The 72,089-nt window shown below is 39.0% G+C and overlaps 2 protein-coding genes and 1 pseudogene across 2 annotated transcripts; 2 read left to right on the top strand and 1 right to left on the bottom strand.

Moving 5' to 3' along the window:
• The first annotated feature begins 34,891 nt into the window (after positions 1-34,891).
• Positions 34,892-36,449, top strand: LOC148866859 (uncharacterized). The gene is made up of 2 exons (XM_088979566.1): positions 34,892-35,274; positions 36,092-36,449. Exons 1-2 carry the CDS (start codon positions 34,951-34,953, stop codon positions 36,275-36,277), a joined length of 510 nt encoding a protein of 169 aa, XP_088835692.1. The 5' UTR covers positions 34,892-34,950; the 3' UTR covers positions 36,278-36,449.
• A 3,367-nt stretch (positions 36,450-39,816) lies between these two features.
• On the bottom strand, positions 39,817-52,517 carry LOC148866858 (T-complex protein 1 subunit beta pseudogene; annotated as a pseudogene).
• An 11,492-nt stretch (positions 52,518-64,009) lies between these two features.
• Positions 64,010-64,963, top strand: LOC148866857 (uncharacterized). Its single transcript, XM_088978023.1, has one exon. It carries the CDS (start codon positions 64,358-64,360, stop codon positions 64,817-64,819), a length of 462 nt encoding a protein of 153 aa, XP_088834149.1. The 5' UTR covers positions 64,010-64,357; the 3' UTR covers positions 64,820-64,963.
• The last annotated feature ends 7,126 nt before the right edge of the window (positions 64,964-72,089 follow it).

Below are 72,089 nucleotides of genomic sequence, written 5' to 3'. Positions count from 1 at the left end.
TCAGTCCTCGCAGATTTTTGAAGACTTTCAACCCAGAAATATCAACAACACAAAAAAAGGAGGTAACCAACCTTCTTTTGAGAGCTTCAATCAACCATTCATGCTGAAGTTGTTCTCTTGAAAAAAAAAACAGGTTTTGCACAGAGAAAGAGGAATTGAGGTGTTCTCAGACCTAAGCCGAACCTATGTTCTCCATTGTCAGCCCAGAACGAAGAAAAAGAAGAGGTCACGAACAGAAAGGAGCAGGTCACAAATCTGTGAGGAGATTAGAGGGCAACGTCTTGCTTTGATACCATGTTTTTTTTGTTGCTACGGTAGTCCGAACCAGTAGAAGAGGAGAAGAAGAAGAAGAAGAAGATGATGATGAAAGAACAGTTGAACTTAATAGGTTAAACCCTATCAGTCGACCCTTAATATGGATTAGGCTCTAATTAGTAGTATAAAGACTAAACTGCCCCCACTTAAGTATGGGATAGGAAGTCTCTATAAAGACTGCCACATAAACACATAACTTAAAAGAAGTCAATTGACTAATCTACCCTTATTCGGCTGGCTCTAACATATCTGATTTCACAAGCTATATTTTCCAAATCCCATAATCATATATAATGAGAAAACAATACTTATTGGACTCACTATCTTTGGTAGTCAAGGTTTGGCTCAAATGACCTCTTTCTTGAGTTCATCTGAAGTGGTTTTCAGACCTACCAACCACCATTTAAGGCCCAAACGTTGAGAGTGTAATCCTGTACAGGAAGAGGGCAGTAGTTAATGTATCAGATGCTTAGACCGGGAATTACAGAAAAAATGGTTTTTGGTATGCTCGATTCTTAGAAATGTTGACTCAAAGTTATATCAAAAACATGTCTTAGGTGGCGTTTGATAAATCTAAAATCGAAAATATGAAAAGTTAAAAAGATATTAAAAGTGTCTGTAATACGAAAAGAGAGATAGTTGTTTTTCTACCTTTTAGAGGCTCTGAATAAAGAATGATGTTTGTGTTAGATCAAACCTTCAGCATATGAGATTCATTGATTTTACTATTTTACCCCTAAAATAGACTATTTGGTAATTTTGAGTTCAATTTGCATTATTTCATAAAAAATAATTTATTAAAATAAGAATAAAATTAAAAAATATGTATAAACTTATAAATTAAAAATAAATTATTAAGTTAAAATAATAATGAAAATATTAATAAAGACCATGAGGCAATGAAAAAAATTAATAGTTATCAAATTAATATCGTAAAACTATTAAAATATTTAGTAATTAATAAAAATTAAAATAATTAATAATTAATATAAATATAATTTATAAAAAATTAAAATAATTTATTAAAATAAGAATCAAATTGGAAAGGACTACTGCTATTGCTGAGAGTTGTAGTAGCGGTGGCTGAAGGACAGGAGAGAGAGAGAGAGAGAGAGAGAGAGAGAGAGAGAGAGAGAGAATGGGGCTTTATCGAGTTAAAGATGGGTATTTTCAACTTTTGGCCACGTCTGAAACGTGTCTGAACACATTAAGTGATGGGCCTGAGTCTTACAATTTTATATCTGAAAAGCATTTCAGATTATATTTCAGGTGCAATACCAAATGAGCCTGGCATCTGAAAAGCAGGTATTTCAGATGTTAAATCTCTAAAAAGAATTATCAAATGCCACCTTAGTAAGTATTTTAATTTAAATCCTATTTTAATGTAAAATAGTTTTAAAAGATAATTTAGATAATTTGAAATCATTTACCATTTTTAATTTTTCATTTGTTCATAATTTTAATTTGAATGCGTAGACTGCAGATGTATGTCAAATGAAACAACTAGACCATTGAACCCACGATCCAGTAGCCAAAAGCAGTTTAAGGTTCAATTCCAAGGAAGGATACAAGGGAATTTCGATGATGCTGGATGGGTATGATACCCGAAGAACATTGATCAATCAGAACCCCCAATGAATTTTGATGAACGATAGCTGATTGCTTACGTTGATCGGTTATTAGTTTCTAGTATTATAGTCATATTCTGCTTCTAACCATGGTTCTTCTTTAACTTTTTGCAGCTATAAGATTTTTTCTTTTTTTGGTATTGATATAGAGTTTTAATAATTAGGAAATATAATGAAGTTATTGAGAGGATGGTTTTCAAAATCAGACCAGACCGGACGGTCGGACCAGAAAACCAGGAATCAGTCATCTGATCGGTTCCATTTTTCCCCAAAACCATAGATTTTGGTCAGTAAACCGTTGAACTAGCCAGTTAACCGTTCAAACGGTTTTGACCATTTTTCAAAATTTTAATTTTTTTTAATTTTTTGTCAGAACGGGCTGACCGTTTAGGTCGAACAGTCAGACCGTTAGAACCGGTAACCGGATACTGACCGATTCGGTTTTAAAAACCACGATTGAGAGGAAAGAAAATTGATGGTATGAATCAGTGAGAGGAGAGAGTGTGGAGAGTTAATGAGGAGAGATAATGGAGTTAATTAAATAAATAAATACATTTTATGAATTAATAACTTAAATATAAGGGTTAATGATAAAGAATAGAAATTAATGGGAGAGAACATGGTCTTTAAAAACGAATCGGTCAAGGGTCCGATTACCAGTTCGAATGGTCCGATCGTTTGACCCGAACGACTGGCCCGTTTTGGCAAAAAAATAAAAAAATTGGAAAATGGTCAAAACCATTCGAACGGTTTGAACGGTTTAAACGGTTCGAATGATTAACCGACTGATTCAGTGGTTTATTGACCAAAATCAATGGTTTTAAGGAAAAAGCGGTTTTGGAGGAAAACGGAACTGGCATAGTGACTGGTTCCTGATTTTTCTGGTCCGACCGTCCAGTCCAATCCGGTCCAGTTTTGAAAATAGTGGAAGAGAATATGAGCCAATTAGGTAACGAAATTTGAATTTGAAAAGTCTTAAAAAATAGGAGTTTATTGGAACATTCACCTACTCAATTTCACGGGCTGAGCGGGGCTTTGCCTTTATATTAATCGAAAATGTCCCCGTTTGGACATAAAATGTCCTGCCTATAGTGTAATTTAATAAACTGATAAATCATAGATTTATTATATACTATTAATATATTTTTTATTATATATAATATTATTGAACTGGGTTTATTTGAGAAAGCCTAGTCCAACCTAAAAAAATAGTTGGGCCTGGTGCTTAGAGCCCGAGCTTAAGCCTGCTGGTCAAAACCTAAAATTTTGTCAAAGCCCCAAAGAACTGGATGGGCCAGCCAGTTAAGCTACCCATTAGACCTGTTCACAGGTCGGGCTTTGGGCCTAACTTTACATTATATTGGGCTCAGGCTTCGGGCTTCGAGTTAGGTTCATTTAAAATTTGATAAAAGTCAAGTCCGAACCCGACTCATGACCAGGTCTACTACCCATCCATGAACAAATCTATACTCGCGGCCTATTGGTCAATATTCCCCATGATCATATCAACTGATGTAATAGATACAAGTGGAATGGAAAAGAGTTCCAGTCATTCCACCCAAGCCTCCTTATATTGCAACTATGTGGAGGATGATATGCGATATGCCTGATATGTATGATAGTAAGATACCCTTATATTCCAACCAAGCCTCTTTATAAGTGACTGAACTGAATGACTTATTGCTTTATCCTTTAGTGAAGGAAGTCGGAGTTGTATTTTACTATTACAACACTCTTGAATATTTTACTATTTAATTACTTTATCCACTTAAGACAAAGTAATAAGTCATTCAATTCGGCCATTTCAGCTGTTATCAAATGGCCACGCATAGTGGTGGCAATTGGGCGGGTTGGGTTGTATTTGGTTTGGGTTGAGCTTCAACCCAATTCGTTTAACCCGTCAACCCGTTAATGACCCAGTTATATAAAATTAAATGGGTTGGGTTCAACCCAAACTCGCTTTAACCCAATCCAACCCACCCAAACCCATTAATCTTATATTTATGTACTTAAAACAAAAAACAAACTCCTTTTTAACAAATAAGTTAGTCATAGCTTAGTGGTAATAGTTGTTGTTATTTATACAAGTGGTGAAGGTTCAAATCACATTACATATATATTATTTTTATACAAGCAGCAAAGCCATTTAACTATATTCGGGTTTCCGATTTGACGAACCACATAGGTCCAAACTGGTCAGACCAAATTGAACTATCTAATTGGATTGTCTTCGAGGTAATCACATCAAATTCAAGAGTGGTTGAACCGTTTAGATCCAGATCAATCCGGTCGGACTAAACCCTGCCCAAATCGGTTCAGTCCGGTTGGACAAAACCCAATCGGACCAGACCTCGACCAAACCGGTTCAATTTGGCCAGACTAGACTGGACTGATTTAGTCAATGGTGGATTGACTTGGGTTGGCTCATATCATGTTTGTGCATGGGTTTGTGGCCGAGTCGATTGGCCCAAATGGGTCAAAAGAAGTAAATCGGGTCGGGTTGCATGGCTATGAACCAAACTAGATGATCCAAATTGGTAAAAGCAAGCAGGTGGTTTAGGGTTCAGATCCCACTCGCTCCAATCCGTTTCAGATTCGGGTCGACTCGGATCAGCTTATACCGGGTCGAGTCGGGCTGTGTGGAAACTGGTTGGACTGAATGACCCAAACCGGGCAAAGCAAGCGGTACCGAGCCATCTCGTCCGAGGTCTACTTCGGATTCGGGTCGACCCAGATCGGTATATGGATCGAGTCAGATCGCATTGAACTGGTCCGGACTTGGGTTAAATTAATTTGGATTTATGTTGGGTGAAGTGTGTTGATTCAAGACAAAACTAAATTTAGTCAATAATTAATAGAAAATTAATGCGTTAATTATAAATTATTTAATTCAAATGAAGAAAATAAAAATAAAAGGCTAAGGAATTAATACTAATATCTGTAATGGTTAACCCAATAGTTATCCACAACCCAACCCAACCCATTTAAATGGACGGGTTGGGTGACGGGTTGATCACACAACCTGCCAAGTAAATGGACAGGTTGGGCGGGTTAGATATTGAATGGGTTGGGTGAGTTCAGCGGGTCGTATGAAAAATTGCCACCCTAGCCACGCAGCATCCAATGCCTAGTCCAGTTTGAATCTATCCTTGGCTTGTACTTGAGTTTGAAATCTTTTGAGTGTAAATAAAATGTCTAAGTAATTGCATTCCATGTTAAGTTCAGGAAAGTCATCTTAGCCTTACGGCTGCCTGGTAATGCTTGAAGTGATTGAACTGAATGACTTATTGCTTATTCACTAGAATCAACAAGTTCATTCGTTTCAGCCACCTCTGCTATTATCAAACACTCCTTAATTGAAGTAGATTTATTAACTACTCCCTCATTATATTCCAATGCTGTAAAATATGGCTCCTCATTTGAAATGATCGATGAAAATTTGGTTTCACAATATTCCTTGAATTGGGTTCTTTAATTTGAAGAAGTTCAATTAAATTGGGCTTTGGGCTTGAGCCCATTCAAAATTTAACAAAATCTGAACCAATCTGCCCCAAGTTTCACACATATGCCCCATTCGTTTATAAATTTCTTACTTACGTGGGTAAGTGCATAAATGCTTCTTGGGTAACACTTATTCAGGTAAGTTAAATTATTCATACTCTTTTGATTCCAAGGTAAGTAATATAACAACTTTTTTATCTATAAAAAAATAATATTAAAAAGGGCAAATTTATCCCATCATTTTGTATAAATATTTTCCTCCAACTGGGAAAGTTACCTACTTAATAAATGGATAAGTTTCACTCAAGTACACGAAAATCTCTTTACCGGGCCCAGTACCTAATGCAAAAAAAATATTGTAAAATTGGTCAACAGGAAAGAGATATCCATTAACTTTCTCCTCATTTATTTAGGGGTAAATGAAAGGAGCCCTAATATAATCCAAGAGTTTTGTTATAATTTAACTCTTTATATGGACAACTCAGAATGTGGACAGGGTGTTCAGTACATGTTTGTCTCAACCCAAACTCGGCTCAAATGTAATGGAATAATGAATCAGACCAAACCTGTTGCAGAAATGGTACCCCCTATTATCAGCCCAGGCTATATTTAGTTATTCACAAATGCATCAATGCCTAGAAAATGTCAAATGTGAGAGATGTGAAACAGTCCATAGGCCAGAGCAGGTCTGCCTCAAATAAGATTTTATAGAATATGGGCTTTGAGGAGGATAATCTCACCCATTTGTCATATGCTTCATGTTCTATTTCATGAGAACGTTATATAATCTCCTTCTTGGGGACATTCCTGTACATGCATAGAAGCTCGTTGCCCTTGATAATGTCATATGTTCCCCCTTCACTAGGCAACACGGGGAGCTGGAGGATGGAATGCTTCACCAGTTACCACAAACCAATTACCTTAAGCTCAGTTTGGAAGGAGTACAAAGGCAAATATGTAGAGTACAAAATCTTATATTTTATATTATTCTGTATGCATTTACACTGTAAACATTTGCATTTGTACTCTTTTCAAATTGAGCCTTAGCAATGAAGCTTTCTCGCAAAAACGAGTGGTGTCCACCAACTGGACGATATTGCGGATATCAAATTGAATAATCTTCAACATGATTAAGAAGGAAAAAGGTGTTAGACAGTGTATGCCCTTAGCTTCAATCAGATTGATGTACATTATGACATTTATTGTAAATGAATAAAGTATATATTTGATTCATGTTATATTAGTGTGTTTTTGTGTAATACCCTTTAAACTGAATACTAATGAGACTCATGTTAGTTTAGAATCTCCATAGCCATTGGATAGATTTGGGGGATTTATTCTACCAACGCTGACACTAATGTGCTGCTAAATTGGTTGGGGTGGCTTGTCTCAGCTACCTGGGTGAGACCTGAGGTACATGTAGTGTGAATTTTCTTGAAACACTGAATCGGACCAAATTCCAGTATTGCCTTGAACCTTGGAGATAGATGAGAAAAACTGGAATGCTACACTTGACCCTTAGACTCGATTATGGTACTGCACTAGGTGTTGGATTGGGCTATCTTTGATATACCAATCAGTGAGATCCTTAGAGGGGGTCAAAACCTAGGTATGTTGGGACAACCCGAGAATTCACCTGAGTGGGTGATCATAGTGTCAGGATCAGCCCCTTTGTTGGACAAAGTGAATGATCAGGGAATGCACTCTCTCTTATGGAAACCTGAACTACCGGTAGTGGATTTTAAATGTATTTGAAATTTGGTTTTGCAAAATATATTTATATAGAGATATACTTATATATTATGATTTCACAAATTGTTTGCAAAATATTTTAATTCCTGCGATCCATGTGAGTAGAGAGTGAAGCACTGTACCTTGCAACCGAGGGAGAGGTCCTCTCTTGTCGGGCAGTGTTGGATCATTATGGGCTGAGAGGTTAAGTGTAAAACCATTGAGGGTTATACCTGATGGGATAATCTTGCATTTGCCCACAGTTCTTGGGCCTTCATAAGATGGTTGGACCCAAGGACCATTTAGTGTAAATGTTAAGCCCATTAAGAGCCCATGGTGATGGACTCAGGGGTTCACTGTTTTCTACAATGAATTCGGCCAAAGTCTGGGCCGAATCCATGTGGCTGATGTGTAGATCAATGATAGGGTCCCACACCATACAAAGAGAGCCAAGCTAGCCAGCATTAAAAGGAAGTGAGCCTAAAAGCTTAATAGGCCTAAAGCCCATTTCGAATTAATTGGATTAATTAAATAGAGGCGAATCTGGGTATGGATCAACAGATCCATACCAAGTCTGACTTCATCGCAACTCAGTCTGACTTTATCGCAACTCAGATCACCTTCATCGCAACCTAGAAGACCAAAAGCACAACTCAGCTTGACTTCATCGCAACTTAGATCACCTTCATCGCAACCCAGCAACCCAAAACCGCAACTCAGTCTAACCCCATCGCAATTCAGTTCCACCTTACCTCAACCCAGAAGCTCATTGCACCTTCAGTTCAACCCAAAAGCTCAAAATCATAGCCCAATCCAACCTCATTGCAACTCAATCTAACCTCATCACAAACTAAAACCTTCTCATTACACCTCCTTCCTACCTATCGCACTATATTTTAGTTTTATTGTGTCTAATCGCACTCGTCCACCCTTCCCACACCCGGTTATTGTATCACACCCTCGTAGCGTGCTAAGTGTCTACTGCGACTAGCCTTTAGTATAGCAAAAAAATCATATAATTTCCAGATGGCAGGTCCTGAACCTTGTTTTTTTCTTTTTTTTTTGTTTATTTTTTTTGGGTTTTTCTTCCCTCCCTTCCCCTCTTTTCCTTTGGTAATTTCTCAAAATTTGTAGTTTTTTTTTTTTTTTTTTTACTTTGTAACTGAGTATAATTAGCCTAGTTTTTAAGTAGCAGTAAATTGTATCTATTTCTTGTTTTTTTCTTTCCTCCTCTTTGTTTTAGTTAAAAATGCAACAAGAGAACTTAGCTTCTATTAGATCCCCAAATGTGGCCACCTAGATACTTGTAGAATTGTTTGCAAATTTAAACATGTGGCTACATTCTGCCCTTACTTTTATGTTGCTGTACCACATTTTTCTTGCATGCTTGAACACTCACGGTCACACACACTTTCATGTAAATAATATTAGAATCCCACTTCACCTATTAGAGGAAGGGTATTGGGTGCGTGCCCCTGAATTTCGGTCCTTAAAGGCTCCACCAAAACCTTCAAACTAGCTACCAACCAAAGAAGCTCATTTGTCCATAGGTGGAGGTTTGAAGGCTAGCGACCTTGTTGGAACCTTAGAGTGTAGATCCCACCTAACAACTCCATGCATCGCATACCTATACATAGAAGCCTTATATGAAAGTAGGATAGAGGAACTGTAGTATAATTAGGACTAGGACATTATGAGTGTTGCACTATGTGGTTGCCATCTCTAGAAATAGAATAAAAAATGAAGCTTGAACTCTTTCAACCCATGAAAAAAAAAAATAATAATAATAATAATGTAAGATAAAAGAATCCAAACATGAATTAAATAAATCAAAGTTAAATCTATAAATTTCATTTTAATATTCAAACAAAAAAAAGCAACAAAAGCAAACAAAATAGGTTTGATCTTTTATTAAAAGACACTAAAACACCCTAAAGGTCACCAAAGGCAATACCTAAGTCCAATTTCCTAAATGTTAACCAAGTCTAAGCTAAATCCTAAGTAAGCGTTAACACATCAAAATCTAAATCAAAAGCCAAATAACAATAATGTAAACTAAAAAATCAAAACCAATTAAAAAAATATCAAAATCAAATCTATAAGTTTCATGAATAAAAAAATAATTTTGAGGACAAGAAATCTTGGAATTAAGATCAAAATCAAAACTACAACTCTCATATAAGATGACCATCTCCCAATTCCAAGTTTCTGTTTCTTCTTGGCTGAGTAGATGCATGACTCCATGAGCTCAGCTCTTGAGAGGTAGCATCAAACGACCATTTTGACATCTTTTATTATTTGTCCCATGTTCATATCATGGCTAAGTATATGCATTAAATGTCCATTTGTGACCCATTTTATGGCTAAGTAGATGCATGACTTTATGAGCTTAGCTCTTGAGAAACAACATAAAGAGGCCATTTTTGACACCCTTTCATCATTTGTCCTAAGTCCTCAGCTCCTAAGAAGTGGCATCACAAGGTCATTTTTTTAGGCCTCTTTTGTAACCATATCTTGGAAGTACCTAACACTATCAAAGTGCCATGTGAACCCATTCTAAGCATTCAAACTCTGGGAGGATCTATTAGATATATATGGTAAAGGGTCTAACCACCCTTTACCAGTATCAAAAGATGCTTCATTCCCTCAACCAAACCTAGGCTAAGTAGATATTTAACTCTATGAGTTACTCTTAGAAATAACATCAAAAGGCCACTTGGACCTTTATACCTTCTAAATTCTAAGATGTCTTGTAGGTACACATATGGTGTTGGGATTGACATTCCCTTAGCCAGTATCAATTCCCTTGATCCTTCTTAAACTTTAAGCTCAAAAACTGAGTAAATGTTTGACCCAATGAGTTTGCTTGTGGGGAGAGATATAAAAAAGGTAATTATTTCATGAACATGGTATAGAATTACAACACTAGAATTAATGTACCAAATAACATTGAATCCCAATATCCAATCCATCAAGTTAACAAAAACACAATAAAGAAAAGGCTCACAAAATGAGGTAAATTAAATTGTCAAACCAGTAGGTTCTATTATCAAATAAAGTCTCTTTCTCAAATCCTAACCCACAAGTCAATTGTAAAAATCAACATTCCATAAACTTGAGAAAATACTAAAGTCCATGAGTGATCTTTCACATCTTAATCAAATTCCTCAAATTCCAAAAAAGAATTTTCAAAGTTCCTTTAAGCATTGTATTTGTTTTCCAACTTCAAATTTCTAAATGTTTTTTTTTTTCTAATTTTCGACAGAGGTCCACTAATTTAAGGCATTCCCCTTGCATCACCTAGTCTAGTTGACCATAAATTCCTGTAAATCCTTGCTAGTTCCCTTGACCCACTCCAAGGAAGCCATCCTATCACCTATACATCTAGCCTTCTTAGGACTCCTTCAATCAGTAGCCACTGTAGAATCGACCACCTTAGTACTTTACACCAAACCTCACCCATAGCACCCTACACTCACGCAAGTTAGGGATCTAATATCTAGTTACCAGGTCATAGCGGCCTCAATAGCTCTAAGTGCATACTAGGGGCAGGTCGGTTTTAGCTTGGTTTCCCATTGTTTTTATACATTTCATCATTTGCATGAGCATATCGCATGTCATCGCATCCCTAGAACTAGTCCTTAGCCCACACCAGTTTAATCCCACCCGTTAGATACCTACAACCTAGGTTGGTACCTTTATAGAACTAATGACATAGGCCCTTTAGATAACCAACTCTGAAATATCCATTTAACCTTACTCTAATAGGGTAAACACAAATCAAAAGTTCAAATCCCCTTGAAACTAAAAAGAACCCTTTAGGATTGTCATAGAGCAAGCCTCTCATCAACCTTCCACCGAGAAAGATTTGTCAATTGTGCTCTACCGAGAAGAATTGTCCAGAATGAAGGAAGACATGAAGGACATACAAGCTTCCTAACTAAAAAAAAGAAGTAGTCGAGTACCTTTAGTCTAATCCAAAATCCAAGGATTCCATAAGTACAATGAATCTAGTTAACCCAACTAAGAGCCTAAAAGGAGCCACTTTGGATTGGTATACCTAGCTCAACCTCGACACTCGGGGGACATGGAGCAAATTGGCAGAACAATTTGTTGATCCACAACACCTTAAGACAACATAGGACGAGCTCCCCGAGACTTTCATCAATTGCTTAAGGCTAGTACATGCATTGAATGAGGAGTTAAGGATGAGGAAATCCATATAGCATCCACAACTCCACTAGCTAAGATCAAAGAGTCTATCATACATAAGCCTTCCCCTTAAACACAAAAATGTCAAACTTTAATTAGAAGAATTGGGAGACGATCAAATCCCCTCCCTTTGTAGTATTAATTGCCTCCTCGACTGATTGAGAGCAGATGTTTAACACCTTTGTCACTTAAACCAATTCCCCATCCCCTACCAAAGAGCCTTAAGATGGACGAGTATTGCTCTTATCACCAAGGACCAAGGCACTCAACCAATAGTTGCACTTTTAAAAAAAGCAACACCCAAGATCTAATCAACTTTGTACATTTGTAATCTTTTCAAGAACTACGACTAGTCTGATCCCTCACAAGAGGTACGTAAGCAGCCTAGACATTAGCACTTGGGTGCAACTAAAATAACCAAATAAAAATAATAAAACTTTAGGACTCTTAAATAAACACCTTTTAACACCTACACCTAAAACCTTAGGTCATCCACCCAAGACACCCTCTAGGTACCAACCCAAATAGTCTAGGCATTGCTTGCATCATCTTTGTATTACACGCATACATATTATGCATTCATTCCATGCATGGTGCATTCCATCTAAAGTCTAAGACTCCCAACAGGAAAGATGACCACACCTACCAGAGATCAAATCAAAATACAACAAGAGATCGAAGAACTTCGAAAGCAATGAACCTATTAACCTTGAAAGTTGATTGGCTAATCTCCTATACAGGGGCAACACCTCCAGTTTTAGTTTTAGATCCTGCGCCACTGCCTCCACCATCCAAGAAAGAAGTAAAGAAGTTCAATCCATTACCTTACCAACCTTCCCAACTTTTTCCCATCCTAGTCAAGAAAGGATACCTTCATTTATTGCCTTGGAAGCCTCCTGCGGATCCAAAGAATTTCAACTAGAAGGTTTACTGTGCCTACCATCAAGGACTAGGACATGAGACTAACAAATATTGGCAATTAAAGTATGCTATCCAATGCCTCATTAATGATAGTCAGTACAACCCTAGGGCTCAAGCTTATGGACATACTACCACCTAAAAGGACATTTGTATTATATTTTGTTTTGCACCTTTAAAGCTTAGTGTACTTGGTTTTTACTTAATGAAATCTTGTTTTGTGCCTTTTATCAATTTATGTACGTGTTCTAATGCTCATTCCTGACAAAACAACGAATTCAACTAGGCCCAATTGCATCCAAATTTGGTGATCGAAAACTCGCAATAAATTTCATTGATATGATCTTGAGAAAAGTTAGTCGCTGAATAGAAATTCAAAAAAAGGAAATGTTTGGCGAAGGGGACAACCCTGGGTAGTACAATGGGGCATTAAATCGACATTGCAACAGCTACTCCTGAGTCAGCATAAATCAATGCATCAATACCACTGTCAATTGCTCATTGATCAAAGAAAGGACCGGAGGCCATTTTTGGTCGATCATTTCCCTTGGTCCCTTATCATTCATTTTAGATGATAATTAGCCTATTTGAGCCTTTCATCTAAACCTTTCTTTGACAAAACCCACAACTTTCCAAATATGCTTGAATCAAAAGAAAAATCAAGGGGCAAAAAAAAAAAAAGAAAACAAGAAGAGAAAAAAAAGAGAGAAGGCATGAAAAAAAAGAGTAAAAAAGAACTAGGGGCAAGTTCACTATAGGGCCCCAACATGATCAAAGAATAATATTTCTCCCTGTAAAGGAGCAATTGGGATAAACTTAACATGTATTTCATTTTATAAGCCATACATACAATCAAGAGACAGAGGGAGGCCATCTATCAATCATTTCACCATGTCTTTGATCCACTAACCGATCCTATTAATCTCTTCTAAACCCCATGCTTCAAAAGATAGGTGTCAAATGTTTAAATGCCCTTACAACAAGCCAAAAGAAAAAGGGGGAACAAAGTCAAAAGAAAGTTAGAGAAGTGCAATTTTGGAAAAAAAGGGAAAAATTGGGGCATCTAAGTTAAGCATCTATTTCCAATTTCATTTTAACCCCACCTCATTCTCCACCCTAATAAGAAGTCCTCCTAGATCAAGATAAATGTATGGCTCATGACATCGAAAGACATGAAAAGCATTTCCCATCCAAATGGAAGAAAAAAAAAAGAAAAAGAAGAAAATAAAAAAAATGCTAAAAGACCTATTTTTCAATTTGAGCATCTGAAACTTATGTCAAAAGAATATTTGAGCCTCCCATCTTTCGATTTTGAACCATGTCCTAAGCCACGTTTCGTTCTATCTAATAAGACGTCCTCGATCTTTGAGAGATTATAAAATTGACCTTGGGCAGACCTTTTTCTACTAACAATAATAGAATAAAGTGTAGGTTCCCCAAGTGAAAAAAAAAAGGGAAAAAGAGAAAAAAAAAAAAGTCAGACCTGGAAGCACTAAACTAGGGGCAAAAGGGGCAAAAAAAGAGGCAAAAAAAAAATACAGGAAAAGAGAAGGATACAATTCTAAACTTGGGGCAAGTGTATCATGGTACAAGAAGTTCAATTAAGCAAGTTGTGAAGATTCAAGCTCTGCTCGAAGGGGCAATTACCTCTTGCTCAAACATTTTCCTAAAGTGAATTTTCAATTGGCATCTAACATTTCTAAGACACATGTTCCTGAAACTAACGGTGTTGCTATCATCAAATCTCATACCACATTAAGGGCAAGCAGGCTCTTTTTAGTATCATTGCTTTGTTGAAAGTAAGCTACACATTGTAAACCTCTTGGCTATTTACCATGCTTTTCAAAATCATCTATCTTCCAAATAGTCATCATTTCTTGCACTATGGCATAAAAATCATTGTTTGATTATCGAATTTGTTTTAAAAGTCCCTTGCGGCATCAAAGTCGCTCGTGGCGTTAAAGTCATTCGTCGCACCAAAGTCCCTCGTGGCACCAAAGTCCCTTGCGGCATCAAAGTCCCTCGCGGTATCAAAAGTCCCTTGAGTAAAAAAAAAAAGTGTCTTGCATTATCATCATCTTTTTTTCTCATCTAAAGCATCCAAAAATTTGTTTTTAAATCACCCAAAAGTTTTCCAGAGAATCTAAAAAAAATCTCTCATCTTTTCATTTTGTCATGCACCTAATCCAAATCGTTATCTTTTTTAAGTTTCTTTCGTTTGAGTTTTCCAAATCCAAAAGTCATTAATCACCCAACTTTCTTTTATCGAAAATCATCAAAATCGAATACCATCAAATATCATCAAAATTTCTCTCTTTGTATGATCTGACTTTGGGCATAATCGAATACCCATCGAAGATTATCAAAATCAAATACCCATCAAATATCATCGAAATCTCTTGCCTTGTGCAATAAACCTTTGGGCATAATAAAAAATCATCAAAATCGAATACTCATCAAATATCATCAAAATCTATTGCTTTGTGCAATTCACCTTCGGGCATAATCAAATACCCTCAAATATCAATAAATTTCTCTTATTTTCCGCCTTCAGGCATAACCGAATTTCATCGAAAGTCATCGAAATTGAATACCCATCAAATATCATCAAAATCTTTTGCTTTGTGCAATTCACCTTCGGGAATAATAAAAAATCATCAAAATCGAATACCCATCAAATATCATCAAAATCTCTTGCTTTGTGCAATTCGCCTTCGGACATAATCAAATATCCATCAAATATCATCAAAATTTCTCACTTTGTGCGATCCACCTTCGGGCATAACCGAATACTCATCGAAAATCATCAAAATTGAATACCATCAGATATCATCAAAATTTCTCGCTTTGTGCGATCCACCTTCGAGCATAATCAAATATCCATCAAATCTTATCAAAATCTCTTGCTTAATGCAATTTGCCTTCAGGCACAATCAAATACCCATCAAAAGTCATCAAAATTTCCCACTTTGTGCACTTTGCCTTCATGAATAATCATATACTCATCCAAATTCATCAAAATCTCTTTGGCATAATCTCTCACCATCAAAATTTATCACCTTGTGTGGCTTTCCTTTGTGCAAAATCTTGGAGTCAATCAAAATCAGTCACTTGGCATAATCCAAAACAAACAATCCCATGTGAGATACCTTCGGGCAAATCTCTTAAAAAAAAACTTTTAACTCGACCACTCCTAAACTCAATTGTGGAGTTCAAAAATCTTTTTCCCCACAATGCATGGTAGTATGTCCCAAAGCATAGAAAGCTTAGTGAGTTGTGACTGGACCATCGTATCCTCAAACCACCTTATAAAATCTAAACCATCATTGGGGCATTAGACTTACTTTAACGTCATACACATTACTCCGCAGAGTTTTTGTCGCCTGAGTTATCGAAGTTTTGACGCGCAAGTAACTCCTATTTGAAGGGATCTTATTACCTATCAGAATGACAACACACACTATAGCAATGATAGGACCTTTGTCAAGTTTTTAAAATATTTTCCTAAAATGATTTCAAACATCAAAAATCAAAACCTATAAACACAAAACAAAAATCAAAATCTATCAAGTATTTAAAAAAATCCACACCCATAAAAACACAAAACAAATCAAAATCCATCAACAATCAAAACCTACAATAAGGAAATCAAAATCCATAAACTTACATTAAATATTCAATTTAAATAACTAATTTCAACCCATAAAAACTCGAAACAAAAATCAAAATCCATCCCAAAAATCAAAATACAAGAAAAAAGAAACAAACAAAAATCAAAACCTATAAAAAATCAAAATCCATATTAAACTTTCATCGAATATTTTCAAAAATCAAAACCTATAAAAACTCTAAGTCGAATAACTAATTTCAAAAATTGAAACCTATAAAAAAAACCAAAACAAAAATCAAAGTCCATCAAATGTGTAAAAACCCAAAACAAAAATAAAAATCCATCCCAAAACAAAAATCAAAATACATAGAAAAACAAACAAAAATCAAAATCCATATTAAACTTTCATTGAATATTTTCAAAAATCAAAACCTGTAAAAACTCAAAGTCAAAAACCGAAACCTGTAAAAAAAAAGCAAAACAAAAATCAAAATCCATCAAATATGTAAAAACCCAAAACAAAAATCAAAATCCATCACAAAACAAAAAAAAATCCAAATACATAAAAAAACAAACAAAAATCAAAACCTATAAAAACTTAAAACAAGATCCATATTAAACTTCTATAAAATGTTTTCAAAAGCAAGCTCAAAGAAAAAAATGAAAACCCATAAACTTCCATCGAACATTTCAAGTAACTGAATTCAAAAATCAAAGTCCGTAAAAACTCAGATAAAACAAAAATCAAAAAACAAAAAATCAAAATCCATATTAAGTTGGTAAACTTCCATAAGATATCAAACAACTAACTCGATTCAAAACTCAAAATCCATTAAATATTCAAATCCGTAAAAAATCAAATATTTCAAAAATCAAAACACCACAAAATATTCAAATCAAATAGACAATTTAAAAAATCAAAGGCCAAATTCCATCAAATATTTCAATCAAATAAAACCCATAAAATACCAAATATTTTGAAAAATCAAAACCCATAATCAAAAGTCAAAAACCATTAAATCAAATAGCTAGTCAAAAGCTAAAGGCCATCAAATGTTTAAATCAAAATAAAACCTGTAAAAATTCAAATATTTGAAAGTAAAAAACCATCAAATATTTAAATCGAAATAAAACCTTTAAAAAATCAAATATTTTCAAAAATCAAAACCCATAAAAACCCAAAAAACCATAAAATATTCAATTCAAATAGCCAATATCAAAAATCAAAAGCTAAGGTCCATCAAATATTTAAATCAATTAAAACCCATAAAAATCAAATAAAATAAAAAACCAAAACCCATAAAAATTCAAATCAAAATCCAAAACCATCAAGTATTAAAATCAAATAGCTAATCAAAAGTCAAGAGCTCATCATACATTTAAATCAAATATAACCCATAAAAAGCAAACATTCGAATATTTTCCAAACCCGTGAAAAATCAAATTCATCAAAATCAAGATTTATAGGCTTTCATCAAATCATCAATTCAAGTGTCATAACACAAAAAGGCCAAATCCATACAAACTTAACCTAAAAGTTTCTATCAAATAACAAATTCAAACTTCATAACATCGACTATCAAAAGGCCTAAATTCATAAAAATCAACAATCTTTCAAAATCTATAAGTATCAAATCATCAATACGGGTAATAATCAAAAGTCAAGTCTAACTATTTCTGGGATGGCACCACTATGTTTTTCTTGTGTTTGCTTGATAGTTGCAATTTCCTTCAAAGGCTTGGGATGGTACAATACCACCCAAGCAAAGGTTTTGCACTACATCAACTTCAACCTTGACTAAAGCTCCAGTAGCAAAATGCCCCCTTCCAAACTCTTGGCCCTTACAAAAATCTTTGTATGCTTCTTTTCCTTTGTTGTTCGACAGCTTGCTACCTACAAAAAAGAGGGGCAACTGTTACCACCCTTTTTTTTGCTCGGTCCCTTCACCCCACCTCTTGGTACCCTCCTCTTAGAACCTAGATACTCAGAAACGTAACCAGATCAACTCGAGACTTCCCAAAATCTGAAATACCCTCCTCTGACACAACCTACAAGACAAATAAGAGCCTTGAGATCAATATCAACATCCAATTAGACATCATCCATGGACTTTGAAAAGTATAACCTAGTTACACATCAATTTTCATGATTAAACTCTAAAGATCCACTGTTCATCATACCAACTTCCTTTCTAACGGCCCCGATCTATGCGATATCCAAATCCCAACTCTTCCAAAATCAAATCCAACATATCCATCACCCCAAGATCACTAAGAAGTAATCAACTAGCGAATTCCACCACAAATCTACCAAGATCCCATGACCCTGAATGATTACCAAGATTGACCTTATCTTTCTCAAATCAGAACCATCCACTTGAATCCTCCCCTTAATCCATGCCTACCCACCAAATTGTAGCTCAAGATTCCCTCATTTAACTCCCCATGAAGCCTAGATCTGATTCCAACAAGTCTCATTAATTAGAGCCTACCAACCATCGTCCCAACTTCACATAACAAATCAGACCTTACCTTTGTGTTCAAAAACCCAAAAAACCTCACCATGTCAAATCTCACGACCAAAAATCTCAATTTGACCGTTAAAAAAGTAAGATTCCATTTCAAATCCTCTTGTTATTAAAAACTCACAAGTTAAGACCATGATCTGAAATAAAACAATCAATCTACACCTCTGATAAAAAAACCCATCACATCCATTAGATTTAGGGTGATACAAAATGCCAACCTACCAAATTTCATCCCAAAATTCCCTTGAAGATTCTATTTTAACAAATCTTATTGATCCAAACATGTCAACCACAGATCTCAATCCTCCCAACCTTGTTTGTCCAATCATACCTCACCACTATGTTCATAAACCTAAGAAACCCCAGGACACCAAATTTCATGACCAAATTTGCACATTTGACCATTAAACTAGAAAGATACCATTTCGATGCACCAGATTAAATCGCCATGTCATCTGGCCTAACCTGAAGACTTATATGGATGATGGATGATGTCAGATCCATTCTTGCCCTCAACTCCCATTGGCTGCACAAAACCTAGGAAAACCACCCCCAAATCGAAGAAAATGTTTCACCAAATAAGAAAGCTTGATTGGGCACCAATTTCTTTGAAAGAACTCTGCTCAGCCACAAACACTATAGCTGAGCGAATTTCAAACCATTTTCTATATAAATAGAGGCCCAACTCGAGGAGATCTAGAGAGGGATAACCTAAGAGACCAGAGAGAAGGGAGAGATTGTTCTGTAACTCATTCATTCTACTTAATCCCCAAAGCCAAGCTTAAACCTCATTCCCTATCTTTTAAACTTAACACCATAATTGCTCAGCCCAACTCTCGCCTTACTCAAGTTCTGTTTGAAGTTCTTTTATCTGCTGGAAAACTCCTGTCAAGGCACATACTAAAAAGGTAAGTCATTTTCTTTAGTTTTCTGGGTTGGTTGAGGTTCTAAAATGTCGAAGAACCATCGTTTTCAATTTCTTCTTAATTGAGAGTAGAGGCAGAGAGGTGAGGGCCTTAGGGAAATCAATACTTAAGACCCGATAACATCACCTCATAATCAATCCTAGGAAAAGTTGAAAGCATGTTCCTCTGGATTTAAGAAATTCTTGCAACCATTTATGTTTTTCCCCAAAAGAAGCTGAGTTTGAATAACTCCCGTATTGGGCTGCTACAACAGCTTAGAGAGAGAGGTGCCTAATATCTTCCCTCTCCCAATCCTTAGAACCCGAAATCTCTTGGTTGTGTGTATTTTCCATGGAAAACGGAGTCACTATCAAAGACTTAGATCGATTTTTCATAGCTGAAAATGAGGGCTCACTTCCTCTAAAAAATGGGTGGTGACTCTAAATCCTTTGAGCCAGCCATCATCTTCCCGGAGCTCACATCTAAGGATATCTTGGATAGTCTAAGGAACAAGTATGAAGAGAAAAAATCATTCTATTCTTCAGAAGGTCCTAAAGCAGTTTATGACCACTCATATGTCCAGGAACCAGTTTGTTCATGACCATTGTGTTAAGATGATGGGATACATTAATGAACTAGAGGCTCTTGGATCTAGGCTAGATCATGTCACCAAAGTTGATGCCATCTTGAACTCTTTGCCTCATTCCTTCAATCAGTTCATTATGAACAAGCTAAGTATTAGCCTTCAGGAACTCAACAATATGTTGTAGAGGGCCGAAGAACTGATAAAGAAGGATGGGCCCATAGCCATGCTTGTTGAAGGTGGTAAATTAGGCAAGAAGAAGAGGAAGGCAAAGAAGAAACCTTAGGAGAATGTTAGCAAACCTAAAAGGCAGAAGAAGGACAAGACATCAGATGTTTGTTTCTTCTGCAAGCAGACTGACCACTAGAAGAGGAATTGTCCTTAGTACCTGGAGACCAAGAAACAAGGTAATTTTGAACCCTTTATCATAGAGACCAATATGTTGGTCACTTCTACATCCTGGTGTATTGACTCTGGGGCTTCTACTCATGTATGTAATACATTGCAATGGATCAGGACAAGTAGAAGACTGCGTGACGGAGAAGTAATTATTTACTTGGGGACTTCTACAATGGTTGCAGCTACAGCTACAGGAACTATATATTTATTTTTTCAGAGAAGGAGTTGTAACGTTAAAAGATTGTCTATTTGAGAAAAAATTTGATTTCTGTTTCAAAATTGTGCATGGATGGTTATTCTATATTGATTAGTAATATGATTACTATTAAATGGAATAACAAATTCATTACTCACAAAGAACTTGAGGTTTCTCCATCCTTCTCTAGAAATGAATTTAACTGAAACTACGTCGGAAATGATCCCCAAGAAAATAACTCATGATACAGTTAATCCCATGTGCCTATGGCATTACTAACTTTGGCCACATTAACATAGATCGTATCACAAGGTTGGTAAATGATGGTTCTTTGGATTTTCTAACTATAGAAGATCTTCCAACCTATGAACCTTGCCTTCAAGGTAAAATGACGAAACGACCATTTACCGGTAAGCCTGAAAGATCTATAGGCATGCTTGACCTTATACATACTAATGTATGTGGTCCCATGAATGTTAGGACATGTAACCAGTATTTATTTCATAACATTTATCGATAATCATTCACGATATGGTTATGTGTACCCAATGAGACATAAGTCTGAATCCTTTGAAAAGTTCAAAGAGTTCAAGCAAGATGTCGAGAAACAGTTGGGAGACACATTAAGGCCCTTTCATCAGATCGAGGAGGCGAATATCTCTCCGACGAATTCAGGGACTACTTAAAGGAAAATGGGATAGTATCACAACTGGCTCCTCTTGCTACACTATAGTTAAATGGTGTGTTAGAGAGGAGGAACCAAACTTTATTGGATATGGTCCAATCACTTCTCATCCTCTCAGAATTACCTATATGCTTTTGGGGATACGCATTATAGACTGCGATATACGTGTTGAACCAGGTTCCAACCAAATCCATTCCAAAGACTTCCTATGAGCTTTTGACTGGTAAGAAACCAAGTGTAAGACACGTGAGGATTTGGGGTTGTGCAACACATGTTAAAAGAACAAGTGCTGACAAATTGGAATCTAAGACCAGTCGTTGCCTATTTGTAGGTTACCCCAAAGGCTCTGTAGGATATTTATTCTATGACCCAGGAGAATAGAAATTGTTCTATAGTCAAAATGCCAATTTTTTGGAAGAAAATTACATCCTGAACAATCATCGTCAAGAAGTTGTTCTTCATGAGGAGAGCTCAGGGGTAATGGGAGAAGTCCCACAAGCTCCAGATAATAACCAACCTAGGAAATCTACCTGGGTATCCGGGCCTCCAATTCATTATGGCTATGACTAAGAAAGTTACTTGGTGGAAGCCACGACCAATGAGGAGGATTCCATGACTTATACAGAAGCTATGTTAGACATAGATTCCTTGAAGTGGGTAGATGCTATGAGAGCAGAGATGGACTCAATTGAGACAAATGTAGTCTGGACTCTAGTAGATCTACCCCCCGGGGTAAAAGTAATTGGTTGCAAATGGATTTATAAGAGGAAGAAGGGCCCCGATGGTAAAGTTGAGACCTACAAGGCTCGTCTTGTGGCGAAAGGGTACACTCAGAAAGAGGGAATCGACTATAAGAAACCTTTTTGGATATGACCATGCTTAAATCCATTAGGATCTTGTTAGTTGTAGTAGCATACCATGACTACGAGATATGGAAAATGAATGTCAAAACCGTGTTCCTGAATGAAGATCTTACTAAAGATATTTACATGCAACAACCATAAGGATTCATTGTTGCAGGTCAAGAACACATAGTATATAAACTTAATCGATCCATATATGGACTTAGGCAATTTTCTAGGAGCTGGAACATCCAGTTTGACTCTACTATCAAACAGTTTTACTTTGAGCAGAATCCAGATGGGCCCTATGTTTACAGGAAGACTAGTGGGGATAAGGTTACGTTCTTGGTTCTGAATGTGGATGACATTCTACTCATTGGGAGTGATGTAGGAATGTTAACTACAATAAAAGTGTGGCTTTCGCAGCAATTCTCCATGAAAGATCTTGGAGAAGCTTCATACAGATTAAGACTTCGACTCTATAAAGATAGATTGAAAAGGATAATAGGATTATCTCAGTCTACTTACATTGACAAGATTATCAAAAGATACAGTATGGTGAACTTCAAGAAATGAAATATTTCTTTCAAGCATGGAGTCACTCTCTCCAAGGGTATGTCTCCCAAGGCTCTCAAAGAGATTACCTATGCCTCAGCTATAGGGAGCATCATGTATGCCATGCTGTGCACTCATCCTGACATTGCTTAGGCAATGAGTGTAGTAAGTAGATCCAATCTAACCCAGGGCCAGAGCACTGGACTGTTGTGAAAAATATATTGAAATACCTTCAAAGGACAAATGGAGTTTTGTCTGGTATTTGATGGTAGTTCACTACTGATCATTGGGTATACTGATACAAACTACCAATCAGACCCAGATGGTAGAAAGTCTACATGTAGTGTGGGTTTTCCTGAAACCCTGAACCGGACCAAATTTTAGTATTGCTTGCCTTGGACCTTGGAGATAGATGGGCAAAATTGGAATATTACACCTGACACCTAGACTCGATTATGGTACTGGACTAGGTGTCGGATTGGGCTATCTTTGATATGCCAATTAGTGAGATCCTTAGAAGGGGTCAAAACCTGGGTATGTTGCAATAGTCCAAGAATTCATCTGAGTGGGTGATCTGTTAGATAGTGTATGCCCTTAGCTCCGATCAGAATGATGTACCTTATGACATTTAATGTAAATGAATAAAATACATACTTGATTCATGTTATTATGGTGAGCTTCTGTATAATACCCTTAAACTGGACACATATGAGACTCGTGTTAGTTTAGAATCTTCACAGCCATTGGATAGATCTGGGGAGATTTATCCTGCCAAGGCTAACACTGATGTACCACCAAGTTGGTTGGGGTGGCTTGTCTCAGCTGCCAGGGTGACACCTGAGGTACGTGCAGTCTGTGTTTTCTTGAAACCCTGAACCGGACCAAAATTCTAGTATGATTAATTGAAGAGGGGCATTTCTGGGATTTAGATCATCAAATAGGATAAGGATTGTCCCTATCCACTCAGAGAGTCCAGATCCAAATAGAGATTTGGATTAGGAAACTCCTAATCAGATTAGAAGGGTTGATCTTTATCTACAGATAAGATAAGGGATTATCCTTATCTCTTAAAGAGAGTCCAGATCCAAATACAAGATTTGGATTAGGAAAACCTCTCTTTAAGGCTATAAATAGAGGAGGTGGGTGAACCCCAATTCATCCTTCAAGATTACTAATTCAAGAGAGAAGACAACTGCAGTTGAACTGCGCCATCTTATGCTCTTGCCCTCTCCTGTTATTGCCGCCATTGCTAGTTCGATCTCCACCTGTAGGAGCGATCAAGAAAGGTTCTTGATATTAGTGTTTGGAAGAAAAACTGATATGAAGTCATGCTCACTCGCCCTCCATCAGATTCTTGGTGAAGAATTAGGTTCTTGCTAAAGAACTACCCTGTCGATTCTGCTCCACCCTACGTTGTGTCATTTTTAGTGGGAGCATTATTTGGTGATCTCCTTGGAAGTGAACACTTTCATTGAGAGTTACTACTACTCTGTATCAGGTATATCCCTCTCCTACCTTTTGGTTTCAGATCTGGTCTGGTTTAGGGTTCAAGATTGATCCTTGAAAATACAATTTTCTAAAATAGGGAATGTGATTCCCACATGGGAGAGAGAAATTTTTTAAATTTCGCCCAACCTACTTACAAGGTTCGGCCATCCATATGATGGATCTCTCATCCCTTTATGATCATAGTGACATGATCAGCCCCTTGGTCGAACAAAGTGAATGATCGAAGAATGCACTATCTCTGATGGAAAAATGAACTATCGGTAGTAGATTTTGAACGTGTTTGAAATTTGGTTTTGCAAAATATATTTATATAGAGATATACTTATATATTATGATTTCACAAATTATTTGCAAAAGGTTTTAATTCTAGGGATCCATGTGAGTAGAGAGTGCAGCATTGTACCTTACAGTCGAGGGAGAGTTCCTCTCTTGTCGGGCAGTATTGGATCATTATGGGCTGAGAGGTTAAGTATAAGACAATTGAGGATTATACTTGATGGGCTAATCTTGCATTTGCTCACAGTCCTTGGGCCTTCATAAGATGGCTGGACCCAAGGACCATTTAGTGTAAATGTTGAGCCCATTAAGAGCCCATGGTGATGGACTCAAGGGTTCACTGTGTCCTACAGTGAATTCGGCCAGGCCTTATAACTAAGGCTAGACCGAATCCATGTGGCTGATGTGTAGATCAATGATAGGGTCCCCATACAAGGAGAGCCAAGCTAGCCAGCATTAAAAAGAAGTGAGCTTGAAAGCTTAATGAGCCTAAAGCCCATTTTGAACTGGGTTAATTGGATTAATTAAATAGGGGTGAATCTGGGTATGGATCAGTAGATAAGGATAAGAGGATAACTCTTATCCACTTAAAGAGTCCAGATCTAAATAGAGATTTGGATTAGGGAACTTATAATTTGATTAGGAGTAGTTGATCTTGATTTGCAGATAAGATAAGAGATTATCCTTATCACTTAAAGAGTTCAGATCCAAATAAAGATTTGGATTAAGAAACTCCTAATCTGATTAGGAGATTATCTCTTTAAGGGCTATACATAAAGAGCAGGGCAGACCTGAAAAGGGTTACACAATTTGATTGTTTCTGCCTCTAGTTTTCTCTCTCTATTCTTTCCACCCTACCCTGTTCGATCTCCATCTTTTGGAAGTGATCAAAATTTGATCTTGATATTGTTTCTTACTAGAATAAACAATTCTAAAGCTCTGCTCACTACCCCATTCGATTCTTGCTAAAGAATTAGAGGTTCTTGGTGAAGAACCACTTGGTGATCCTATCTCATCCTAGGCTATGCCATTTTCAGTGGATGGAGGATTTGATACTCTCTTTGGGCGTGAACACCTGTGTTGGGAGGAGCTTTTTGTGTAGATTCCATATCAGGTATATCTCACCCTAATCTTGGTTTCAGATTTGGTCCAGTTTGGTTACAAGATCGGACCTTGAAAATGCAATTTTCTAAATTGCGAATATGATTCCCGGATGGGAGTAAGAAAATTTTTGAAATTTTGCTCAACCACCCTGCATGGTTCGGCCATCCATATGATGGATCTCCCCTCCCTTCAAAAGGAAGAGATGAAATAGAACACTAAGGAAGAAAAGGAGAAACACAAAGTATGCAAAGATGATAAAGAAAAGGACACAATCAAGTAGGGGTGTTGAGCTATATAAGGAAACATCTGAAACACAAGACCTAACTCTAAAAGTGGCAAAACAACAAACCAAAAAATTGCAATGCTTACCAACATACAAATTAAGCAAGGGCGCTAATGTAAGAGTGTAGAAATAGAAATGCCCCCATGCAAGATGTAAAAATGAATGAGCCACCCTAAAAGCATGTGATGAAAAAAGTAATGGCATGGTGGTCCGAGGAACAAGATGTTGGATGTAGGGATAGTAACCATGGTTTTCAAAACTGGATCGGACCGGATGGTCAAACTAGAAAAACTGGGAACTAGTCAATGACCGGTTCCATTTTACCGCAGAACCATTATTTCCCTAAAAGCCATTGATTTGGTCAGCAAACTACTGACCTAGGTGGTCGAACCGTTCAATGATTTAGCTGGTTTTTTATTTTTATTTTTTGTTAGAACGGGCTATCTATTTGGTTCGAACAATTGGACTATTCGACCCGAGAACCAAACCCCTGACCAGTTTGCTATTTAGTTCAGTTTTAAAAACCTTGATAGTGACCAATGACCTCAAAGGGACATGTGTTAGGAAAAGGATACCTTGAATACCACAACTCCCTTGAGTACACATGGTGAACACCCGACTCCACATAATTGGCAGTAAATCTCCTCAGCATACATAAGAGGTAGTGAATCTACAAGGATAAATATCCTTCTAAAGATAGGAGATGCCATGTCCACTACAATGCATCTACAAGGATAAATATCTAACCATGAAAAATGAGACATATCTACCTAACCAAAAGAGTGAGTGTCATGACTTAATTTACTCAATGCAATTGTTGGATTTTAATTTCATAAGAGATTAGATCCAATGGGTTTGATTGGTCAATTACATGAGAAATTGCACCTACACACTTGATTGAAAAATTAGCTTTTTCTCTTGCAAAACTCAGTTTTGAATTTGTCCCACATTGAAAAATTATAAGTTTTATTTTCAGTATTTTAATAGGAGCTGATTTACACTTCTTAGAAATAGTAGAGGAGAGTATGGGGGTTTGATACCTCACAATGCGCGCGCACGCGTGTGCACGCGTGTGTGCGGCGCAATGAGGCGCACTTTGCTCGCGAAGGGCGGCTTCGGTTTTGGTGCGATGCTGACCGTTGATCACTATTGATGAGATCAACAGTCACGATTTGATCGGGTGTGATCAAGAGGCACAATTCAAAGTTAACAGTCATTAACTGTTAACTACTTTTTAAATAGTCACAATGTTTGAAACCGTGACTGTTCAAGTGTCTTCTCTGAACCAGCACCTACCTTTTCTTCATACCTCTTCATAAACTATTTAAGGAGCATGAATCAAACTTCAAAAACACACATTTTTTGAAATCCACTTTCTCACTCTCTCTCAGTCTGGTCTACCACAGTCTCACAGAAGGTTTCTCCGAAAATTCTTCAACTTTGCTGGTTGTAGATTCTCGCCCAAAGCTCTGTTGTATCCTGGGAACGGATTTGCCTGTAATCCAACAACAAACTCAGTGAAACTGAATGGGGGCAAATAACGTTCTAAAGATAGTATCTTCAGATGCACCTCAGAGCTTCTCCTCCAAAGTTATAGTTTATTTTTCAACAGCCATAACCCTCCCACCTACACTACCACATTTCTTTTTGTAGGCTTTGTAATGAAAGTTACCTCATATGTTGCTACTGTACTGCACGGGGGAATTATGTAGTTAGGATGGACCACTCCAACTTTTGTAATTTGATTTTATGTTTCCGACATTAAGGATTTTTGTGAGTAAAGTATGGGGTCAGTGACAAAGACCCCATACTTTAATTTGTGAGAAAGACCTCTAAACTTTAGCCGTTAGACAATTAAAGATCCCTCTTCACTAGTGTTCTGCCAGTTAATTTCGAAAAAGATTTTCATCTGATTATTTAAAGTTTTGTAAATTCCCAAACTTCTCTTTTCTAATTTGTTTTACCCTTTTATTTAATTTATGAAATCATCTTACCTTTTTTTTCACACTTTGTACTGTTTATTAACTTCTCCATTGATGTTAGCTGAAATGGCTACGTTAAAGACAATGATTTTGGGACATTAAGGCTTAGTTTGGATGCGGTGTAAATACAAAATTACACCGATGCATTTGAAAAATGGCCCATCAGGTAAATGCAAAAGTTGAACCAGTCATGTATAAGTTTTACACTGATGTTTCTTTGGAAGATCAGTGTAAATTATGAGCCAATCAAATAATTCTCCAATTACTGAAGCTAACGAGTCGTTGGATATCACGTCCAAAGGCTGTTTGCGTACGCCCTTCGCCACCATGGCTTCGAGGTGCGCTGCCCAATTCACGCACGCCAGCTTCACTCGCTGCCCATCTTCATCAACAATCCACTACGAATTGGTGTAGAGAGGCAGAGCAACCATCGGAGAAATGATCAGAAAAGCAAGAATAACAAACGATCATAAGAGCAGACCCAAAGTCCTGAGGATGGCGAAGCCCTTCTTTAGTAAATCCTCTCTCCACTGTCGGATGATGGATGACACCCCAAACATTGGTGTCTCCTGATTCTCAACAGACGGTTGGAATTTTCAATTATGGAAGGATTTGGAAGCGGTCCGGCTAACAATCTGGGCTCGAACTCCGGAGGAGGTTTCGAAAGCGGTGCCGGTGGAGATCCAGGGAGAGGTGTTTATGGTAAGAACAACGGTAGAGGGTCCGGAGATGCTAGAAGGGAAAGGACTTTAGTCGTACAAATTGGTGGCCATGGATCCGAAATGGTTGGATTCAGAGAAGGTAGCGAGAACAGTAATGGAGGAAGATGACAAGGAAATAGAGAATCAGGGTGAAGATGTGGGAGGCTTGAAAAAAGGGGGCTTCAGGTTTTTACTGTCCCGACGACGGGTGGTGAAAAGGCGGTTAGAACCAAGCAACACAGAGGTTGGATTTTTCAATGGTGGAAGGATTTGGAAGCGGAAAGGACTTCAGTTGTACAAGTGAAACAGCGGTTAGAACAAAGGCAACGCAGAGGTTGGATTTTTCAATGATGGAAGGATTTGGAAGTGGAAAGGACTTTAAGTTTTTCAATGATGCTAGAAGGGAAAGGGCTTCAGTCGTACAAATTGGTGGCCATGATCCGAAATGGTTGGATTCAGAGCAGGTAACGAGAATAGTAATGGGGGAAGATGGTAGGGAAACAAAGAATCGGGTTGAAGATGCGGGAGGCTTGATAAAAAGGGGGCTTCAGGTTTTTATTGTCCCGGTGGTGGCGAAGGTTGCAACGACGGAGGGAGAATCAACGGGTGGTGAAAAGGCTGTTAGAACCAAGGCAACGCAGAGGCACTGGAGACGGTGAAGAAGCCAGAAGGGAAGGTTTTAGGCGGCGGTTCCACGAGGAGGAGCTGTTGCTTTTACTGTTTTACATTGAGAAGCCTTTCGGTCGAGTTTTACATCGAAAAAATCGATGTATAATATACATTGATTATTGAGGTAAAAGGTGTTTGAAGGTGAAATTTTACACTGATATTAAGTGTACTTGCACTCCATCCAGACGGTTGCAAAACTGGACCGAATTGTAAAAGTACATTGAACCATCTTCATCCAAATGCAGTTTAAGTAGAAAAATACCTAAGGCTGCATTTGGTAACAATGCACATGGAGTGCAAATCCCGGTTTAGGGTAAATTTGTCTGCTTCACTTTTGCTTATGTTTCACAACATTAATTTATGTATTGATAAATGGCAAAAAATACATTTTCCAGTGCATATTTATATTGATAATAAGATGTAAAAGTACATCAATAAAAAAGAAGTAAATTTGCATTCAAGTGGGCTTGTGATAAAGAAGGTAGATGTTTTATTGGAATTCGTATTTGCATCCATTACATATAAAGGTCTGTTTCGTAAGAAGATAAATTTGATAGTGCAAAACGAACCCAATTTCGCAATTTATATAAACTATTTTACACTCTACATATTTACATTCACACTTATTTGCATCATTTCCAAAGGCAGCTTAAGGTGCAAAACATAGAAGAAGAGAACAGTAAGCAATGAATGTATTTTTGGGTTAATTAGGTTTTAAGAGAAAAAGGGCAAAAAAAAAAAAAAAGAAAAAGCTTAGTGGGATATTTTGATAATTGAACGTGTCATCTGACTCAACAATTGAAGGGGTATTTGTCACAACGTAAAAATTCAGGGGGTTCTTTGTCGCAAGTATAGGAAGGTTTTGTCAACGACCTAGGGGGATATTTTTAGTTTTATAAAGTTCATTTATCAATGACTTGATCAGCCAATTAGAATATCTAACATCTTATTTTTTTCCCTTTCTTGATAATCAATTGGAACAATTGTTAGCAAAGGTTTACTAAGTAGAAGTAGAACATCCCAGTTGAGCTAGACGGCTACTGTTCTAGTGAAATTGTGTATATTCTTCCGGTTGAAGAAGCATATAAAGGAGTAATAGTGTGGAGATGGAGGCTCATTTGCTGTAATTGTTTGTAATGATGAAGTAATTGTGAATTGTCACAACATGGTTTTGAAGCACACATACCCAACTGCACATGTTCAATTGTAACTATTATCACGCAACTTGTAAACCTTAATATAAACTTCATTATATAAAAACATTGATCATTAAATTTGATGATAAGAAATATCTTTGTTTAGATCTGATTTAGGCGCATATGGCAAGGCCAGGATGGTGCCACATGGCATCGGCAAGATGATTCCTGGTCGTCTACCGGTAACAACCTCAACAACCTCCCAGGGGAGCTCAAGTATAAATAGGTGTGCCAATCCCTATGTAATCTATCTTGTTTTTTTTTTATTCTCAAGCTCTCTAGCACTTGGGTGACTTCGTCTAAGCTTTTCCTCTTAAGCCTTGTCCGATCTCTTGTTATACACTTGACTAATTTGACCGTCGGAGTCTCTACTATTGGGATAACACCCGGGGCCTCTAATGTGCTCTTTGATCCTCAGGTCGGACACTGAAGCCTTCAGATTCATCAGCCCTCAGCTAAGGAGGTGAAATTATCTTATTGCCCTTGGCCCATCCTTGGTAGCAACAATTGGCACCATCTGTGTGAAACGTTTGTAAGACTTTCTCTTAAGTAAACACTTGCATAAAAAATCTACTAAGCTTCCGAACAATGGCTGATGATCAAGACAACATCCCAAATGTTCAAAACTTGATCATCATGGACCAATTTAGGATGGTCCTTAACAGGCTCAACAACATCACGCAAAGACTGGACGAGGTGGGGTACCCAATATGAGGCCGCCCATAGGGTAGTTGCCCCACTAGGAGCTAGGGGCATTTACAGTGGATGCTCAACCCATGCTCCATTGGTCCAGCACCCCTTCGGACCTAAGAAAACTGACCCCTCAGTGTCCAATAGCAACAATCGATGCGCCAACAAGCCGTCAAAGACCTCCTACCTCCCCAGCCAACAGGGGGTGATCCAGTTGGGTCCCGTGACAACCGTTGGGACCATGAACACTACTATCGAGTAAAGAACCCTTAGGACGAAGGTGAGGGCTAGAGGCTGATGCCACGCCTCTCCCTCACATGTGTCGGGCCTTTGCAACCTCCTAAATGACTAATGGGCCCGAAGGAACCAGGACGTGCCCATGTCAGAGGACTCTAGGAACTGGTCCAACCCGTTTTGTGTCTGAGAGGACCAGGATGAGGCCCAGGCTCCCATCGACAGAAGGATTGGAGACCTATAGGCACAGATTGGTGCCATACAAGATGAACTTCAATAAGTGAAGGAGGGCTGAGGTGTTGCCACCACTAGTCAGAACCCCTCGTCCAACAGAATGGATGCCTTTACTGACTTCATCACCACAGAGCCTATCCCACCGCACTTTAAGGCTCCCAAATTGGAGATGTACAATGGAAGAAGTAACCTAGACGACCACCTGGAAAGCTTCTGAGCACTCATGCTCCTATATGGGTACTTCGATGCCTTGATGTGCCGAGCATTCTAGGCGACATTCAAGGGGGCAAGCTGACTGAGTGAGATGTTGTAGCACCTCAACAACTCAGAGATGAGGGGAGGAAGGGGGAACCTAAGGCCAAAATGGAGGTAGTGCTTGTGCACGCACGCCTTGCCCTCGTCTGGATGCCACAACCAATCACCGGTATCGGCCTATCGGGGACTCTAAGCCTATATCCCCTTAGAATATGGTACATCTTAAAAAGAACCCTCACCTGCTCTATGCTAGGTATGCTATCCATGTCGGAGTGTGGATAGCGTGTTATTTCTATACCCTGGGCCACGGCCTCGGCTACAAACTCAGTGCTTGGCTCCTTGCCTTCACCGCCCTCCACCATCTCGGGCGAAGCCAAGGCATTGACTACGATGTCACCCCTTGGCCTCGTAGACCCAACACTTTCACTAGGAGAGTCATCGCCTCGCCGGCTACACTCGACAACTCCAAGAGTAGTCTTCTCCCTTAGTACTCGGATCTTGGGCCTCTGAGGCGAGCCCTTGGACTCATTATAGTAGCTCTCGCTACTACTGATGGAAGTGGTGGGACGAGGTGAGCTTGCGCCCGACTAGTCAAGGAGATCATAGAATTCAGGACCAAAATCCGAGTAAGACATGGCTAAGGTTGTAGTCTTTACCTAGTGGACGAGGTCTCTGAGGGTTAAAGGATTGGCTAAGATGATGGTTGACGTCTCTGAAAGAGCAAGATCAAAAAGGAAAATGGTGACAACTGCCTCGACCAGCGCCTTATTTAAAGAAAAATGAATGGTTCAAATTGACTCTAATCTAGCGGTCGTGGAGCAGCCGACCTGACAACCCAATCCGACGCATGACACGTGTTGTCGACCTTGGGGATATGAAATGACACCGAGCTGGTCAACTGGTTCAACTATTGATCTTGGGCTAGAAGCAACTCAATCTGGGTTACCCGATGCCCGTCTCGTGTATGGTCACGACCCGTCACATGTACGGTCATGACCTGACATCCGTCTCGTGTACGGTTGTGACTAATCAACGCCAAGACCCATCCTACGTATGGTAATTACTAATTGACGTCAGCACCCATCTCGCACACGGCTACAGCAGACCGATTCGTCACCCGTACCATGCACGACAACCATCAGTTGACGCCAACACCTATCTTGTGCATAGGTCCACTACGACGATCGCGAAGAGCATGTTCAAGGGGCACAATCACCTTGTACCCGTACAAGACACGGTACCTCGCCCTTAGCCCTCCATGACACTCCTAAGAGGTAGAGTCAACAGCAAAGCAGCTACCACCAAGGCAACTAAGGGAAGCACTTAGAGGCTAAGACCAAGGCCTCCATGCTTTTGAGCTAATGCCCTCTCCAATGAAGCCGACGTCCTTGCCAGACATGCCATCAAATGACTCCCAATAATGATGTTGCACTGTCTTCGGCCGAAGCCATGATCTTCACTCAGCCCTCCTCCATGGCCTCGAGAATCGGGGCAAATGATGTAGGCGCATATGGCAGGGCCAGGATGGTGCCACGTGGCATCAGCTGGATGAATCCTAGTCATCCATTGGTAAAAACCTCAACCACCTCCTTGGTGAGCTCAAGTATAAATAGGTGCATCACTCCCTATGTAACCTATCTTGGCTTTTTCTACTCTCAAGCTCTCTAGCACTCAGGTGACCTCGTCTGAGCTTCTCCTCTCAGGCCTCGTCTGACCCCTTGTTACATACTTGACTAACTTGATCGTCAGAGTCTCCGCTCTTGGGATAACACCCAGGGCCTCTGACGTGCTCTTTGAACCTCAGGTCAGACACTAAAGCCCTCAGATTCATCAACCCTCAGACGTACTAGCCCTCAACTAAGGAAGTGAAATTACCTTGTTTCTGTTAGCCTATCCTTGGCAGCAACAAGATCAATTACAAAAAAATGGCACATAGGTGATCGACCACACATCTATCTTCATGTCCATGCTTAACATGGGCCCATTCCGCTAGGGGTAAGCAAGGGTCTGTTCGGCTTGATTCCATGACAAAACCTAGACCTAGCCTCTAAGGGTCAACTCCAAGGTTTTGGAGCCGGAACCTACCTTGTGAAGGTTGGTTCTGGCCTTGGTGGTTCTAGGGTTGGTTATAGGGTTGGTTATAAGGTCTACCCATGGAACCTGTACCTTCTTTAATCTCTCCCTTCAAAAAAAAAGGCATGTTTTTTAATAAATAGAATAATAGTCTAAAACTTAAATTATATTTATTGATTAAATTGGATAACTTAATATGTAGATTATCATTATATGGCTCAAAACTTATAAATTTAAATTTAAATTTTGTAAATATTACCTCTTGCACTACTTATCGTACATATTCAAATAATAAAATGAAAACAAATGTAAAATCACCAAGTGAGACCATGGCCTTTATAACCATGAGTGCTTGGGCTCAAATCTTCACATTTTCAAAAGTATTTGGGGGTTTATTTCAAGGCTAGTTCAGTTCCAAGGAAGGTTCCACCTAGGCCAACCAAGGTCGGTTCAATTTGGGTATGGTAAACCCCTAAACTATAGAATCGGCATGGGTGAGGGTCGGTTCCAAGAATTTGGAATCAGACCCTACCCAATAACAGATTGAGTGGGATTGGTTCAAGGCTGATTCGAGGTCAGTTCTATTAGATTCCGGGTAGAATCTACCCATTTGCTCACCCCTACCTTCCGCTAGTGCATTGATATATGGTGGATATATCAAAGAGGGAAGCCTGCAAAAAGAGAGACTTGGCTTTAATTCAGATATGGTTTAGACACATCTGAATTCAATCCGATTATTGAAAAAACTTAGATCTGATCATATCTTGCTGGGGTCTCATATCATATTCTGATTCGAATATGTAAACAGATAAATCCAAATCCGGAATATTTGAATTGGATATGGATCGGGTTTGGACTTTCACACTCAATTCAGAACCATATTCATGCAGAAGATCGAATTGTTGTATTCATAATCCATCCAACCCAACCCATTTATATCTACCCAATGAATGAATCAACCCATTTCAAACCCGCTGAGACGTAAGTGGGTGGATTGAATGGACCACATGATGGGTTGGGTTTGCCATCCCTAACTTTGTCTTTCCAAAATCAGTGGTCCTTATAGAAGCGGAAGTGGCACCTTATCATATTCTAGTCCCCAAGTCGAGAAATTTTCTCATAAGCTACTTCTATCTATGTTGAAGCAAGTAGGACTAACAGCAAACCTTTCTTCATGGCCTTGCCTGCCTGTTTTCTCAAACAAGGCTTCATCTCTACATAGAGGCCTTAATATTAATCCAATTGAAGCTTTCAAGCTGCAAAGCCAGAGATTGCAGAGCATTCGTTGCAATTCAAGGCGAAGAGTAAGATACGAAGATGAAGATGAAGTCGATGATGAAGAATATGGTCACAATTCAGAGATTGCCATGCTAGAATCTTACAGCGAGTCAGCCAGGAATGAGGCTCTTCTAGTACGAGCAGTAGTGGATAACCAAGAAGAGGAAGTGCTGATCTTCAAGGTGAGTTTGCTTTTGAAGGTTTGTCAACATACAGAATTCAACGTATCCTGCTTGGGAGGGCTAAGCTGAAGATCCGGCTAATCTGGTTCAGCTGCTTTGAAGCCCTCCAGATTATAAGTTATTTATTGCCCATATGGAAGATTTGGTTTTCTAAGGTGGACCCCACATAAACAGCCTATAAGCTGCGTTTTTCTCTTGGCGAAAAATCTAGAATGCCCAAATTGACTGCTAATTAGGGATGACAATTTTCCCCTTTTACCTGATCCCTGTGGGGCGGAGATGGGGGTGATTCCCCCTGCCCCGCAGGGATGGGGAGAGCACTTCCCACACCGTGGGGACTCGCCCCGTGGGATCCCTATTAATATATATATATATATATATATTTTAATTGAATATGTTTGAATATATTAATTAGAATGCCTCAAAACAGCTGAACCGTCTTAGCTGAATGTTTTTCTCAACTTTAATTTTCAAGCAAGACCTTAAAGGTATGTCCACTTCAGCCTCTTTAGGTAGCTTATCCTATGCACTTCTAAGCAGCTGAACCAGAATAGCTGAATCCTCAGTTCAGCCTTCCCAAACAAGTCCTTAAAGAGGCTGAAGTAGACGACCCTTCAAATGAATACCTAACAGCTGATTTGGGCTCTATGGATTTTTTCATCAAACATAGTTTGTAGGCTGTTCATGTGGGACCCACCTTGAAAGGGTAGAAGCTGCTGTTCTTCAGCCCTCTCAAATGGACATCACTAAGGACATTGTTCAAATTATAATCTGAGCTTGTTTGATGAATATGGTTTAATTCCATGTAACATTGCAGGGATTCTCATCTTGCTTGAGCTACAGGACTTCACCAAACCCATCAAGAAGTGTTCTTCCAGCAAGGGCAGTTATCAATGCCATAGACAGAATAAAAGGGCCCTTCAACCCCGCCAATATTGAGTACATTGAGAAAGATTTGACATGGGAAGCTTTTAAGAGCCGTCTCCAGCTCAATCAATCCTAGTTCTAAGCTTTTCAGCTTTTACCACATTATAGATACAAGGAAAGATAAATTCCTATTTTTCCTTTTGATTTTATTTTGCTTGCATAACCAATATGGGTTTTGTTTGCATGACAAAGGACTAGAATTAACGATTCTTGAATGGCATTGAGAAAGGCAACGTTGTCTGCTGCAATGGGTAATTTAGTTTATTCTCAATTTTTCTTCTCATAAAATAGAATCCTGGGTCACGAACAGTAATTCGATTGATGATGAAGAAAGAGAATTCTTGTTTCAGTTCTCCATGTTAACGACAGAAAAAAGGATTGATCAAATTTTATTGAGTCTGACTCGTAGTGATCACTTATCAAAGAATAACTCTGGTTATCAAATGATTGAACAACCGGGATCAATTTACTTTACCATACTTAGTTGACATTCATAAAAAGTATCTAATGAATTATGAGTTCAATAGATCCTGTATTTTTCTTCTCTCCATAATTTGTTTTCTTTTTTTTTATTGGCAAATTAAATCAAGAAAATTGCTACTCAAGACGGGGGTAGCAGGGCCCCATGAGTCTTAAAAGCAAATTACAGAAAGCTCCCTGGGCAAACCTAAATCACTGGACCAAGAACCAAAGAAATCTGCATGTGTCAACTAGTTAGCTACTAGATTGGCCTCACGGAAGACATGCTGGTAGTAGATACCACAATCCAAAAGAACACTAAGGCTATGTTTGGTTGCAATGCAAATAAAATCATGGCAGTGCAAATTATGAGTGTAAATTCTGACCTATTTTTGTTTCAAATTTTAGCTTATTTTGTTTGATTGCAATACAAATGAAATGAATTAAGATATGAAACAGAATAAAGTAAAGCCCCTAACAAAATTAAACGGGAAATTGCATTTTATTTTCATTTGTACTTTCATGTATTTGTATTAGTGCAAATAAAATTACATTGCAACCAAACACAGCCTAAGCAACATGTACTCATTGATCAAAGTCTTCACTCTCCACGATGGATTCACCTGCATTCTTAAACAGTCAATGACTAGCTCTGAATCTCCCTCGATGATAATAGGCCGGTTCCTAAAGTTGAGTTGAGCACAAGGTTATGGACTTCCCATGCAGTCTATGCTTCAAAAAGATTGATTGTAGTACTCCCCAAAGCATATGGTTTCGAGTCAAGGACTTCATCATGATGATATCTACCAATACAAGAAATACCGCAAAACCCATTAGAATCATAAGATGCATCAAAATTTATTTTAATAACTCCCTCCCAAAGACACTTCATTGGATTTTTTTTTTTTTGAAAAGAGAAAGAAGTGTACTACACACAATGGGATTTACTACTTGGAGAAATTTAATCACACTAAAAATTAATTTAAGTAGGGGTGAGCAAATAGTTTATCTGGTTAAAAATTGAACTTGATGAAGGGCATTTTCGTCAACCCACTTGATGATGGACACTGTCAGTGGCACAACGTCCCACTCAACAAGATAGTTCATCGGCTCAACATACAACAGCCAATATCAGGTACGAAGCTGAGCTAGAGCGAGCTCGGCCTACAACGTCCGACACAATAGAACAGCTTGCTGGAGTAACACGTGGCAGTCAACATCAGATATGCGATCGAGCTAAGGCGAGCTTGACCCTTCGTCAGCCACCAGCTCACCCGAAATAGCCCCACAAACAACGCCCATGCAAGTGCTATAACTACAACACAGAAGAATGATCCACCGAGTTGACCGCCCCCAGACCAGCAGGCGACCTGTAACCACCACATGGATCTAGCAAATAACTGACCAGTACACCCCAAGATTTAGGAATCAGCTCTGTACAAAGCTCAGAGATATTACTAGACAGCATCTAAACCTCAGGTGGATAAAAAAAGACCTTAGGACCACTCCAAAAGGTATGCGCACATAAACTCTCAGTCTCTCATATTCTCTCAAACAAAGGATCATTCATTAACTTAAGCATCGAAGTGTCCCCTAGGTAAAAAGATACCCAGATACTCTAACCTCTCTTCCTTTTCAGCTCTTAGATCGGACCCCCAACTCGGCATCATAGCTTTGCACTGTAGCTTTACTTGCACCACAGGCTGAACCCAATCCAAGCCACCTCATCAGATTAGAGGGAGTGAACAAATTATGTGCTTCATCTATTGGTGGGACCATTTTTTGCCTCATCAATTGGCGTCGTCTGTGGGAAACGCAGCAAAAAGCCTGTGTTCCCTTTTTATTCATCTTTTTATCTCTCTTACTTAGAAAAAAAATCTCTAGATGGCACTTTCAGGAAATCCCTCCAACAACATCAATGGACAAATCCCAACCATCACCATTGATCAAATTGGCGTTCCACTACCGCAAGCAAAGAATGTGAATATACCTCCCCCATCCATGGAACCAACGGCACCTCCTACAACAGTGGATATGTGACAACTTGGTGACTTGGTACGATGCGTCAATGACATGACTGAACAAATGTGATTGTGGGAAAATCAGTTCGTATTTATCACTAGACAACAACAACAACAATTCGAGCAGCCACACTAGCAGCAGACTTAACAACAGTTTCATCAGCAATCTTAGCAATGAAGTCAACTTCGGCACCTGGTGATGTCCAAACTACCGGCACCCAAGGGCAGCCAGCCTTACGACAATCAGCAACTCCCCTTGTCCAACCGCTAGAATCAAAAGGGTTTGCCTCAATCTCGAATGTGCAGCCAGATCCACGTTCCAAACGGAGAAGGCATTATGGCACCGGACGAACAAGGACCATCGGAGAGTCAGGCGGAGGCCCCTGCTAAATCTAATGCGGTGAGCTCCGCCGAGCTTACCAGAAGAAAGAAAAAGCACCACGCAAGAAGAAAGACATGGCTCGCTTGGGCAAGGGGTGAAGAACAACCAAGAGAAGGCAGAATGGGGAGAATAATCTCCTTATCCAATCAACCTGGTCTAACTAGGGAATACATTCGGTGTTTCAACATGGAAAGGTTGCAGATTCCTAATTTGGATTCCTCTGTACAGTTAATAGCAGCCAAGAAAGGCGTAAGGCACACATAGTTGAAATGGGAGCTAGAACTCCACCTTCCAGCTACCATGGAAAAATTCCTCACCATCGCCCACGAATACATTAAGGCAGAAGAAGCAATAGGTTGGGAGACTAAGATTACAAAAAAATGAAATGAACGGATGAAGAAGCAAGCAGCAGCCAAACCAGGCGAAGGAGTAGATTGCCTCATAAAAGAAGATCCCCAAGGAGAAGGCACAGCAGCTCACCATGTCGAAAAAGCAGGTCGCCAAACAGAAAAGCAAGACAACGACCGGAAACACCTCCCGCATACAGCAGGATATTTACACCGCTGAATGCTCACTAAAAGGAAATTCTCATGCATATCCAATCAAATGATTACGTGAAATGGCCTCGCAAGATAAGGGGAGACCCAGCACCAGGAATCCGAACAAGTATTGTCATTTCCACAAAGGCTACGGACATGACACTAAGAACTGTTGGAACCTAAAAATTGAACTCGAGGACCTTATCAAACGAGGCTACTTGAAACGCTTCATCAAGGACGAGCAAATCCAAGGAACAGAACCCAATAAGGAAGCACCGCAGAACAGCAGGCAGCAGGAACCACCAACTAGAACCCCAGAAGCCCCAAAGAAGTAGGTTAGAGGAACAATCAACATAATCACAGGGGGCTTCATTATAGCAAGATGCACCTCATCTACTGGGAAAAATGTGGTACACGAGCTGGAATAGTAGAATGACCAGCCCCACAAACGTCCTAGAATAGAAGAGGTCTTTTATTTTACAGACAATGACATGCGGGGGATCCAATACCCTCATGATGATGCACTAGTGGAAAAATTGCTAATCAATGATTTCAAGGTAAAAAAGATTTTGGTAGATTCAGGTAGTTTGGCTGACATCTTATTGGCTGTGATGAGACCAAAAAGAACCCTATTTTTATCCTCTAATATTCACTCTTTTATATTTATTTATCACTTAAATGAACTCATTACTCTTGTATTTCGATTTAGGGCAATAAAGAAGGCAATTGGAAGAAAACAGGACAAATCGGGTGATTTTGCACAGTTTCGGCGACAGTCAGTAATCTGGGCCTAACTCTCAATTCCGGACACCGAATTGGACAATTCAAGAAGCATTAGAAAGAAGAAATGAAGGCCCACAACTTTTATGTTTTGGGTTTTGACAGATTCGGCCCGCATCGAGTACGAAAACGAACCCAAAGTCGGAGCAAGTTCGCAGCCAGGCCCATTTCACAACTTAAGCCCAACTCGCAGAAGTAGCTGAAGCAACCCAACTCGAATTCAAGAGTTAAGAGTCCGAATTTCGAATGTAATCTCCAAGGAGAGAGTTTTATCAGATCTAAATTCTTGAATGTAATCCTAGAGAGATAAGAAGATTGAGATTAGAGCATTAGATAAGAGATAGGATAGGATTAGTTCAAGATAAGATCAAAACTCCCTAAGGATAAGATGATCTCCTAGAAGGAGTTGGAAAACAGCCATCTCCTTTGGCTATATAAAGAGGGGGGCGAACCAGCTCTAGCAATCACTCATTCCAAGATCCAAGAGATCATCAAGAAGACCAAGAAGCAAGAAGGTAGTTCGGCTATGGAGAAGCAAAGCATGGAGATTGTGCAGATCATGAGTAGCTAAGCTTCTTTTTCTGGTTCAAGGGGGGAGGTTCGATTGTGTCATTGTGAGGTTCTGTAGTTACTTTGTTTTCTTTCTTTTTAATTCAAGTATTCATTGGTTCTTGTGCACATTTTTATTGGATGTTAATGTTAATTAGTCTGACAAACTGAATTAATGTTGATTTTCCTACTGCTATCCATGATTTCGGTGATCCGTAATTGTCACGAATAATGGTACAAGTAGCAATTAGGTTGATATCTTTTTGGGTCAATTGTTCGTGACAGCCTTTGACCAATGTTTTAACATGGTTCAACCTAAAAGAATCGATGGAACAAAATTCAGTAATTGCAGCTATCTCAATTATTGTTATTTTGGTTTAACTGTTTTCACAAATCTTAATGCTATCATTGTTTAACATGGAACGCTATCGTACCCAGTTGAGTGGTGATAAGTGTTGATCGAATGCTGGGTTTGTTCAACTGAATTAGGAAAACACAAGGTTTATTATGGCTATCCTAATAAATCTAAGGTTAAATGCTTGAATTGCAAGAATGCTGAATTGTACCTAGGATCGATGGCCAATCGATTCAACCCGAACCCTTGAACCAGAATTCGGTAAGACTGATTTTCTCTTGTTTTCTTAGTTTGTTATTCTTTTAATTTTAGTTATTTAATTTTCCCACACAATTACTTTATCCATTCAGCTAAGAAATTACTGATTTGCTCCCTGTGGGATTCGACCTAGAACCACTTTTACTGCAAATATTTTATTGTGGGACTAGTAATAATTTTGAGGGCTTCGACAAACCCGTCACTAAGGCCTTTAAGAAAATGGAGTAAAGTAAAGCCGACCTGCAACCTACTAATATACCTCTGGTAGGATTCAGCGGGGAAGTAGTTTGCCCAATTGGTAAGGTTAGGTTACCAATTGAAGCCGGCTCCCCAACCTACACATTTTGCCTAGAACATGAATTTTTAGTAGTAGCAGCATCATCACCTTATAATGTGATCTTGGGACAGACCAATTCTAGATGCATTGCGAGCTATAGTATCCACATACTACTTAGCATTAAAATTTCCAACAGACACCAGGGTAGGAGTGCTACATGGTGATCAGCTAGAATCTCAGAAGTGATACGTGGTCTCATTGAAAGCTAAAGGGAAGATGATAGTCGACATCGACCTAGACCCACCACCAGAAAACATTAAGGAAACAGCTCACCCGACTGAAGACACAGTAGCAATACAAGTCTCTAAAACCGATCCAGACAAAGTGCTACACATAGGAGTTCACCTAAAAGATCCCCAGTGATCCGAATTGGTAAGTTTTTTATTAAAAAAATTAGATATTTTCACTTGGTCAACAACTAAAATGCCTAGAATTCACCCTAAACTAATAACTCATAAACTTAATGTGTACCCTACAATTAAACAAGTCCGGCAAAGGAAATGAAACCTTGCCTCGAAAAGGTGGGATGTAGTAAATGAAGAAGTAGGGAAGCTGTTAGCTGCAAACTTCATAGAAGAGGTATAGTACCCGAGCTAGGTAGCGAACCCAGTCTTAGTGAAAAAAGCAAACGGCAAGTGGCGGATGTGTATAAATTTTATGGACCTAAACCACGCCTACCCAAAAGCAGCTTCCCCTTACACAACATAGACCACTTGGTGGGCACGACCTCAGGATTCGAACTGCTCAGCTTCATGGATGCCTATTCGGGATACAATCAGATCCTGATGGACCTTGAAGATTAGGAGAATACCGCATTTACTACTGAGACAAGCCTATACTGTTACAAGGTCATGTCATTCGGTTTAAAGAATGCTAGAGTGACCTACCAATGATTATTGAATTGTGTTTCTTCCAAGTTAATTGGTAATAAAGTAGAGTTCTATGTGGATGATATGGTTATAAAGATTTTGTTTTCAAAAGAATTGGTTTCTGATTTAAATCTTGTATTTGAAGTTTTGCTAAAGCACAACGTAAAATTAAACCCAAACAAGTGTGCTTTTGGTGAGACCTCAAGAAAATTCCTGGGCTACATCGTCAGCTAGCGAGGCATAGATGCCAACCTAGAAAAAATCCAAGTGATCTTAGATATGAGATCACCCAAGACGGTGAAGGAAACCCAAAGACTAACGGGGTGAATAGCTGCCCTGAACCGGTTTATGTCCAAATCAGTTGGGAGGTGTCTCCCCTTCTTTAAGGCCATAAAAAAGAACCAAGACTTCGAGTGGACAGAAGAATGTCAGCTCGCCTTTGATTAATAGAAGCAATACCTCAGCTCACCCCCTCTGCTGATTAGACCAGAGATGGGAGATGAGCTCAAACTCTACCTCTCTGCAAGTAATGAATTAGTAAGCTCAGTCCTTGTTAGAGAGGTAGACAAGACACAACTACCCGTTTATTATGTTAGCAAAGTACTCCAGGCCGCCAAAACAAGGTATCCAAGCATTGAGAAGCTCACCTTTTCTTTGGTATTAACCGCCCGAAAGCTGGAACCCTACTTCCAAGCACACTCCATAGTGGTGCTAATGGACCAACCATTGAAGCAAATTCTCCTAAAGCCTGAGATCTCGAGAAGACTCATCAAATGGGCAATCGAGCTTAGTGAATATAATATCCATTTTGAGCCATGCACAGCGATAAAAGCGTAGGTCCTAGTAGATTTTATTGTCGAGTGTACCTTCAGCTCACCATTGCCTGGGCAGATGGTGCTAATAACAAACGCCTTATCCAGCATGGCACCCCCACCTTGTGAGAAAGCAAGCTGGGACGAGGAGCCTTGGATACTTCACGTGGATAGCTTGTCTCATCAGGGCGGAAGCGGAGCTGGGTTAATACATACAGACCCTGCAGAACAAAGCTGGAAAATGTGCTCTAGTTTCTATTCTGAGCATCAAATAACAAAGTGGAATACGAAGCCCTATTAGCAGGATTAGCATTAGTAAAAGAAGTCACAACCAAATACGTGTTGATATGCAGCGACTCACAGCTCGTTGTAAACCAAGTAAATGGGAATTATGAGGCTCGAGACTCCTCCATGGTGGCATACCTTGTCAAAGTCAAAGAACTACCAATTTTCAAGTCATGGTATCTCCAAGAAATCCCGAGATCAAAGAATACAGAGGCTAATGCCCTCTCCTAATTAGTGGGCATGTTGGATTTGACAAAACGAACCATCTACATCGAAGAACTATCACAACCCTTGATAGAAAAAGTGAGTGAGAAGTTCACCAATATCACTACCGTTGGGCCAAGTTGGATTGACCCACTCTACAATTACCTGAAACACGATGCACTACCATCAGAAAGAAATGTAGCTCACCTGGTAGAGTGACACGCAACTCGCTATGTGATAGTAAGTGAGCTTTTCTACAGAAGATCCTTCACGATACACTACTTACAATGCCTAAGGCAAGATGAGGCAAATCAAGTTTTACAAAAAATCCACAAGGACCTCTGTGGAGGACACCAAGGGGGCAAGGGCCTTGCCCAAAAAGCCCTACGACAAGATACTACTGGCCCACCATGGAAGCAGACGCAGTCGAGCTGGTCCAACGCTGTGATTAATACCAACGGCATGCGAACATCCTACACCAACCCCTTGCCGACCTGAGATACTTGACCAGCCCATGGCCATTTGCATAGTGGGGCATAGATCTATTGGGGCCCTTCCCATCGGCCAAGGGACAAAAAAGTTTTTGGTAGTAGTTTTGGATTATTTCACTAATGACAATAACAACTCGCAACGTCCAAAATTTTTTCTGGCAAAACATAGTGTGCAGGTTTGGCCTGTTAAGAGTGCTAATACTCGACAATGGTAAATAGTTTGAAGACATTAAATTTCAAGATTGGTGCAAACAAATGGGAATAGAACAAAGATTTACATCAGTAGCACCCCCCAAGCTAATGAGCAAGCCGAAGTTACCAACAGTGCAATATTACGAGGACTCAAATCTCGATTATCTCGAGCCAAAGGACTATGGGTAGACAAGCTACCCAATGTGCTATGGGCCTATAGGTCCACTGTCAAAATGGAAACCGGTGAAACACCCTTTAACCTGACTTATGGGACCGAAGCCATAATACCAACAGAATTAGAAATTCCAACCCTGCGATCTGAAGCATATGCTGAAGGAACAAATGGGGAAGAGCTGCGAGCTAACTTTGACCTACTAGAACAAACAAGAGAACTCACCTACATTCGGACTACAGCGTACCAACATGTTGCGCAATACTATAATGCTAGAGTCAAGAAACAAAATTTCAGGATCGACAACCTAGTACTCGGGAAAATCATGGTACCTGAGCCTGGAGTAGGGAAGCTCGGTCCAAACTGGGAAGGACCCTATAGGGTTTCTAAAGTTTTTGGTGGAAACGCATATGAGCTTGAGACACTTGAAGGGAAAAAAGTTCCTCAAGCCTAAAACATAAACAATTTATGATGATACTTCGCACGAACAAGGATTCAGGTAGGTCACCCATACCAAAAAATAGCTTGGCGGGCAGTAGAATCCGGCTCAGCAAGCATCAGGTCCCCCTCACCTTCTAGGTCAACAATGGGGGGGGATCTCGAAACAAGAAGCACCCTGCGACAGCCTACACTCACCTCGACGCTTCTTGCAGGCAGATCTCCGCTTAGCAGACATCATGGAGACCAAGCTCGCCATACCTGGAAAAGTGAAAAAACACCAATTATCAAAACAAGGGGAAAGTCTAAACAGACAAGCCCTGAACTGAATGCACAATAAGTGGCCAGGCACCTGACCCACCTATCCGGATCAGGCCCGCTTACACAAGCATTGGCTCGACCAGAAAATCCTCAATTTTAACACGTTCTTGGATGAGCCGTTGAATAGCAGCCCACAACTTGTCATCCTTGCACTCAGAAACATTTTGAGGATAGCTGTACAAAGCGGTACTACAGCCCCAACCACCTACCTTCTCAAGAAAAAAGAAATAATTCCTCCAATTCCTAACTTTATTTGGGAAGTTAAACATTTTCTTCCCACTACGAAAAGGGAGATAAAAATAGAAGGGACTCGAAACTCGCTTCATATGCACCAAAGTCGAGAAGGCCTCAATGCTCAGGGGGAAACCACGATGATGAAACAAACTGATTAACCCAACCAACATCCTAACCCCGTTGGGGGCGAGCTGGCCCAGGGACACCCAATAGCGCATTAGGACAACAATGATGAAGGGATGAAGGGGAAAATGAAAGTCAGCTGTCAAAGACTCTTCATAGACACATAAACCCTCCGTACCATGCTCCCAAGGATAACGACAAAGACCAAGCATAATCCATTGGTACTCATCTAGGATCTCGTATCTATGACACAGATCTACCACCTCATCCCCTGACAACTCAGTTCCCCAAAGGAAGTTGTCACAGCCTCGACCTCCTCCCGCCTACTCACCATCGCCCCATCATGGAAAACCTCAAAGGAATTTTCATCGGAGGAGCTAGACTCCTCCCCTAACCCGCTACAATGAACCCTACCCTCTGCAGAACTATGCGACATGTTGGAAGTGAAATACTCACCGGAGGAGATGCTGGAAAGGACTTGGAAACAACCACCATCAGACCAAAAGAAGAAAAACACAACCCACCCACGAGAAATAGAGCTTGCCTCAACAAGAAACTCCAAACCCTTACCTTACTCGAAAAAGTCCAAAGACAAAGTGGGGACCTTGAGGGCCCCTCTTATTTAAAACCTCACCTAGAAGAATTAACCACCCAAGTTTGAAAGAGACAGGAGCACATCTCCCATATTTTAGCAGTGCCTACGACTGACAACTAAAATGCACGCCGAATCTGACAGCACGCCAAGCGCAAAATTTGAAAAACACGAGCATTTTTGTGCCAATCATGGAAATTGAAGGAGGTGCGCACTGTTCAAAATTCAAAAGCCCGCCAAAGTGAGACTCACTATAAGCGCCATATCAAATAAAACTAAACCAGACCAATCGAACCTGTAGACAGAAAAGAGATAAACCTAGATCACCCAATAAAAACAACAAACCCCTACTCTTTTCGTCTACTAAATAACAAATTCGAGAGTGGGGGGCTATTGATGAGGGGCATTTTGGTCAACCCACTTGATGATGGACACATGGATACTGTCAGTGGCACAACGTCCCACTTAGCAAGATAGTTCACCGGCTCGACATATAGCAGTGAATATCAGGTACGAAGCCAAGCTAGAGCGAGCTCGGCCGACAATGTCCAACACAACAGAACAGCTCGCTGGAGTAGCATGTGGTAGTCAACATTAGATACACGGCCGAGCTAGGGTGATCTCGACCCTCTGTCAGCCACCAACTCGCCCGAAACAGCCCCCAAACAATGCCCGTGCAAGCGCTATAACCACAACACAGAAGAACAGTCCATCGAGTTGACCACCCCTAGACTAGCAGGCAACCTGTAACCGCCGCATGGATCTAGCAAATAACTGACCAGTACACCCCAGGATTTAGGAAACAGCTCCGTACAAGGCTCAGAGATATTACCAGACAGCATCTAAACCTTAAGTAGATATAAAAGGACCTCAGGACCACTCCAAAAGGTATGCACACATAAACTCTCACTCTCTCATATTCTCTCACACAAAGGATCATTCATTAACTTAAGTATCGGAGTGTCCCCGTGGGTAAAAAGATACCTAGGCACTCTAACCTCTCTTCCTTTTCAGCTCTTAGCTCGGACCCCCAGCTTGTCATCATAGCTCGGCACTGTAGCTGTACTCGCACCATAGGCTAAATCCGATCCGAGCCACCTCATCAGATCAGAGGGAGTGAACCGATTTTGTGCTTCATCTATTAGTGGGACCATTTTTGGCCTCACCAGAACTGAATAGAACGAATTTTTAAAACCAATATAATTTAATATATTATAGATATTATATACGCATTATATATAGATAATAAAATTTGGTTAATTTGATTTTTTTGATTAATCGAATTTCCAAACCTGAAAACCAAAATTTAAATTTTCAGTTAGGTTTTTTAGTTTTAATCAAACAATGCTCACCCTTGGTTTTAAGGTCCACAAAAAATTTAGCACTCTCTGAATAAGAATGGGAGATTATTGTTAAACACTATCATTTCTATTCTTCCATAAAAAACACAGAACTATCACACTATTTTTGAGGAAGTAATGCACATCAATGCCATCTACTCCATCTTTATAATTCCATAATTTGCACATCAATGTTGGAGTCAAGAATACTCCACAATTGTCTGGCATAGGAGCAATCTTTAAAAATGTGATCCACAGCACAAGCACCATCAATGTTGATGCCCCTACTGATTAAATTCATATTCGAAGGGAGCTTATTGGTGAGAAGAAAGAACATAAACATTTTTAGTTTTGGGGAACACCGATTCTTGGAAAAAAAAAAAAAAATCAGCAGTTAATTAGGAGTGAGATTATAACAATTAGTCAAGAAGATTTTATCATATGCAACTTTCATAGTAAAATTGACATTAGATTTGGGCGTCCAAACAATCCTGTCAGAATCAAATAGCACTTTGATTTGGGCCTCCAAGAGGTAGAAGGCACCAAATATCAAATAGCACTTTCTTTCCACATTTTCCTATCAGAATCAATGACGCTCACTCACCATAAGATCCTTATCTTCAATTTGATCATTTTCACATCCTTATCATCATGGAGATGGATGTAATAACCTGCAAGTATTGCTACCTAGAGCCACTACACCTCTCTCTCTCTCTCTCTCTCTCTCTAAGTCAACTAAAATGGTTGTTTAGCATTTGAGCCATTATTTTAAGAAAAGCTACCATGTTAGCGTTATGTATGCATTTTAACTTGCCTCTTATTTATTTGACTAATTCAAGTAAAATGTAGTTGCAACTTTTTTACCTTAGGCCCTATTTAGTTTGTGGGATGGGAAGGGAAAATATGGAACATTCTAAAATATTATTCCCTTTCCATATTTGGTTTCTTGGATGTCATGAGATGGGATGGGGAAAATGTGGGATTATAAATCCCAAATATTGGGATGTGGTTCTGTGGAATCCCACCATTTTGGTGGGAAACAAGTGGGAATGGAGATAAAAAAATAACCTTCCTTAAAGTATTTTTAAGAGTTAATGTAGATCCATGACCCATTAATAAATTATTAATTATCTAATAACATATTAATAAAATAATTTAATAATTAATTAATATTTTATAATAAAATAGTGAAACTATTAATTAAGTCATAAGTATTAATAAAATAAAAATTTTATTAAAAAGTATAAACTAATAAATTAACAACACAATATTTAATAATTAATTAATTACTAATTAATGAATAATTAAATAATTATTTTATTATTAATAATTTAACTAAAATAAATAATCAATGAAAAGTAATTTACTAATATATTAATAATTAATGTTAAAATATTAAAATCTATACTACATATATATAGCAAGGAAATCCACGTGTCACCCTTACTCTCTTTCAAAATTTGCTCCAAAATCCTCATTCTAAATTTCTCCTTTTATGAATTTTCTCATTTTTTAAAGCCACCTAATTGGGCATTGAACCAATCATGCTTTTCCCCTCCCCCTTTCTTGCTTCCTCCTTAACTCTCTCTCCTTTCTCCATTACCCATTAAGCCAAGTCAACACTCCTCTTTCCCCATTGCTCTCCTTTCCCATTCCAATTACTAAAATATCTTCCCTCTTAAAACTACCTTGATTATAAATCTAGGCATCTCTCCCCTCATTTCATTTTTTAGCAAGATATGAGATAATGTACGTCTCATGAGACATGTATAAATGTGAGAGATGTTTCCACCTCAATGACACATTTGGGAAACCAAATGTTTCAAGCCACACGTCTTTCTCAGACTCTCAAAACCAACTCTCCCACTCTCTCAAACTCTTTTAGGAGGTTCTTTTCTTTTAAATGCTATTAAGCGATTATTTTTATTTTTCAAATATGTATGTACTTTAGTCATATTGTATATACAAATTTTAAAATTGTATCTCATGTTTTATACCTCTCCCAAAGTCAAAATCCTCCATGTACCATATCATATCTTGCACTTGTTTATACCACATGCCCATTTAGGCTCCATCCTATAAAAATCTCATTTCTATTTGGAATTTCTTTTATTAATCTTTCCAAGTTTTTCCAAGATTGTTTGTTTTATGAGGTGATGTTCAATCATTTGCAAGGATATGCATTGTTGGGAGACATCCGAACCAGGTGTCATGTGTAAACTGCTGCTGCTATCTACAGGGTCTAACCTTTGCAGTTCTAAGAAGATAGGAACCTAAATTTAATGCTGTACAGGATAAACCAAGGAATTTGAGAACAGATTTATTATGAGCGCAAATAGATAAGTGGGCTGCCTTGTGTATTGCATTTGTCGTAAATAGGAAGCTAGTTCTTCAAGTGTTGAAGGCTTTAAGGCTGTTTTATTTTTACATACAATATTCTAGGATTTGTTTCCCTGTATCTTCAAGCCTTAATTTGAGGAAGTGTTGAAGGCTTCTTCTTCCCCATATTATTCAGCCTTAGTGTAAAACAGCTTCTTAGTTCTTACATTTATGCCTAAGAAGGAACTTTTCGTTACAAAAATACCAGTTTTCTTTGTCTCTTCTAGTGGTGGTCTCTAAGGAATGGTGGCACGGGGAAGTTTTGGTTAACATTTAAGAAAGCTAATGATAGTTAATAGAATGACTACAACTTATATGCAGGTGACATGTAGTAGCATCATTTTGGATTTTCTATCTTAAAATTTTACTTATTATCCACTAATCAATGAGGTGGTTTATATCTCTATGTTCAACATATCTTATAATCACATGTTTATTATTTGACAAAACAATGTGTTTACTTAACATTTTATATAAACAGTGTGTAGCGCATCTTTTGATAAATAATGTTCCTTTATCATATGTGATGTATATGATACAGGAATTGTTATAAGCTTGCTTAAGAATACAGGAATTGTTACCTAAAAAGTAATACCATGTGTGACCGAGAATCATGTATCTCTTTAGGCAGACTTATGCCATATTTATACAGGAGAAAACATGGCTTATTAGTTTAACTTCTTAATCCTTTATCACATGACTACAGCCATGGTGTCAGCAAGGAGATCATGTTAGAACATGGCTTACTAGTTTAACTTGTTGATTCTTTACATTGAATATTGAGACCCATTTGGTATTTGTACTTAATAGAGCACTAGTAACTAAGCACGTGCATTGTACATAAGAAATTTTTCTTTATATTAATTATTCGAATTTTAGATATATCATAGTTATGATGGAAATTGAAAATTTATAAAAAGAATAATTAACATTATTAAAAATAATTTTAAATGCTTGTAGTAAATATGCATATGTATTGCACGTGTAAAAATCTTAAATTATAGGGTAAATTATAAAGACCCCCCTGTACTATGGGGTTTGTGACAAAACCCCCATGTACTTTGTTTTGCAACAAAGACCCCCTTTGACCATTAAGTCGGATAACAGAATGCGTTAAATTACCAAAATACCCCACTAAACTTCTTCTATTTTCTATTTTTTTTTTTTGCCCTTTTTTCTCTTAAAACCTATTTAACCTATTGTTTTCCCTTTCTTCTCTTCTTTTCCCCTCCGTCACCATCCTCTCTCATTCTTTCTCTATCCCAACTCTCCGAAATTCTGTCTCCTCTTTTCCATGGGGCACAAGTGATGATTTCATCAACTCTGAGTATCATCTTTGCAGCTTCAGTTGCAGAAAGTAGCACAGCCTGTTTGACTTTGAATGACTCTGAGATTCCAAGTTTTTCCATGTCTCCTACTGCCCTTGAGAGGATGTCGATTCCAGCAGTACACCCCTCCTTGTGATGCTCTGCACGAAGCTGAGAAATCAATTCCGCACTGTCCAAACCTGTATTAACTGCAATAGTTGTAGGGATGGCCTGTAAGGCCCGTGAGAATGCCTCAATTGCATGAGACTTCTTTCCTGGAGTCCTGCGGGCCAATTCATCAACTTCCTTTGCCATCACCATCTCAGGTGCTACCCTCCTCCAAGTAAAACTCTGTTGTCGACAATAGTTTGAGAGAGTACACACAGGGCATCATGTAGAGATCTTTCAGCCTCATCAAGCACATGAAAACTAGCACCTCTTAATACTAGGTTCAAGCTTGACCCATTTCAACCCCAGAGAAGTGAATTAATTTGTCTTCATCAATCATGATGTCCTAAATGAGCTTACAGTGCCCAAGCTTAATCGACTCTGAATTATCAAAGGTTGATGCAATCTCACCACCAGTTACCAAAGCAAGACACTCAATTCCATCAAAATCAGCATGCTCAGTCGCCAAAATTCCCACATCTGCAAATAGTTCCTTAGGGAAATTGTAAATCAAATGTCTATTCACAAAGCAATTGATCCAATGCGCTATAATCTTCTGCACCTTCCCTTTCATTTTCTCTTTTTCTGCCCCTTCAATCTGTGCAACCCGTGACATAGAATCAACCAGAACATGTGCCCCATAGATCTTTACTTTGTTAGTGCCCATTGTAGTGTTTGCTACCAAAATCTTAGCAATTTTTATGCATTTTGGTTGAAGGCATTATTTATGACTACAATTTTAACAGGTCAGAAATGGAAAGTTATTGGGCAGTGCCAATTTATGGCAGGGGAGGGTCAAAAGATTGGCGAATTCATGCCGAGTGGCAAGGAACGGACCCCAGAGGCCCTAAAATGCGCCACATGCGACTGTCACAGGAACTTCCACTGGAAAGAGATGAAGGGGGATCCCCAATCACGGGTGAATTGTTATTACTACCATAACAAGAACCACAACGGCAGTAGAAGTAGGATCTCACCTCCCCAACCCCAACTACCTCCTCCACCTCTTCAACAACACCAAAAATTCCTACTAGGGTTACCTACCACTCCGTCATCGGGATCAATTTCTCCCATGATGATGGCCTTCAGAGGCGGTGGTGGAATTGGTGGCTGAGTAACTAAGTCTTCAAGCGAGGACCTCAATGCGTACTAGTCCAATGCACCTGGGGGAGCAACACAGCTTTCACAACCATTGTCCCTATCAAAGAAGAAAGACAAGGTGTTGGAGAGGAACGGAAAATAGTTACTCTCTCTCCATCTTCAAGGAACAGAAAATAGAGAAAATCGGGAAGAAGAAAGGAGAGGAGAGAAGGGGGAAGGGGAAGAAGAGAGACCGGGAGAGAGAGAGAGAGAAAGAGGACTTCGAAAGTCCGCCGCCGCTGTAACAACTACCATTGCTACTGTTTGTATATCCTGAGGTTAGGGAAGATGAATAGTGTTTCTTTCCAAATAGGTATTATAAGGGTAGTATGGGGATTAAAAAATATTGTAATGGTGGATTTTAAGGGAAGGCTAACGGAAGGGGGTCTTTGTCTCACCATCAAAGTACAAGGGAGGTCTTTGTTGTAAAACAAAGTATATGGGACCTTTGTAATTTACCCTAAATTAAAATAACAATTATTATTATTATTATTATTATTATTAAATTTTTATTCCATTTCTGTCATAAATAAAACATAATTTTATTTTAATAATTTTTTGATTTAATATGATGAATATATAACATTAGAAATTCTCCCAAATGTTTTTGACAAAATTCTATACTTTTTCATGTTTTGTGTTCTATATTTTGTAAATATTTATTAGTCAATTATGGCATCATGAATTTCTTTGAAAAGTTGGATCATTAATACACCATCCAAATAAAAAATAGCTTTGATTTTGGATTACTTTTAAATTATATATTTCATCTACATTATATAAATAATTTTGACTTATCGCACTTAATTTTTGTTTCACATAATTAATATATAATTTTTATATATTTTATTTTGATTACTTGTACTTTTTAATTTCTTAAAGATTTATTATTTAACTATCATGTCATTGATTAATCTATTTGACCCAAACAACTAACCCACCACCCAAAAAGGCAAATAGTTTCATTTTTAGGTTGACATTAAATTTTGTATTACATTTCCATCATTAATAAAATTATTTTTTATGTATAATACTTATTTTTGTTCAATATAATGAATGTATATTATTAAATATGTACCCGATCTTTTATTAACATATATAACATTAGATATGTGTTCAAATATTTCTCTTTTTTTTTTATTTTTGTGATTCTCTGAATTTTCTATTTAAAAAAAAATTATTATGTGACTATGACATCATTTCATTTCTAAGTTGATTTTAAATTTGGAATTTCATTTTCATCATTAATAAAACTCTTCTTACATTTCATACTTATTTTTGTTTAGTATAATGAATATACAAAAATATTAGAGATATGCCTAATTTCATTTTTTATATTATATATTTTATTTATTTTAATTTTTTATTATGGCATTATGGCATTATTTATTAACCGATTTGACCCCAAATGGTTGAATTGCTTATCACCACCGAGAGGGAACAAAATAGTTTTGTTTTTGAATTAATTGTCAAAATATTTAATTTATTTTTGTACCATTAAAATTAATGTTCTAGATTTAATTAGTAAAATTTAATGACAATAAAATATATATCTTAAATATAGGATTTAAAAAGGGAATATACCTTAAATATGAGATTTAATGAGAGAGTATAGGAAAATAGTTTTATTTCCAATTGGTTTTAAATTTTGTATTCCATTTTCATCATTAATAAAAACATTTCATATTAATCATACTTATTATTGTTCTAAATGAAGGACATATGATGTTAAAAAAAATCATTTTTTTAATTACTAAATTTTTACATTTTATCTATATTTAAATTTTATTATTTAATTGTGACAACATAAATTTTTATTTTAACAATTAATTTTATTTAATATTATGAATATAGAACATTAGAAATGTTCTCAAATGTTTTTAACAAAATTCTACACTTTTTTCATTTTTTGTGTTCTATCTTTTTTAAATATTTATTATTCAATTATGACATCATGAGTTTCTTTGAAAAGTTGAACCATTGATAGACCAACTATCTAAATAAGAAAATAGCTTTGCTTTCAGATCAATTTTAAATTATATATTTCATCTTCATTATATAAATAATTTTTACTTATACCACTTATATTTTTGTTTGACATAATTAATATATTATTTTGATTACTTGTATATTTTTTATTTTTTTAAAAAAAAATTATTATTTAACTATCATGTCATCGATTAATCCATTTGACCTAAACCACTAACCCACCACCCAAAAGGAAAAATAGTTTGATTTCTAGGTTGATATTAAATTTTGTATTGAATTTCCATCATTGATAGAATTATTTGTTATGTATTATACTTATTTTGTTCAATATAATGAATGTACAATATTTAATATGTACCCAATATTTTATTTTTTAAAAATACATAACATTAGATATATGTCCAAAATTTTCTCTATTTTTTATATTTGTGATTCTTTGCATTTTCTATTTTTAAAAATTTTATTATTTGACTATAACATCATTTCATTTCTAGGTTGACTTTATATTTGGAATTTAATTTTCATCATTAATAAAAATACTTCTTACATTTTCATACTTAGTCTTGTTTAGTATATTGAATATACAATATTAGAGATATGCCTAATTTCTTTTTTTTTTTGTATTATATATTTTATTTATTTTAATTTATTATTATTTAATTATGGCATTATTTATTAACCCATTTGACCCCAATTGGTTGAATTACTTACCCACCACCGGGAGGGAAGAATGGTTTTGTTTTCAAATTAATTTCTAAAATACTTATTTATATACTATTAAAATTAATGTTGTGTATTTAATCAGTAGAATTTAATGATAAAAAATATATCTTAAATATAGGGTTAATGAGAAAATATATATCCAATTAATTTTAAATTTTACATTCAATTTCCATCATTAATAAAAGCATTTCTTATTCATCATACTTATTATAGTTTAACATGTCAAATATATGATGCTAAAATGTTCCTAACTATTTTTAATTTTTATATCTTTTGTATTTTATCTATTTTGAATTTATTATTTAATTGTGGCAATATGCATTGGCCCATTTGACCCAAAATTCTTTAATTTCTTACCACCACTTAGATGAAAACACAATTTTTTCTAGGTAGATTTTAAAAGTATAAGTTTTTTTGTTATTGGAATTATTAATTTATGTATGGATTTAATTAATAGAACTTAATGATGAGAAGAAACAAAAATGTTTTAAATAGAGGATTTATGAAGGTGAATGTAAGTTAATTCCTTAAATGTTGGATTTAATGAGAGGTAATTGAATGCATTGAATATCTTAAAATTACTTATTTACAATTCATTTAATATCAGTAACCAATTACCCTATTTGCACTCAGTTTTTATCAATAAATTTAAATATAAAGGAATAACTTTTGTCCTTAAAAAAATCCAGAAATAGCCTTGAGGCTATTTGTACTTTTTAAAGTAGTATATATTAATATTGCTAGTTGCTAACTTTCTTTTTAGGCATCAAGATATATGGAGATATCTATCTTAAGAAACCCGAATTCAAGGACCCTCTTTCCTATTAATTTGAAAAGGGCAAGTTTCTTAAAGCATCCCTATGGTTTAGGAAATTGACTAACTATACCTTTATTATTTACATATTGTCTTAAAGTACCACTAAGTTTTTTGACAATTGATTAAAACCTCCCTTGCTAGCTGTTAACTTTCTGTCACACTCCATTCACATTTGACATCATGTGACTGATACATTTTTAAAAATTCCTAAATTTATGGTTATGATGTCAAACTGTTAATGGCAAGGAAAACCCACTTTTAAGTCTACTCCATATTCATCTTCGTCTCCATCTCCATCTCATCAATGAATACATCCATGCTGTTCTAGAAATAACCTAAACTTGTACTCTTGAGTGAGGGATAAACAGTAGACATACAGTCTTGCTGAATGCATTAGTTTTCTTGAATTTCTTTTCGGTTCTTCAAGATGGACTTTCTTGGATTGACGAGGAGGAGGTGATCAGGTGACAAAATATCAGAAATTCAGAATATAGAATTACTGGGTGTTTGTGTGATCAGGTGACAAAATTTCCTAAATCTTAAAGAATACATTAAAAAATTTTCCCACTTGAAAATCCGGTCCCATTGAAACACCCAGTGATGTCAGCACAACCCTCAATCCAGGTTAGCTAACGCCTCAGCTGGTCCCAGTCATGGCTGCAATATACACCCTTCTTTTTATTGAAGGACTGACATATGGAAATTCTGGTCCTCTAGTTGTATCTGGTTGTTCTTGTATGTGGAATAAGGAAAAACCGGGAGAAAACAGGTAGTTTGAAAGAGGGAAGGATCAAGAATTGGTACTTTTTTGGCTTTATAATTAACCCAGTAGGTACAATTCTGATTGATCAATTCATTGAATTAAGGCTTAGTTCGCTTTTTGATAAGTTATTTACTTGTGTAAATGCATTTACCCCAAGTAAGTGCTTTCTAGGAAAGAGTTCCTAGATAAGTGCATTTATCCACATTCTTTTATTTCCCATGTAAATAAGGCAATGATTATTTTAGTTATAAAAATCCATTATTATAAGGGGCATTTTTGTCCCATTCAAGTATTGTCAACTTTCTCCCAAGGTGGGAAAGTTATTTACCCACATAGGAGATGTGATACCTAGGAAAATAAACTTTCCCTGATCCCCACATAAATCTGAAAAAAAAAAAACATGGAATTCTTGGTCAATGGGAATATTTCCCCCCTTTCAAAATCGAAAAAAAATGCCCCCTAAATAAACATAACCATGATTTGATAAAATTCGATCAGTTGATTGAATTAAATACCCGTAGGGTACCCAACCCCACTTTGTATTTTGTAGGTACATTAACCCAAATAAATTTTACATTGGAACAGGGATCAAGTCCCACTCGGATCCAGTAAAATGAAAGTCCAATGCACGTAGGTGATGACTCGGATCCAGTAAATGTAAAGGTAAAATGAGTATTTAAAAAAACTAATTGATGAAGGCAAATTAGGCCCTCTAGTGAAAGCGCACCATGTGGCGATACCAAAATTGTCGCATGACACCACAACATCACGTAGGTGATGACTTGTCTTAGCCAAAATGACAAATACCTACTTAGAACCACGTCAGATGCACTTCTCATGCCCTAAGGGCACTTCGTCACCACTTCACCATGGCTAACCTATAGACACCTCGTCAAGATCAGGACGGCCACCCTAGGACCGAGCTTGAGACCTTGGCACGAATGGAGACCTCCTACCGAGCTCTCACCAACCCGACTGAGGTCCAAGTTGAAACTTGCATGACATGGTGGTCAACCTGCTTACACCTTCGCCGACTTGACAGAGACCTAGTTGGTGATCTACCTTCAATGACCTAATAGAGACCCAACTGGCAACCAACCTTCGTCGACCTAACAGAGACTCAGGTGGTGACCTACCTCCGTCAACCTGATAGAGTCCCAGGTAGCGACCTACCTCCATCGACCTGATAGAGACACAGTTAGCAACCTACCTCCATCGACCTGATGGAGACTCAGTTGGCAACCTACCTCTGTTGACCTAACAGAGACTCAATTGGTGACCTACCTTTGCTGACCTGACGGCATAAGATCTCGACAGGATTAGGTCAACAGAAGAGGCAACCTACCTCTACAGACCTAACGAAGACACAAGTGGCGACCTCATCACGATTGAGCTAGGGACGTTGGCATTAGGGGAAACCTCCCATGAGACCCTGCCGACCTAACTGGAACCCAGTTGGTGACCTGCTTTACATGCCGGGAAAACTCCTCTTTAAACAAGCTATCGTCTCTAACTTCCTTGGGATCACGACACCACATCAGAAGAGCCGGTTATTACCCCGCCCACTTCAGGCGTGATTGGATAAGCACTACCCGCTTATGCGGAGTCAACCTCTAGGTGTGAAAGCACCTCCGAACCAGACGGATCGGAGATCCCAGATGCACTTCGTGACCTCACAACAGCTTGCCTATATGAAGGTGTCCCCTTCCTCAGTTAGAAGACTTACTCAGTTCGGCGCTTAAGCTGTCCACCAACAGGGATCACTAGACTACACATTATCAATTGACGCCATCTGTGGAGACACAATACACAAAAGCTAAGTTTTCATCCATTCTTTGAGCTTCAAGTAGTGTAATCCTCAAGAAACAACAACAATGTTTGGATCAAAGGAACCCCCACAAGGGGCAGAATTAGAATGATCGGCCCAAATAGAATCTCCTAGCCATGACTGTGAAGCCACCCCCATAGGTCGTTCCCTCCATGCTCCCAACAAGAGTTGATGGCAGCAGATTGTGGGACCGCCCTCACAGAGCAAGCCCTCCATGGTTCCCGTAGGAGTTAACGACCAACAAATTGTGGAGCCGCTCCATAGGTTGGGCCCTTCATGGTTCCCATGAGTGTTGATGGCCAACAAACTGTGGAGCTGCCTCGTAAGTAAGCCCTGTATGGTTCCCATAAGAATTAACGACCAACATACCATGGAGCCACCCTTGCAGGTTGAGCCCTCCATGGTTCCCATGGGTGTTAACGGCCAACTGACTATGGAGCCGCCCCCACAGGTTGAGCCCTCCATGGTTCTTGTGGGTGTTGAAGGGTTAGCCCTGTATGGTTCCTGTAAGAGTTGGCAGCCAACAGACTATGTAGTTGCCCAGTAGGTTGAGCCCTCCATGGTTCCCATGGGTGTTTATGGGTCATCCCTATATGGTTCCGTGAGAGTTGAGGACTAACAGACTATGGAGCTACCCTCGTAGGTTGAGCCCTCCATGGTTCCTGTGGGTGTTGACATTCAACAGACTGTGGAGCAGCCCCATAGGTTAGCCCTGTATGGTTCCCATGGGAGCTGACGACCAACAAACTGTGAAGCCACTCCCATTGGTTAGCCCTGTACAGCTCCCATGGGAGTTGATGACCAACAGACTGTGGAGACACCCTTACAGGTCAGCCCTATCGAGGTGATGAGGTGTGTGCAGGCCAAGGTGCTAAGAGCAAATTAGCCTGCTAATATTTCGGCATGGTCAGGTCGGTGTAAGGGCCAACCTAATTCTATCGATTTGATTGAGATCCGCTTTGGTGACTTGGACGAGCTAACACGTGATACACGCACTTCAGCAAAGATATACAAATGGGAAGTTAGACTACATTTAGCATTAAGGCTCCCTCAAGCCAACCAATTCGAAACACGATGACAATAGATGACCAACCCGCACTAAGCGCACGTTGGCTCACTCAAACATGCAACTTCGTCCTTGTCCTTGTTGACAACACCCTCATTGGTATCATTCTTGTTGCCCTCTCCACTATCCTCCACTTTGATTTCGGGCTCCGCATTGACCTTGTCAACTACCTACTCGAGGACTTGCTTGTGGGACACCACATAGAAATTTGTGAGTGGAGCAACCTAAGGAAGCATGGCATAGTTTGAAGCCCTTCTTGAGGGCAGGCATGACGAACTCCACTCTTGAGGTACTTAGGTGAATGATGGAACTCCTCGGTGGCTACATCCCTAGCTCGGCAGATGTCCTCGGAGTGCCTATTGTGCCTTTCCTTGTGTTGATGAGTTCGCTCTTGCACCTAGTGGTCAAGATGGTGATGTTCTGCCTAGTGCCGCATTTAGCCCTTAGACTCTTCTAGCTCAAGCGAGCAAATTGGGTTGGCGCAAAAAAAAAAAAGAAAAAAAAAACAACTGAACTATCACTTTGGGCTAGAGACGTGTAGTGAACTAGTCCCTTCATCGATTTGACCTTAACTTAGGAGTGGGGGGGGGGGGGGGGGACAACTAATGAGGGCAGATTTGGCCCTCTAGTGACAATGCACCATGTGGCAATCCCAGAATAGTCACATGACACCCCAACATCACGTAAGTGACGACTTGCCTTAGCCAAAATGATGGAGACCTACTTGGAACCACGTTAGATGCGTCTCGCATGCCCTGAGGGAACTTCATCACCACCTCGCCATGGCCAACCTATAGACACCTCATCAGGATCAGGATGACCAACTTAGGACCGAGTTTGAGACCTCCGCACGAAGGGAGACCTCCCGTAAAGGTCTCACCGACTAGACTGAGGTCCAGGTAGCAACTTGCATGGCGTGGTGGTCAACCTATCTACACCTCCACCAACTTGACAGAGATCCAGTTGGCAACCTACCTCCACCAACCTAATGGCATAAGATCTCAATAGGAATTGGTCGATAGAAGAGGCAACCTACCTCCACCTACCTAACAGAGACTCAAGTGATGACTACCTTCATCAACCTAACAGAGACCCAGCTGGGGACCTACCTCCCGCTAACCTGATGGAGATTCAGTTGGTGATCTACCTCCGTTGACCTAATGGCGTAAGATCTTGACAGGACTAGGTCGACAGAAGAGGCAACCTACCTCTATTGACCTAGCAAAGACTCAAGTGGCAACCTCACCACGACCAAGCTAAGGACCTCAGCATTAGGGCCGACCTGATCACTATGCCACATCGAAAGAGCCACTTATCACCTTGCCCGCTTCAAGCGTGACTAGATAAGCACTACCCACTTATGCAGAGTCCACCTCAAAGCGTTAAACCACCTCCGAACCATATGGGCCAGAGATCTTGGATGCATTTCGTGAGTCTCACGACAACTTGATTGACCCCTTCCTCATAAAAGATACACACGATTTATCTCTCATAGTTCACTAGCTCTCTAGCTCTCTCGCCTTTTAGCTCTCTCAAAACTCTTTGCTGACACACTGATTTCTCTCTCTCTTCTTGCAGCTCAGCTAGGCGATCTACTTAGTCTGGCATCCAAGCTGTCTGCCAACAGGGATCACCAGATCGTGCATTGTCACTAATGCATTAGAATAACATTTTGTGTGCATGACAATAAAAAAAAGGGTGGTAACTATAGGTTTTTTCAATACTATAAGGAAGGTTTTTGTGAAAATGAAACCATAAGGCTCCATTTGCTTTGTGGAATGGGGGTGAGAAAAAGGGAATATTCCAAAAATATTCCCTTTTCTCATATTTGTTTTGAGGAAAAGAGTGGGATGGGGTGAGAAAAAGGTAGGATGCCAGATCCCAAAATCAAGGATTCGGGGTTGCACGGTTTTGGCACGGTTTTGGTGCGACCCCGGTGGAAAAATTTGAGGAAATTTGAGTTTTCATTTCCCTCCTCCCTCCCTCCTCTCGTAAATGATGACGTCGAAGGTCCACGCGCATTAACAGCAACATAGTCCTTGCTCCAGAACGCATGCCACCACCAACGTAAACCAGAGAAATCTGCCAACGACCACACCCAATATTTCAAAAAGTTTTTGCAAAATGAATTTAGCAGAAACCAGAGAAGTTGACGCTGAGAGTACCATATGCATCTTCTCTAGCAAGTTGAAATCCTCATAAACTATGAGGACACCAATTTTTTCTTTCTGAGTTGGAAATAATACAGGCATGTTGAAATCCTCAAAAAATGCCAGAATTATAATAATTTCCCATCAATATCAACAAGTTCGATCTCCAAAATTCAACTGGAGCATGCGTTCTGGAGCAAGAAGGTAAACAAAATGCAACTAGTGGGTCCATATGAACTAGCTTTCTATTTTCCATTGCAACAAACGTTGAAGAAAACCTCTTAAGTGATTAGAAAGGAAGAAAAAAATCTTGTGAGCATTGACAAGCTACAAATAATTATTAGACGAGGATACTCAACCGAGCTAGACGAAACGACAAAGCTGAGAAACAAGGAGAGACACACTCAACCTTTCTTGGTGTTCTGCATGTATCTCAAAAGAGAACAGGCGCATCGTTTAATGGGGCGGTGTGCATCGTGTCCGAGGCCGGCAACGGGGATGCACGGGTCACGCCAGTACAGGCCGTTGACAGTTTGAGGGAAGGCTAGACACCATTGATGAGACTGAATTTAGATGAGGTGGAAGAATTTTGTATCCATGAGTTTAAGTATGGGTTGTTGATGTATAGGTCGAGGAAACAGAGAGGCGGAAACGAGAAGAAGAAGAAGAAATGAGGAAGAAGACGAAGAGAGGAGAAAGAGAGTGTGAGAGGTGGGAGATGAAGGGGTAGTCGTCGCCTCTGTTCGTCTGAAGAGGAAGGTGAACAATACCATTTCTATCCCCTTTTACACTTTTCCATCCCATCCCAATACAACCAAACAATGGAAACTTCAATTTTTACACTTTCCTATCCCATCCCATTCCATCCAAATCTTTCTATAAATCAAATGGAGACTCAGGCTTTTGTGATTGTGAAAAATCTGAAGATAGGATTTTATATTTTACCCTAAAAAAACTTTTAATTTTAAAAGAAAATCCTTATACTTGTATCTTTATCTCTCCTCGGACTCCAAGGCCCAATCTAGGCACCATGTTTTCAGTCCAATTATATCCCTCTCTTTATGGTCAATTGCACGTGCAACACGCACATTCCATGTGACTACTATGATAAAAATAGACCCTATGACATTGACCATTTGCCTTTGCCCTACTTGAGGAGATCACCATTCACCCATCACATGGCCCGAGTAAAGTTGAAGATAAACGTGCAATTCAAAATTTTGTTCCAGTGTCGGCCAATGGCCCTATCCCGTGTAATTCACTTACAAAAACAAGGTCAATTAGGTCATTTCATAATAACAACGCAAGTCAACTGCCACGTTTACATGCAACGAAGCAAGGACGATGGGAGTTGGAAGTTGGAACATTCAAATAACTCGTTCCTTCTTTATGGAAATTTGATAAGCACAGAATATCCATGTTGAAAAGACAAATAAACCACTGTTTCCAACCATAAATTAAAACAATGTAAGGGTAGTTCTGTCATGCATGGTTCTTTCCCCTAGTTGTTAGGGCCTTGGTGACGTCAGGTTTTGCAAACGACGGAGGTTGGATGTTGGAACATTGAAACTGGTTTTGATAAGCACAGAATATCCACGTTGAAAAGACAAATAAACCCCTGTTTAGTGTTTGTAACGATAAACTAAAACATGTAAGGGTAGTCTTGTAATATATGGTTTTTTCCTCCCCTATTAGGGACGTTAGGGTTACGTGTGTCTTATCCAAAAAATGGGATGTGCCTTAATCACTTTCTCTTTATCAACTCCAAAACCAACCCAAACAGTCTTATCAAATAACACAAAAGAATTACAACAAATCAACAAGGGCAATTAAATAATTTCAACTAACCCGAAGATCTATAAGAGGCTCCCTCTGCATCCAGCCAGCATCCCACCTCAGGGCTCAGTCCCAGACCCGTATTTTGTTCTTGCTTTCTTCTTCTTCAGTCCATTCTGCATCCCACCGCAGGGCTCACTCTCAGACCCGTATTTCGTTCTTGCTTTCTTCTTCTTCAGTCCATTCTGTTTCTGCCTTACCCCAATTAAGCCTTAGCGACCAGCTCAGACAGCAGCAATGGCGAGTCAAGCGATTGCGAATTATAGAGAGAAGGCGGAGATCTATCATGGAGACGCTCTCTGCAAGGAAAAATCGCTGCAGCTTCTGAAGGAGATATCGCTGCCCAAGGGTCTGTTGCCGCTGGACGGCATGGAGGAGGTGGGCTACAACAGGGAAGCCGGGTTCGTCTGGATGAAGCAGAGGAAAGGAACGCAGCACACCTTCAAGCGCATCGGGAAACAGGTCTCGTACGCGAATGAGATCACCGCCTTCGTGGAGAACCACCGGATGAAGAAGCTGACCGGGGTCAAGAGTAAGGAACTCCTGATTTGGGTCACCCTGTCGGATATCTACATCGACGACCCCGCTTCCGGTAAGATCTCGTTCAAAACGCCGGCCGGAATCTCTCGTTCGTTCCCCGTCTCTGCTTTCGAGCTTGAAGAAGAAGAAAATAAGAAGGAAGAATCGGCCAAGAATTGAACTCAGTGTTTCTTTTTGAGTGTCTCTCTTTCTTTTTGCTCTTTTTCCTTCTCTTTCGGGGAGGTGGGGGTCCGTGTTTGGGTAGCCCAAAATAATCTGTTTGTTCATTAGAAAGGAAATACATGTAATAGCTTTCTCTACCTAGATTTTGGTATTCGAAGTCTCTTACCCTTTTTATATCTCTCACCAAACAGAGACTTGATATGGAAGGTCAAAGATAATGTGTGAGTGTGGACTTGATGGTCCTAAGCTGGATCATTAGGGCCCACCAGGCAATGGACCCCAAATTCCAATTAGCAGAGTGAATTAATTGATGGGTGCAACCCCTGTTGTGGTCAGCATATCTGGACCTTGTTTGGGAATTCTTATTTTTAAGCATTTATAGAAAAAAGCGCTTAATTTTAGTTAGGACCACACCAATAACCACTTACATTACATGCATCTAGAAAATGTGGGGAAATTTAGGAACGGTTATTTTTTTAAGAGTGCCACATGTACAATGATTTAATAGATTCTTAAATGGTATATCAAGCAAAAATATAATAATATTAATTAAAAAAATAATTGAGGATGAGAAAATTAAAAAATGAAAAACATAACAAAAAAATTAAAAAATTAAAAAATAAAAAATAAACACTTTACCTGGTTGATCGGTTGAGGATGAGAAAATGAACAAAAAAAAAAACGAAAAGAGAGGATACTTAACCTAGTTGAATGGTTCGAGTTGTAGTTTCGCCACTAGTCTTTGGAGAAGATAATTGAGAAGAAATTATCGAAATTAGGGCTGGTTTGAAGAACAACATGAAAAAAAAAAAAACTTTACCTGGTTGATCATTTAAGTATGAAAAAACGAAAAAAAATCAAAAAGAGATGATACCATATTTGGTTGATCGGTCGAGCTGCAGTTCCACGCACTGTTGGTCTTTGGAGAAGATAATAAAAAAGAAACTAGTGAAGAGCCAAACCTTTTTTCTTTTCGTCAATTGAAGGGCATAATTGGCATTTATTTAATTGGGGAGTATTTTGGAATCAAAATTTCAAATAAGTGCTTATTATATAAGAAGTTAAAAAAAAAAAGCTAGAATTTTGAAGTGCTTATTTTAAGCAATCCCAAACTTGGCTTAAGTCCGATTGAACAAGTGTTTTTTTTTTTAAACAAGTCTATTTTGAATAAACTCAAAATTTTGGCACTTTGAAGTGCTTTTTGGAAAAGAAAGAAAACGCTTATTGTGTTTCTGTCCCTCTTAACCTATCATGTAATTTTCAAAATACCTAATTACTCTAAAAAGCAAATTTTCACCAAGACTCATAAATCATTTATTAGGAAAGCACTCCCAAACAGGAGCTAAAGATGAGGTATGATTTATGATGGATAACCGAAAGATGAAACTGAATCTTTATTGGTCCAAAGTAAAGTGCAAATGCTGAACCAACTTTTACCTCTCATGAATTCGTGTAGTACAAATCAAATTTGCACTCCAAGCAAACTAACAAAGACTATAGACGATGGTCAGATTTGTGTTCCTAGATACTCGTTCATGAATTTAATGCTTTGTCCTCAGAAAAATATAAAAATAAATAAGTGGGACAAATGTGTGACCCAGAAATTGTGGGAAATGCCAAGATTCAAGGGGAAGTGTTTCATTATAAAACCTAACTTATAATCTTTGATTTCTAAATTTTTATTTGATTTAGGTGAATTTTTTACTTATCAAATTTACAATTTGGTCAAGTAAGGGCAGGGTCCAATTTCTCTCCATCTGGCTGAGAAACTAGTTATCCTTGAAGCTGTTCATTTAGTTCACAAGCTACATTTAAATCGAATTACTGTCTAGAGATGATACCGGAAATGGTGTAATCCTGCCCATATAGCATGTTCCACGGGCAGCCCACAGTCCGTCCCATTCGTGCACTGAGAAATATTCTCAATGCACCGAAAGGATGAGCCGTGGGGCGTGTTTTGTGGGCAGATGATCCCAGATAGGGAAAATAGTGAACCCTAAAAGTTAGTGTTAGCATATTGTCGCTTGTTTTAAAAACCGAGGCAATGAACGATATTATACCCGGCAAAAAGTTGACTCAACCCGAAAAAATCAGAGTTAAGGTCTCATATTTAGCTATTCGAATTGTGAAAATGACCCAGCCCGACCTAGCCTGACTCGTAAAAAAACAGGGTTGAGTTGGGTTGGGTCATGGGTCAACCTGCTAACCCGATTGTCAAGTCTAATTAGAATTATTTATGCATTGTTTGAAGTTTCCACTCTTTAATTTTTTCTATTTAGTCTTTACTTTTTATTGTTTACTCTTTAAATCGTTAAATGTTCAAGTTTTTTATTTTATATTTGGAATTTTAAGGTTCATTTTTTCTAACTTTGACATTTTTCATGTAATTTTTTTTATTTTTTAAATTTTAATTATTTTTTGTGATGACCCAAATTGACCCATTTGTCAACCATAACCCGAACATTTAGGATTAAGGTCTAGCATTTGACAACCCAACTCAAAATTCAACCTGACCCAAAATCAACCCGAAGTACCTTGACCCAACCCAAACACGACCCACCCAACCCAAATTGCCAGGTCTAAACGATACTCTTTCCTTCTGTCTTAATTTTTTTCAATAATTTCGATTTAATTTTAAATATAGTTATATACATTATTTAAAAAAATAGATTCCCAAAAACATTAAAAAGATGTATCAAAAATTAAAAGATACAATATAATACATCCGATATAAAGTGTATTGTATCGAAAATTTGAACATTGTGTTTCCCATGCCATAGCTCATTGAAGCTATGTGGAGGATGGGGAATTAGTCAGTGTTACGCCGAGTTGGTTTGTTGAACTCGTTAACTAATAACTATATTATCGGTGTCTTTAAAGAGTGTAGTCCTGTTTTTCTTGATGTTTAAGTAAAGAATACGTATATAATAAATAAAAATTATTATTACTAATGATAAAAATGACTGAAAATACATAAAATAGAAAAAATGGGATTCCTATTTGGCCAAATCATAAGTTTTTTTTTTCTTTTTTTTTTTTTTTTACAGGCAAATGGTTTACTGATGTGACAGACCCAATTAAACTTTTGGCCGGGTGACGTATAAACCAGTCCAACTTGCCAATCCCATCAAATTGCCATCCCCTGGAATTAAGTTATTGCCTCTTCCTTACCTGATTTTAGACGGCATTTATTTCTCTGAAGAATGGAAATATTTCAGCTTGCAATTTATTTACCCTCCCTTCTAATTCGTTTTGACGTAAATGGAAAAACAAATCTTTTTCCTTTTGATAAAATACAAAGCTGTGTTACACAAGCTGCGGGTAGCACGTATCCAATCCGACACTTGATTCACTTTTCTCAAAACATAGATTATAATGAAAAGAAAGAGGTGGAAGTATTGTATGTATGTATAGTCCATTTAGACCTTTAAAGAATACAATCCCCACGTTGTGAAGAACTTATGGTTCATCGCCAAACTTTGCGATGAACCCACAACATATTGAGGAAAACCATGATAAAACCGTGACCCACCAAGTCCAGTCAACACCCAAACCGAAACAAGCCTCAAAAAGACTCGTCCAAAGGATCCAAACACACTTAAGTGTGCAATGAAGTCACACCCGCCATGACATGCGATAAACCCACAACTTGCGAACCTGCTCCGGATAACAGGTCGGGGAGGACAGTAGGTCGAGCCCATGGCGAGGCCTGCGTGTGCCTAGACACACGCGAACCCACAACAACAAAGCACTCCACAAATCGACATGAAGCATTGACCAAATACTGCCTCCAAATGGTGATGTCATCGTCACCACGTAGGACTCGTCATATTGCGCAAAAAGGTAGTAACACATGTGAGTAATGAGGAATCTTAAGGATAAGGAAAGCCAATCCTTGAGAAGATCTTCATGAGACATGTGGCGATACCCTAGTAGCGCATCCAATGATCGTCAGCGAATAAAATATTCCATTCCCTGATACGGAGTTAATATCCCCATCTCCTACTTTTTAGGATCTCGAGGCCTTCTTCATAAATAGGGGGTCCTCCTCACGTTAGACGTCATTGGATCCCAAGCATTTGCTACTAATACTCTTGAGTTCCCACGACTATTTCATCTCTTAAATAGACCAGTTCTCAACCGAGCCTTTCATAAATAGGGGGGCCTTCTTCATAAATGAGGAATCTTAAGAAAGACCTTCTTGCAGGCTTTTCTTCATCTTTCAAAGAGACCAGTTCTCAACCGAGCCCTACCCCCTTCCCACAAGTATAACTCAAAATATTCATACAAAATTTTGTCCACTTTATTTATTTATTCATTCATTCCTTCATTTTGTGAAAGTCACTCTTTATGGCTTGTGGACATTGATGGATTGCGATCTGGTGCTCCTAATGGAGGACGGTTCGGACGTTGGTCTAGTGAGGTCGCCTAGTCGAGCTGCAAGACAAGGATGTCAGAGTGTCTGGGGTGTATTACCCAGTGTGGGCACTCCGATGCTTAAGCTAGCGATTTGGAGGTTTTGAGAGAGCTAAAAGCTATATTGCATGAGAACTCAGAGAGCTGAGTTGCACATACCTTGTTAGACTAGAGGCAAGGCCTTTATATATGCAAGCTATCGTGGGCCTCGCAATGCATGTCCAAGATCCTCGACTTGTTTGGTCTGAAGTTGGTTTCGCACCTAAAGATGGAATCTACGTCAGCTGATAAGGCTAATGTAGGTCTATCCAAATCGGGTAGGGAGAATATGAACTCCGTTGGCATGGTGTCGTTATGTCAAGGAGATTAGAGACATTTGGCTTGCTTTTAGATTGAGGTTGTGTGCCACCTCGGCAGGTCGCATATAGTTGAGCTATTCACACCTCGATCTAGTTGGTGGTCATCGAGGTCGTTGAGGTGTCCCCACATCGTTATGTCGCTCCACATGTTGTCACATCATTTGATGGGCCAAATTATCTCTCATCAATTGCCCCTCACTCCTGAGCCTGGCGTGGTCAACTCGGGGCAAGAGTATCATCGAGTTGAAAAGATTTGGCCCGAAATTCGGTTCAATCATGGTTCAACCAACAGTATAGATCTAGACATCTCAACTAGTTTGACCTCAAGGGTGAGGTCGCGTCTCGGGCATGCACGGACTTCATGTGAGCATTAAGCTCTGAGGACGTCAAAAACGCGTTCAATTGTTTACGCCTTGAAATATGAACAGTCACACCCTCGAGAAACCATTAGATCTATTCGATCTGGTCCGTCCATTTCTCAGCTTAGGCAGTTATAAATAAGGCCCTTGTGGACCCATTTCTTTCGTCCCAACTACGCTCTTGTGCATATTGAGGTCATGGAACACGGTGTTGTCGGAGTTTTCGATCAGTCGGCGAGGTCGGTCATTTCATTCCTTAGGCGAGTCGTCTCCCCTTGCTTTTTCAATTAGGTCTAGTGGTGAGTCTCTAGAGGAGAGATGGCAGCTCGATCGAGGCGAGGAGGGGTCCTCGGTCCTGGACCGACAAGGTTCCCATAAAGGGGCTTCATCTTCCCATTGGCCACCTAGGGCCGAGGTACTAGACCACTTCGGTCCTATTGAACTTTCTGCCGATGAGATTCACAGACTCATGGCTTGGTATAGGATCCTTGACCACTTCGGTTATTCCCTTCCTCTTGGGCGTTCCCTTGGGAGCATGACGAGGACGAGGTCGCCGTCTTTGAGGAGGCTCTGTAGGTAGGTCTCTGGTTTCCTCTCCATCCATTTATTCTTTAGGTCTTAAATTATTTCAATGTCAGCCTCTACCAATTGCACCAAACTCCATCTATACTCTGATCAATACAATCTCCCTTTGCTACCATACCAAACTTCCTCTAGATATTAAGACCTTGCAGCCTCTACCAATTAAAATAAAACCCTTCTAGCACCTCTAGTAAGGTTAGTTACTACTTGTCTTAACAACCCAAGTACAAGCTTTTGCACGACTTCCCTTCCAAAGTGTCAGCCTGGAAGAGTAAGTATTTCTTCCTTGAGCTACCTAGAGGATGGCCATTCTCGACATCCTAGAGAGGGGGGTGAGAGACTCCGGGGACGACACTTTAAGCGAGCAGGTGCATGCTAGAGTGCGAAACCTTGTGGACCACCAATTGATTCTGAGTGACTTTTTGGTCGAGGAAAAGTTGATTCAGGACGGGCTGAGTCCTCCGAGTAGGTCGTTGTCTCAAGTTCAGGCGTTCCCTTTCTTTCCTTTATTTTAGTTTGACTAACTCTTAGGCTTCTCATGTAGGAGACATGTCAAGCTTACCAAATGTCAGGCTGCTCAAGAACATGAGGAGGAGGAAGAAGAGAAAGGTAGCCATTGAGGAAGCACCTTAGGCATCAACTCCCGAGCCAATAACGCCGAGTGTTGTTGAGGCGGTCTTGGTGGTCAACCTGGTCAAAGAATAGCAGGCAAAGAGGACCTCACTAGAGATTGGGGCGGCCCAAACATCCGAGGTGCGCTGTCTACCACCCAAGGCCATGGCGACCGGTAGTTTAGACATGGAAGACGTTAGCGAGGGGAGGCAGACCATCATGGATTTTTGGACCGCCCTTATTAAGAGCAAGGAGGCCGTCTTCCCCGAGGAAGTCATTGAACTCCGTGGAGCGCATCCTGGCGAGTTTAGCAACAAAATCATGCGCTACCTCATGATGGTAAGTTCCCAATCTCTTCGTCGTACTACTCCCGATTTCTTATTCCATACTTAGCTTCTGTTTTCTTTTGTAGGCTAACACCTTTACCCACTCCCGGTTGGACAACTTGAGAGGCATCTACCGAGGGCTGAATCTTTTGAGGTGGTAATGAGCGAGTATCAGTCTCGGGTTGAACGGGCCCTTTCACTCATCGACAACCTGAAGAATGAGTTGGTTGCAGAGCGAAACCGGATCACCGAGCTAGAACTTCACATCGAGAAGTTTAGCCAGGAGTTGTAGGTGAAGGAAGCTCTCTTTGCCGAGTGCAAGGCACAGCTCCTTGACGAGGTCCAGGCTTCCTGGGTCTGAGTTGTCAAGGAGTTCAAGACTTCGCCAGGCTTCTTATAGGAAAGGGAGGAGTTCAGCACCAACACTTTTCACTAGGCTTTCATGCTGTGCTGGATGCTAGTGGGGTCGGTGTACCTTGAGCTCGACCTTTCCAAGATAGTCCTCGACATGCATGAATGAGATGAAGGATCGGATCGATCTAGAGCTTAACTCCAAGGATGAGGAGGATGGGGTTGGCAAGGGAGTTGTAGGGGCCAATGTTGATGCTGCCGA

The sequence above is a fragment of the Nelumbo lutea genome, chromosome 3, assembly GCF_056320005.1.
Source record: "Nelumbo lutea isolate HS-2025 chromosome 3, American lotus-T2T, whole genome shotgun sequence".
NCBI classification, from domain to species: domain Eukaryota; kingdom Viridiplantae; phylum Streptophyta; class Magnoliopsida; order Proteales; family Nelumbonaceae; genus Nelumbo; species Nelumbo lutea.
Note: the sequence above shows the minus strand (reverse complement) of the source record. Positions and strands in the feature narration are given on the sequence as shown.

Coding starts and splice junctions, on each gene's coding strand:
- LOC148866859 (XM_088979566.1), top strand. CDS start 34,951: ATGTTGAAGCAAGTAGGACTAACAGCAAACCTTTCTTCATGGCCTTGC. Junction 35,275..36,091: donor AGGAAGTGCTGATCTTCAAG/GTGAGTTTGCTT, acceptor GTAACATTGCAG/GGATTCTCATCTTGCTTGAG.
- LOC148866857 (XM_088978023.1), top strand. CDS start 64,358: ATGGCGAGTCAAGCGATTGCGAATTATAGAGAGAAGGCGGAGATCTAT.